At 40.5% G+C, this 72089-nt stretch overlaps 2 protein-coding genes across 2 annotated transcripts; one reads left to right on the top strand and one right to left on the bottom strand.

Moving 5' to 3' along the window:
* Positions 1-7246: 7246 nt before the first annotated feature.
* On the top strand, positions 7247-39913 carry LOC122750137 (low-density lipoprotein receptor class A domain-containing protein 1-like). Its single transcript, XM_043996807.1, has 7 exons — positions 7247-7273; positions 15279-15361; positions 19145-19208; positions 35948-36070; positions 38414-38557; positions 38664-38786; positions 39777-39913. Exons 2-7 carry the CDS (start codon positions 15329-15331, stop codon positions 39911-39913), a joined length of 624 nt encoding a protein of 207 aa, XP_043852742.1. The 5' UTR covers positions 7247-7273; positions 15279-15328.
* Positions 39914-42938: 3025 nt separating this feature from the next.
* On the bottom strand, positions 42939-50600 carry BTF3 (basic transcription factor 3). The gene is made up of 6 exons (XM_043986486.1): positions 50442-50600; positions 49798-49866; positions 46368-46481; positions 44833-45034; positions 44218-44274; positions 42939-43262 (listed from the first exon to the last, which is right to left on the bottom strand). Exons 2-6 carry the CDS (start codon positions 49864-49866, stop codon positions 43216-43218), a joined length of 489 nt encoding a protein of 162 aa, XP_043842421.1. The 5' UTR covers positions 50442-50600; the 3' UTR covers positions 42939-43215.
* Between the last annotated feature and the right edge of the window lie 21489 nt (positions 50601-72089).

A 72089-nucleotide genomic window follows, 5' to 3' on the forward strand; every position in this document is an offset into this window, starting at 1 on the left:
AAGCCCTTTCCACAATTATCTCATTGTCACAACAGTCTTTTGATGTGTTATTATCCCCATTTTACAGACACTGAGAGGTTGTTGTGATAGCTTTGGTCACATATTAGGACAGAGGCAGAACTCAAACCCCGATCTTCCTGATTTGATGCCCATGATGCTATCTATAATGCCATGCTGCCAAGAAGCAGTAGATGGCACAGTAGATAGAGCACTGGACCTGGAGTCAGGAAGACTTCTGTCCAAATCTGGCCTCTGACACTTATTAGCTGTGTGGTCCTGGGCAAGTCACTTAACCATATTTGCCTCAGTTCTCTCAAATGTAAAATGGGATAATAGCAAGCCCCTATCTCCCAGAGTTGTGAGGACTAAATGACATACTTGTAAAAAGTGCTTGGCACAAAGTAGACACTGTACTGTGTGCTGACACCTTTCTGCAGCTCACCACCACATGTCCAGAAGCAGTCAGGAACTTTGTAAACCCCCAAGTTCCCAAACAGTGAATTGACATTTTCTTGGATGTCCCAGAATTTTCAGGGAGCTCTGAGTACATGCTGCCAAAGCTGAGCCAGCCTTAACACATCAGTCAGTTATCAATCCTGCTGAGGTCATCAGTCAGCAGGGATTTTGCAGGAATTATGGGATGAAGGTAGGTCTAGGCAGGATGAGGGACACTATACATCCAGAGGACAGTGTAAGTGAGGAGGGAATAAGGAACAGAAAGCAGGGGATGTTGGAGAAAGTTTTGTAAAGGAAAATGGCAGAACAAAGATAACACTCTTGGGGGGGGGTTGCCTTTTTTTTTTTTGGTGGGGCAATGGGGGTTAAGTGACTTGCCCAGGGTCACACAGCTGGTAAGTGTCAAGTGTCTGAGGCCGGATTTGAACTCAGGTCCTCCTGAATCCAGGGCCAGTGCTTTAGCCACTGCGCCATCTAGCCACCCCCTGGGTGGTTGCTTTTTTAAAGGTCATCTGTAAAATTCCTTCAAAAACAATTATTGGTGTGCTAATACCTCCCAGGTGATCTCGTTCTTTATAAGCCTTTAAACCAAAGGATGACATGTTCTCCAATTTTGAACAGGCTGAAGTTTAGTGTCTAAAATTCTGTACTGTCTCCTGCTTATATTTTAGCTTAGGGCCCTTTATCAGTTAGGAAAGATTCCCTAATATTCAATTCAATGGTGCACTAGATGGAAAGAGACTACACTGACAGACTATTTTGTTTACTTTTAGTAGCATTAATTAGCTGGGTTGGTTTAAAATTCACCTTCAATTCATCTCATGCTATAGGCTATATTGTTGGATCAGATAGTTAATGTGTGTGAGAGCAGCAATTAGGGTGACTACAGGGAGGCAGGACAAATGCTATGCTACCCCATCGCTCCAGTCTTGCTAAATTAAGCTCCTGGGTTGATTTGCATGGACCTAAATTAGCAACCACAGGCATGCTTGGAATTAAAAGGAATGTACTCACCCCAAGTCAAATAACAGACTGAGTTCAAGGAGCAACATAAATACCAAAGAGACCAACTTAAGTAGGGCTTCTACTCGCTAACTAGATGCATCTGTCTGTGTGGTTCACAAAAGAACTGAGACAGCTCCTGGGGCTTTTTGTTAAAAGAGCAGATGTCGAGGCAACTAGGTGGCAGAGTGGATAAAGCACTGGCCCTGGATTCAGGAGGAACTGAGTTCAAATGTAGCCACAGACACTTGACGTTTCCTAGCTGTGTGACCCTGGGCAAGTCACTTAACCCTCATTGCCCCGCAAAAAAAATTAAAAAAAAAAAAAAAGAGCAGATGTCCCTCCCTTTGGAGAAAAGGATGCAAAGCAGCTGTAGTTTAGAAAAAGACCAGAAGATGGCCCCAGTGAATATCAAAAGAAGCTGTTAGTGAAGAAAAGCGGACCAGCAGAGAGCAGCTCCCTTGGAAATTGTAGATCATACATGCTGCTGCTGTTTGTCTTTGGCTCTCAAAAAGGATCGTGACATCGGGAGGTGATACCATGACTTGCAGTGCATTGGATTTAAGTGAGGCAGGACTGTGCAAAGTCACCAGCCTCACTCTCTCCTCCAGAACCACCTGGGTCCAGTGGCAAGATATGCATCACCCTCTCTCCCTAACTGGCAGCAGAGGCCAATCAGATGTCAGCAGAACAGAGAAAGTAGCCCAATAGAAGATACCAGAAACTTATAATGGAGAACAAGCAGCAACATAATTGGAAAACTATGGTTCTAGTTGAAACACAGTTCCAAGAGTGAATTCCCCAGGCTGCCCTTGTTACATTTATGTACTTTCCCACTGTTGGTGTATGATTCCATGTAGAGAGTGTACCTCTACATGTATGATAGAGGGGTGTCAATTTTCTGGAAAGAGCACCTGCTCTGGACACAGAAGAACTAAAGTTCTACTTCTGACACATACTACCTGTGGGACCTTGACTTGGTTATTTAATCTCTATTTTGTCATCTACTAAAAAAGAAATGGAAGACTTGGGCTAGATGCCTTCTAAAATCTTTCATTTTTAGACCTAGGAATGATCCTACATTTCTCCCAATATATCTTGTTTTGCTGTTTAATTAAATGCCTTTGCTTTGAACGGATGTGTTCTCTTTGATCTGTGATTTAGTGCTACTTCTATGAATTCAAAGGATTTTGTTTTAAGTTGAAAGGAACTCCCATGCTCACTTTAATTTCTATATTTGGCATCACATGGTTCTATAAATGAGTGATTTTGTGGTAAATCAACACCTATGCTAGGAAGGGGAAAGAGAGACCACACCTAAGACTTGTATATCCAAATGAAATTTATTGAAAGATAGCCTTTTCTTTTTTTTTTTTTTTTTTTTTTTTTTTGGTGAGGCAATTGGGGTTAAGTGACTTGCCCAGGGTCACACAGCTAGTAAGTGTCTGAGGCCGGATTTGAACTCAGGTACTCCTGAATCCAGGGCTGGTGCTTATCCACTGTGCCATCTAGCTGCCCCGAAAGATAGCCTTTTCAGTGGATCAAGGCCTCGGGAGAGCTAGAGACAGGGAGTTCTGTTAGCTCTTGGATCTGTTAGCCCTCTGAATGACCTGGAGGTCAGATCAGTCTGTGGGTATAGAGAGCAGCAGGGGATTTTTTAAAATATCATCATAGTCATTACCAATAGCTAGCATTTATATAATGCTTCATGGCTTGCAAATTATATCTCATTTTATTCTCACAATGACTCTGGGAGTCCTCTGAGAATATGTTAAAGATGTTCCCTCAGTTTCCTAGGGCTATGCCTTGTACAAAGATGTTGTTGGTTATCTGCTCCCAGATTTCTAATACTATAATGAGTTTGGAAGATAAAGGAGAGGAAAAGAGAAGGTAGGAGAGGGTCTGATTCACCCCATGGTTACTTGGCAGATTTACTGGGCCTCCTCTTTGAGAGATAGGGTACTGCTCTCACTAGACCTTGGCTGAACTCTCAGAAATCTTCCTAGAGCCCAAAGATTCATCCCTTACACAACTGTCCCTTAGCTAGAAACAAGCCTTATATCAAACCAAGAACAAGAGTGTCTTTATGCTTGGTCATAGCCTAAATTTATGATTTAACTCAACTCTCCTGAGCCTGTCTCCAGGTTCTAAAGCATGCTATAGATTTAGCATATAGCTTAATATTCACTACTTCGTCTACTGGAGGTGTCTTACATCTAAGAGATGGGCCAGCAGTCACCTACTTGTAAGGTGTATGTGTGGGTCCATACAAGATATATACGCCCACATGGGTTGTCTTAATTTGTAGATACATGACTTGTAGGTAGCATATATCAATATTTTGGAATCTGACCTACTCCTCTCCAAGGGAAACTGCAATTTTTGCCTTGAGGGGAACAGGAAAAAGGAAAAAAAAAAAAACCTCTGAGTTTGCTCCTTCCTTTGCCTATCTCCATGAGGAGTATTGGACTACACACATCTATCTGTCCATAAAATATTTCTTATCTAGGGCCACAAACCTGGATGAGTACAAAATGTGCTTCCCTGGAAGCCAGCTCTCAGCTTTCACTTGCCAGCTTAATTCCTACTGACCAAATATTGATTAAACAAAAGACCATTACACAAAATGGCAAATAGGAATTAGAGGATTTATTACAATATACCAGAAAATACACAACTGTGAATGAATGCTTTAGATAGGAATGAGATAAGATCTCAGCTCAACCAAGAGGGAAGCCTGAATCTTACCCAAGGAGAAATTCTCTGAAGGGAGGAGAGCTGGAAATCAGAGACAGGTGGAGAAGCTGGCTTCCCTATTCATCTGCTGATTCCAGTCTTTTTCTCTATCTCCCTCCCAAGGAGTGTCTGGCATTGTGTATGCCCAAAACTCTACTGCCACTTCTGCACCTTACACAGGTACCCAGTATCACATTGTGCTCAGCACTGTCTCCACCAATTCTGACTCACATCTCCTCTTGGCAATGTGGAACACAGGGCTGACCATCCCACCTCCCCCCACAGTAGGGAGTAGTTAGCACAAAGTAGGTGCTTAATAAAGATTTATTGACTGACTGATTAATCCAACATCCTCCTGACATTATTTCCTACTATCTCTTTTACTGGAGTCTCTGATAAAGAAGTGGCTCTTCTTCTCAAGGCCAAAAACTCTATATGTACCTTTGATCCAACCCCCTCTCATATTCCTGGGCAGATTGCCCCCCCACTATCATCTCCCTTCCTAATCTTTGGCCTATCCCCTGGTTATTGACTGCTCTCCTGCTGCCTACAAACACTCCCAGGTCTTCCCCATCTTTAAAAAATCCTAATTTGGGGGCAGCTAGGTGGCACAGTGGATAAAGCACCGGCCCTGGATTCAGGAAGACCTGAATTCAAATTCAGCCTCAGACACTTGGCACGTACTAGCTGTGTGACCTTGGGCAAGTCACTTAACCCTCATTGCCACCCCCCCCAAAAATTTTAAATCCTAATTTTATGGGAATGTTTTACATAATCACACATTCAAAACCCATATCTTATTGTTTGCCACCCCAGGGAGGGGGTAGAGAAGGAAGGAAAGAGGGATATAAATTGGAACCCCAAACTATAAATAAAAATGTTTATTACCAAAAAAAGAAATCCTAAGTAGATAAGCCATTCTCATTAACTCTTTCACTATACCTTCTTGTCCACTTCTCAGCCAAACTCTGAAAAGCTGCCTGCGTGTTTTATATGATTGCACATGTATAACCTCTATCAGATTGCTTGTCTCAGAGGGGGAAGGGAATGGAGGGAGGGATAGAATTTGGAACTCAAAACTTTAAAAACAACAACAACAAAAAAAAAATGTTAAGACTGTTTTAACATGTAATGGGGGGCAGCTAGGTGGCACAGTGGATAGAGCACCGGCCCTGGATTCAGGAGGACCTGAGTTCAAATCCGGTCTCAGACACTTAACACTTACTAGCTGTGTGACCCTGGGCAAGTCACTTAACCCCAATTGCCCCGCAAAAAAACAAAAAAAAAACCCAACCCCCCCCAAAAAAAAACATGTAATGGGGAGAATAATTTTTTTTTTAAAGAAAAGCTGCCTTTGCTTGCTCTATTTTCACTCTCTTCTAAACACTGTGTAATCTGGCTTCTGACTCCTCTACTCAACTAAAGTGTCTCTCCAAATTTATTATTGATTTTTAAATTGTTGAATCCAATGACTTTTGGTCAATACTCCTCCTTCTTGTTTTCTCTGCTGCCTTTAATGCTATTGACTCCCCTCTTATTCTATACCCTCTCTGGGTTTTTGGAACATTGTTCTCTTGGTTCTCCATCTACATGAGTAACCATTTCTCTGTCTTTCCTTTGTTGGATCTTGATTTGTGTGACATCCACATGGACCCTCTTCTGTTTTCTCTTCATGCTAACTTACTTGGTGATCTCATCAATTCGATGATCATCTCTATGCAGATGACTTCCAAATCTACATATGTAGCCCCAGTCTCTCTCCTGAGCTCTGCATCATCAACTGCCTAGTTTTGACCTGTGTATCCTATAATCATCTTAAACTCAAAATGTCCAAAGTAGAATTCATTATCTTCCCTCCTCTTATGAATTGAGGGTATTCATCCATTACTGTTGAGGGCATCACCATCATTCCAGTAACCTGGGTTTGCAACCTCGGTGTTATCTCTGGTTCCTCACCCTCATTCACCTCGAATATCCAATCTATTGCCAAATCTTGTGTTTTCTTTCTCCACAGCATCTCTCATATCTGTCCCCACTCATGGGGCCACCACCCTAGTCCATGGCCTCATCATTTCTTGCCTAGAATATTGGCAGTAGTCTTCTGATTGGTCTCTCAGCCCCAACTCTCTCCCTCTCCACACATCTGCAAAAGTGATTTTCCTAAACTTAAGGTCTGACCCTTTTATCCCCTGACTTGATAAAACTCTAGTTGTTCTGCATTATCTCTAGGATCAAGCTCCTCCATTTGTCACTTAAAGCTCTTCCCTATCTTTCTAGACTTCTTATGCATTACTTCTCTCTGTTCAGTTTCACCTGACCAGCTTGCTGCTCCTCCCAAGTGATATCCTGTCTCTTGTCTCTATATTCTTCTCCCTTATGCCTGGAACACTTCCGCATCCTCTGCCTCCCCCTCTTAGAATCCTGGATGTCTTTAAGACTCAGCTGAAAGGGGCAGCTAGGTAGCTCAGTGGATAAAGTAGCATCCCTGGATTCAGGAGGACCTGAGTTCAAATCCTCTCTCAGTCATTTGACATTTACTAGCTTTGTGACCCTGGGCAAGTCACTTAACCCTCATTGTCCTGGGGGGAAAAAGACTCAACCGAAGGACCACCTTCTACAGGAGACCTCTCCCTACCCTCTCAGAGCTTCCCCACTAAGTTTACCTGGTATTTCTTCTGCATTACATATTGTATTGTATTATGTTATTTCCATTTTATAACTTATATAATGTCATGTCATATCATATCATGTCATGTCATATAAATTATAATATTCTTTTAGAGATCTAGTTGCTAAGACAGTTTGATACAACTATGGGTGAGGAACTCATACCAGAGACATAATAAACTGCAATGGGAGGAGCTTGGGTAGAATGTTACCGTTCTTAGTCTGGTGAAATCCAGGCTGAGATTAAGTGTTATTGTTACTTGTGATTCTCCTTCTTTCATCACTTAGGCTAGAAGCTAACTGATTACTTAAAGGGATGGTGAAATCACTTACCCCACTAACTGAACTGCATAATTCACCATGAAACTGCTCATTGTGAAAGAAGCTGCAGATTGGAGAGCTGAGTAAAGAGGTAAATATATTGTGGTTCTATCTTGAGCATGTTAATTTTGAAGTTTTAAAAAATATTGTCAATAGCCTGTGTAAATAATAATCTGTTTTGCCTTAAGAAAAAAAAGTAACAGGTACAACAAAGAAACTCTTTTTAAAAAAAGTAATATCGTATTTCCTATCTTTGAAACTGTTTGCAATGCCTTTTGCTCTGCGTATTGGTTATTTAGAAAACGTCCTTTAACCTTTAGCTACATTTTTTTAAACAAATACAAAAACATAAGGGTTTTATAGAAAAACATATACAATTACATAATTTTTACCTGTTTCTGACATGCTTTCCATAAATTATACTATATAAAGTAAATTATTTGACTAGCTGTAGTTATCACAATTGAGTCTGAATAGATTTATTACTTTTAACTGATATATTATTTACTTTTTTAATTATTAAAAATTGTTTTAAAATTAAATAAGGCACACTTAAAAGTCATAAATCTGTTTAGCTTCAACTAAATGGTTTTTTTAAAACATGACATTTTTTAGTTGAATAGAAGTGGAAAGAATGGAAGAAAGCATGGCAAATCAAAGTCCTAATGTAGTAATAACACTGGACCTTCATCTTCTTCTTCTTCTTCTTCTTCTTCTTCTTCTTCTTCTTCTTCTCCTAGTTTCCAGAAGAGTTTACCCTTTAGATGAATCTTCTAAAGATATAAGGATTACAGAAAGTACGTGTATAATCATATTCATTATTGGCAATAAAGAACACTGATCATACATTCATTTTGTACTACTGAATTATATTATCTGTGAAAGGTAATATGGCATAGTGCATAAGGGCCAGCCTTAGAGTCAGAAAGACCTGGATTCAAGTTAACCTTGATCAAACTACTTCTGCCAGCACCACAAGCAACCCTCTAAGACTATAAGATAGTGTTGTCTTTCTGCATCAGTGGAGTTAGCTTCCACATTAGGAGTTCACTGAATTGATGAAACCAACAGTCCAGGAATTTTGTAGATGCCAGATTAAGTGAGACTGTGGGTCTTGTTCTGGCTCTGATACAAACTAGTTGCAAGTCATCTCTCCAGTTCTCTGTTTCTTCATCTATGAAAGGAGGGAATTAAATGAAATTCAACAAATGTTTGAACTAGCACAAAGTAATAGAGAAGAACTCTGGACTTTGAGTGAGAAGCCTCTCTCTACCCCTTGCTACTACTGGGCACTAACCTCTCTGAGTCTTCATTTCCTTATCTGTAAAATAAGTTAGCCACAGGATGAAGTAGTAAATAGGGAAGTGCCCAGCCTGGCTGCGGTACATTTTAAGTGTATTTCTTGGAACCCACTTCACATTTTATTTTTCACTGGTAAGTTCAGAGGAGCAGATTGACTTCAGTATCAGTCTTCACAAGTTGTCACTGATCAATGTAATGTGATCAGAATTCTTGAATATAAATTATTCTCCTGGCTCTGCTCTTTTTATTCTCTATCAGGTCATAAAAGTGTGCCCAGATTTTGAATCCATCCCTTTCATAATTTTTCACAATACAATGTAATAATATTACATTATGTTTTGTCTAGGTGTTCCCCTTCAATCCCTTGACCCCTCAATTCTTTTCCAGGTCACGTTCCCTGCACTAGCCATTCATTCTCTTTTTTCTCCATCTTAACTCCTGGTGAACCAGTTGAACTCTACACTGTCCTCTTCTCTTGAGTCTCTGACTCCCTTATCTTTTCTTTTCTTTTCTTTTTTTTTTTAGTGAGGCAATTGGGGTTAAGTGATTTGCCCAGGGTCACACAGCTAGTAAGTGTTAAGTGTCTGAGGCCAGATTTGAACTCAGGTCCTCCTGACTCCAGGGCTGGTGCTCTATCCACTGCACCATCTAGCTGCCCCTCTTATCTTTTCTTTTTAAAAAATTTATCCTGGGGGCAGCTAGGTGGCCCAATGGCTAAAAGCACAGGCCCTGGATTCAGGAGGACCTGAGTTCAAAACCAACATCAGACATTTGACACTTACTATCTGTATGACCCTGGGCAAGTCACTTAACCCTCATTGCCCCACAAAATAAATAAATGAAAAAAAAATTATCCTATTTTTAATTTATGGACTAAAACAAGCATTTCCATAACAATAATAAAAGATGATTGCACATGAAACTGCAAATGTATTATGTACAACTTGCTATTCCTTTTAAACATATAATAAAATGTCTTTTTATTTTCCTTCCTTTCACTGACTGTGGCCTGCCAAGTCTCTGCCTTAGATCACTCCCACCGTTTGCCACATGCTGTTCATTGAAGGAAAAGAAAATGATGCAATGATTCTGACTAGGTCCACTACAGATTAATATTCTGTCCTGGGCTTCATTTTCTCTATACTACTTCATTAGGTGATTGCATCAGCTCCCATGGATTTAATTACCATCTCTATACTGATGATTCTCAGGTCTACCTATCTTTCCCCTAGCTCTGCTGACCTTTAATCTCACATCTCCAATTGCCTTTCAGACATCTGGAACTGGATGTTCAGTCGTTCAGTTGTTTCTGACTCTTTGTGACCCTGTGGACCATACTTTCCATAGAGTTTTCTTGGCAAGGACACTAAAATGGTTTGTCATTTCCTTCTCTAGTTGATTGAGGCAAACAGATCTTAAGTGACTTGCCCAGGGTCATACAGTTAGTAAGTGTCTGAGGCTGGATTTGGACTCAGATCTTACTGACTCCAGGCCCAGTGCTCTATCCAATAAGCCATCTAGCTGCCCATTGGATATCCAGGGGACATCTTAAATCCAACATGTTCAAAACCAAACTCATTATCTTTCCCTCTAAATCCTCCCCATCTCCTACCTTCTCTATTACTATCAAAGTCAACAGCGTTCTCTCACAACCTCAACTCCTCACTATTTCTCATTCCGCCCCGCCATATCTAATCTGTTGCTAAGGCCTGTTGGTCTCATCTTTGTAACATCTCTTCTGACACTGCCACAACTGTAATGAAGACCTTCATCACCTCATGCCTGGACTATTGCAATAGCCTGATGGTGGGTCTGCCTACCTCAGGTCTCTCCCCACTCCAATCCAGCCTCCATTTATCCACGATAGTGACTTTCCTTAGGCATCATGTCACCCCAGCCCCTCCCCACTCAATAAACTGCAATGACTCCCTATCAACTCCAGGATCAGATACAAGATCCTCTGTTTGCTGCTCAAAGCCCTACCTAACCTAGCCCCCTCCCCCACACCTGACCAGCCTTCTTACACCTTACTCCCCACCACCTACTCTTCTCTCCAGCGACACTGGCCTCTTGGCTGTTCCACAATCGAGACACCCTTCATAAAATGCTTCAGGCATTTTCTCTGGTTGTTTCCCTTGCCTGGAAAGCTCTTCTTCCACATCTCTACCTATCAGCTTCCCTTCTTTTCTTCAAGTCCCAACCAAAATCCCATCTTCTCCAGTGAGCCTCTTCCCCTTCTGAATTCCAGGGCTTTCCCTTTGCTAATTATTTCCTATTTAACCTGTGTGTGGCTTGTTTGTACATATATGTGTTTGTTTGCTGTCTCCCTCATTAGATTGTGTCTCTTTCAGGGAAAGGCTCTTTTTTACCTCTTTTTGTATCCCCATAATTGAGCATAGTACCTGGCCCATAGGAGGCACTTAATGTTTATTGACTGACTGACTGGCCCTCCTCATGGTCTTTTGTGAAAGTTCTTTGCTAACACAAAAAATCCTGCTATAAATATTTTTGTGCAAATATCTTCTCTGTCTCTGTCTCTCGTCTCTATATCTCTAGGTTAACTTATTTTCTAGAATGTCTCCTAAGATTTTTGATGGCAAAAGTTTTCTGGTATTGATCTCTTACATTTGAATGGGGGTAATATATATGCAAAGTTGCATGCAAGATGATCCTAACAAGTCTAGACAAGAGTAAAGGACCATTTCAGTAATTTGGCCATGGAACATGGAGGGCTACTTTCAGATCAAGCTTTCAGGAGCACTTGAAGTCTCCTACCCCAGTATTCCTAAAGTTGGATTCTAGGTACTTATCCAAACCTTAATTTTAGTACTTCTCCTGAAGGCTCCCCAAGTTTTCTTCTTTCCCCCCAAGTTGTTACTTTTCCTCAACCATTCTCTTAATGTAAGTCCAACTTGTTAGAATAGAAATGTGTAGTTCTTTATTCTAATTGAACTGAATCAAGAGTACATTGTATACGGTAACAGCAATAGTGTTTGAAGGATACCTGTGAAGGGCTAAGTTATTCTTATAGTATTAAATACTCAGATCAACTACAAAGGACCTATGAAGGAAATGCTATCCATCTCCAGGAAAGAGCTGATAACAAGAAGTACGCATAGTATGGTTTTACATATATATCTATCTCTATCTCTGTCTCTATCTCTATCTCTGTCCTTATCCCTATACTTATCCCTATCTCTATATCTATATCTATATATATCTATACACATATAAACATGTGTGTGATAGTGGCCTTCTCTAGTGGGGTTGGAAAAGAGGGAGGCAGTTTGGAACTTAAAATGTAACCAAAAAAAGAAATTAAAAAAAGAAAAAGACTTTCATCCATATTGATATTCACCTTCTTCAAATATTTTCTTCAAAGCATCAGGATATTTAGTTGCTATGTTAAACAGGTCTTTCTAGTAATTTTAACACTATATAATTGAACTCAATGTTTAAAGCAATCAAACCAACCAATGCTTGCAATAAAAGTTTCTTCATTAATGAGTTGTTTTTCAGTCATGTCCTACTTTTCATGATCCCACATTTGGAGTTTTCTTGGTAAAGATACATGAATAGTTTGCCATTTCCTTTTCTAGCTCATTTTACAGATGAGGAAACTAAGGAAAACAGGGTTAAGTGATTTGTACATCGTCCCACAGCTAGTAAGTGTCTGAGGCCAGATTCGAACTCAAGAAGGTGAGTCTTCCTGACTCCTGATTACTATCCACTGAGCAGATTATATATCCTATTTCAGTTTACCCTGATAAAAATATTTTAAGTGACAATACTGACATTTTTGTCATGTCGATATAGGCATAATATTCAATAATTTTTTATTTTAAAAAAATTTGTTTTCTATAACTAATGTTTTGTAACAGATTTGAATCAGAAATACATTTTTCTTATCCTTTGCTGTTATATTAGGTTAACAATTGTTAAACATATTGAAAACACATTTGAAAAATGTTCACTGTACTTTTCCATTGGACTAGAACCAATTCACATTTTACATATAATTATAAGTTTGAATACTGCAAATTCAATTAATGTGACCACTTCGTGACATTCATCATTCGCACTAATTGAGATTTAACTGTAGATGTGAATGTAAAATCCTATACTTTTGTTCCCCCCCCCAAATCTTTAAACATGCATGATTAGGGAGGGTTAGCCATAGAGGGACTAAGTTCAGAGATCATGGGGAATACCATGGCAAGGAAAGCCACAATACAGTAGCCAAAAAAACCCAAAAACCAAATTTAAAAAACCCACCTTATTTTTAAAAAATATTTATTTATTTTATTTTTTGCGGGGCAGTGAGGGTTAAGTGACTTACCCAGGGTCACACAGCTAGAACAAAACACCTTATTAAAGCAATGGAAAAATAAGTGAGGGGAAGCTGACACTTCTAACAATATAGGCAAACCCCAAAACATTCCTGAGGAACAGGCGAGTTGTATGGGGAGCTCACTGCATCAAAGGTTTGATCTGTAGGTTTGATAGCACTGATCTAGGCCAGAATGGTACTTTTTATATGAAAGTGACAGCTCAGTTCTTGGAACTTCCACAAGAGATGAGTAATTGTTTAGTTCTTGGGTACTGTACAACACAGAACGGCAAATAAAGGAATTATGGGCTGGGTGCAGGCAGAAGTCCTTACATGTCTGAAATTGAGAAAGACCCTTTGTTCAATCTGCCTTTACATACATAAGTTTCTGTAGGGGGGAAAAGAGATGGTGGTTTTAATGGGCTTCAATCTCAATGTGAATCAACAATACCCATAGCCCTTAGAGCTGATTCTGTCTATCCTAGGCTGCATTAAAAGAAGCACAGAATATAAAATAAGCGAAGTAAAAGTTTAGACATACTCTGCCCTGGTCAGACCACATCTGAACTACTACGCTCATTTCTGAGGGTGATATTTAAGAGAAATCATAGGTAAGCTTCTCTTAAAAGTTGCTCTCAAGGGGCAGCTAGGTGGCGCAGTGGATAGAGCACCAGCCCTGGAGTCAGGAGGACCCGAGTTCAAATCCAGCCTCAGACACTTGACACTTACTAGCTGTGTGACCCTGGGCAAGTCACTTAACCCCAACTGCCTCACTAAAAAAAAAAAAAAAAAGTTCCTCTCAGAAATGAGCACATAAATAAGCTGGGGGCAGCTAGATGGCTCAGTGGCTAGACCTCTGTGCCTGGAGTCAGGAAGACCTGAATTCAAATCTGGCCTCAGACCCTTACTAGCTATGTGACCCCGGGAAAGTCACTTAATCTGTTTGCGTTAATCCACTGGAGAAGGAAATGACAAACCATTCCAGTATCCTTCTCAAGAAAATCCCATGGGCAGTAGGACCCACAGGGTCATAAAGAGTTGGACATGACTGGACAACAGGAATAGAAGATAAACTAGAGACTAAGATAGTGAGAGGACCAGAGACCATTCCATAGAACAGTCAATTGAAAGAATGGAAGGTTAGAGCCAAAATGTCGGAGGAGCAGCTGAGCTCTTCCCCACACCTCCAGATAGTTTTGGAAAGTTATCGTTGTGAAATCTAAGAAAAAAAAAATCACAGTGAGTCATTTTTCCAGCCCCAGAGGTCTGCAGATTCTGGGCACAGGGTCTAGCCAGGAACAGCCAAGTGAAGAGCATTCTTGTACAAGAACAGAAATGGGAATAAGATTGTGCCCTGGGTCAAGAAGAGTACCCCAGGAGTGGGACCTTGTACAGGATGCAGTAATAGGTGGCAGGTGGCAGTGATGCAGCTTACTACCCAGTCACAGAATCAGGATGAACTAAGGATGGGACCTCCTCCTAGGGGTAGTGCACCAGGATGAGGAGAGATCACAGGTCCTGAGTTGTGGACAGAGTGAGGACCAGTTTCAGAAGTAAGCTGCAGAGGTGTGGCTCAGGGCAGCTAGGTGGCGCAGTGGATAAAGCACCGGCCCTGGATTCAGGAGGACCTGAGTTCAAATGAGGCCTCAGACACTTGACACCTACTACCTGTGTGACCCTGGGCAAGTCACTTAACCCTCATTGCCCCCCCCCCAAAAGAAGTGTGGCTCACCCCAGAGGCAGAGCAGGGTCTCAGCTTCAGCCTCCAGTCCAATCTGAAACCTATTAGTGGGATAACCAGGACAAGAATCCCAGACCAAAGGGCACCTATAGTTCTGTCTGAACCAGTAGAGCTTACTCAATTGCCAATAATGGCTTAGTCCAGCAGCATCCAGATCTGGTTCTGCCACTTACTAACTATGTGACTTTGGGAAAGTGACTCAACTCCCTCCCCAGTCCTCAGTTTCCTCATCTGTAAAATGAAGGGATTGGACTAGGTGGTTTGTAAGGTCTCTTACTGCTCTAAATCTATGATCCTGTGACCTTATCACCCACCCAGCAAAACCAGGACAATGTGGAATCATGCTCCAATGCCTTAAAAATCTTGTTACAAGGTCTTGATATAACAAGTTATATCCTCATTTTCCCCCTTTCCCCCTGGCCTGTTTGTACTTGCTGAGTTTTCTTTGTGAAAATAAAGATATTCTAAGCCTACAGAACAAAGGAAAGCATTCCTGGACGCTAATCTCACCTTTAGTCATTCAGGGTGCTGTTAATTGGAACCAAAAACCCTTCCTGAATGAGTGTTTCTAGAGAGCCGTGGCCCTTTCTGATGTCCTTCCATTATTGACTTTCTTGGTTTGCTTCAGACAAACATTCTGAAAACTGACAGCTTTGGATATCAAGTGAAATCATTTGTACAAACAAAAAAACAAGGACTTTTCATGTCATTATTTTATTCCAGGATTTCTTTTGGACAAGTGTGCTGGCAGCACTTCTTGATCAGTGTGAAACATGCCAACTCATAGAGTTCATCCCCAAGCCCAGGTAATATGATCGGTCTATGAAACCCTCTCCTACTTACCTTGCACTTGAGAGCACTAATGTTAGCTAACTCTGTCAGGGAGACTGTCAACAAAAGCATAAGGGCTTGGAGATGCACCCAGTTACTTTCTGCTACTATCTCCAGGACCACCTTATTTCCCTTTTTTTTCTCATTTTTTTTTTCAGGGCAATGAGGGTTAAGTGACTTGCCCAAGGTCACACAGTAAGTTTCAAGTATCTGAGCCCGAATTTGAACTCAGGTTCTCCTGAATCTAGGGCCAGTGTTTTATCTACTGCTCCCCCTAGCTGCTCCATGGAACCACCTTATTTCAAGGATTGTTTTCCAGCTGTGTCTGATTTTTTTAAAAATTTAATTAATTTATTTTTCAGGGCAATTGGGGTTAAGTGACTTGCCCAGGGTCACACAGCTAGTAAGTGTTAAGTGTCTGAGGTTGGATTTGAACTCAGGTCCTCCTGAATCCAGGGCTGGTACTCTAATCCACTGCGCCACCTAGCTGCCCCTCGTGTCTGATTATTCATGACCCCATTTGGGGTTTTCTTGGTAAAGACACTGGAGTGGTTTGCCATTTCCTTCTCCAGCTCATTTTACAGATGAGGAAACTGAGGTAAACGGGGTTAAGTAACTTGCCCAGGGCCACACAGTTAGGAAGGGTATGGAGGCCAGATTTGAACTCAGGTTTTCCTGACTCCAGGCCCAGCACTCTATCCATTGTGCCACCTGGCTGCCCTAAGGATCACTTTGATCTTACCCTGAGGGCACAAGCTAGGCATGTTGATCTTTATGTTTTCTGCAGTACTGAAAACCTATGGTAGGTATTTCATGGACACCTGTGGGCTGTATGAGAACTTGATGTATACCCCATATGGTGTTTGGGTTACTAGAGTAAGAGTAGCAACTCACTCTCAACTCATTGCTGCTGTAAGAATATTTTTGCTAATTTAGGGCCTAATCTAACTGGATGTTTGACTGACTGTCTGTCTGACTGCTATTAATTTCCTAAGCCAATCCGTTAGGGCCTTTTAAAAATTTCTCCACACTGCTAAGCAGGGTTTATTTATAAAAATAAATGTAAGAGATAAGAAATGCAAAGTTATAAGAGACTTGACTGCTTTTCCCACATCTCCTTCCTGCTGTTGCTTGTGCTTACTCTTTGCCATCTAACTTTCTTAGCATCCTCCTATGTACAACGGACCTTCTTCTAGCATTCCCCCTTTCCATCTAGCGTCTCCCTCACTGAAAAGCCCCCTGCTTCACTGCTCCACTCCTTTCTTCTAATTCTAAGCTCCCTTCGCTTTGTCTACCCTAATTCCATCCTATTGCAACCCCTCCTGTGTCTCTTCTCTCACCGATTTCCTTCCGTTCTCCTAGTCCTCCGGTGTCCCCCTAGCATCTCTACCTCCCAGGCTATATATATATATATATATATATATATATATATATATATATATATATATACACATACATATATATATATATATATATATATATATATATATATATATATCTTCCTTCTCTCCCCTTCAAACCTCAGGCTCCCTGTGCCCCTGCACATGCCAAGCTAATCTGCTGACCTCACTAGGGCAGCAGCCAGGGGCTCGAATCTGCTGTGTGCACCACAGCTAGGGGTCTAGGGGCCCATGCCTCCTGCTGTGCGCCTGGGTCCTCCACACAGGCTGCACCCAGGGCCTAGCAGGACAAGCCTGGGATCTCTGGGGCAGCTCCCCTCAGGGTGGACAGAGCTGGGGCTTTCCCCAGCTGTCTGCCTGACTGGCATTCTCTAAGGCCCAAGGGACTTCTCCACTTGGCTGAAGTGAAGGGGGCGGGGCAGTTCTGCTTGGGGAGCCTGAGGCTAATTTTAAGGCCTACATGCAAATAGGTCATGTGTCACCATATTGATTTTCCAGAGGGCTTGCAATATCTGAGTTGTCCAACAGGTGTCACTATATTTAATCCTGCCAAGTGGTCCCATCAGAATTGCTCAGATACCTGAATAGCCTTCCTAAAAATTACCATATACCCATTGACCACCAGGGAAGGCTCAGCTTGCAGATGCTCATGATACTTATTCAATTTCCTCCCACTTCTCTACCAACAAGGCTTTTTGCAACAGCACCGAGTTCTGAATTTGAGCTAAGGGATGAAAATTAAATATAGCTCAAAAACATTAAAATATCAAAATCTATTACTCAACCCCCATCCCATATCTGGAATTTCTTTCCTCAGTCCTAACAACCCCCCACATTCATATAACAAGGTCCATTTAAATTTATTGGCCACCAAGTTCACTAAATGACCACCAATCCCTACCGTACCCTCCAGATTTTTTCCCCTTAAATGGAAACAATGCTCCAATCTTTAATTCTCACCAAAAAAAGAAAAAGAAAAAAGAACTAACAAAGAAGACCCTACCAGTAAAAAGCAGCGTGGTGCAATGAACCTGGAGTTTTAAAACTGGGGTTCTATTTTCTTCTCTGGCAGTCTCCTAGATTTCCTCCACCCCCAGCTCCACTAGTTTGTAGTGAATGGGGGGCACTAATCTGTCCTTTCTCTAAGTAAGGAATGTGTTTCAAGACAGCCCTTGAAGGGCTACTGATGTCAGAACTGAGGACACCAGCTCACTTGACCTAGGTTAGAGTCAGGGCTAGACCTCCCTTCCCATCCCAGGCAAGGAAAGAGATGTGATTTTGCCAGCCATGGCCTTTGTGTGCTCACTCTCGCTCACTCTCTCTCTCTCTCTCTCTCTCTCTCTCTCTCTCTCTCTCTCTCTCTCTCTCTCTCATATCTATCTCCCCCATCCCCTTTTTATACAGGGGAACCACTGAGATAGAGCTAAATATGGATCCCGATCCTGAGTGAGACATCGGCTCCTGCTGGAATTCTCATCCTTTCACCTACTCTTCCTCATTACAGCATTGCCCCTCCACCATCTTCTTTCCTTAGAAGGGTACAAGCATTGTTATCTAACCCCTTTTATTTTCTGCCATGAGCCAAAGCCCTAATTGCTAATCATTAGTTTCACCTCTGCTCCTTAGGAAGCTTGAGCAGGAGAGGGAGGAAGCAATTAGTTAGTTTGAAATTTTCATTGTTTTTTCATCTCTCCAGTGAATCCTTCCAATCGAGCAATATTATTCCTTCTGACCCTCACTCTCCACTGAGAGCTGAAAACCAGCTCTGCCCTTTACTATCTGGGGAAGTCTTCTGGGCAAATACTTAGTGCTTAAGGGGCATCTCTCAAACCCAGGGGTTGGACTAGAAGGTTCTTTCCAGCTTTGCTCAGGCTTGTGATGGCTTGGCCCTTCCAAATTATGAGCCATATGCACTTGGATCAGCTAGAAACAATGCCGGATTTGGAGCCACTGGGCCTGGCTTGGAATCCCAGCTCAGGTACCTTCTGCCTGTGTGATTTGGGACAAATAATTTAATCTCACTGGGTTTGAGTTTCCTTATTTGTAAAATAGGAGGGTTGGACCAGATGGTCTCCATGGTCCTGTCCTGCTCTAAATGCAGGATAATCATACCTCTGTTAAGATGTCTTCATGCCGGGATAGTTAGGTGGTGCAGTGGATAAAGCACCACCCCTGGATTCGGGAGGTCCTGAGTTCAAATCCTACCTCAGACACTTGACACTTACTAGTTATGTGACGCTGGGGAAGTCACTTAACCCTCATTGCCCTGAAAAAAAAATTGTCTTCATGTCAAGTTGTTTCTTAACCCAAAGATGTTCCCATATACCAGACTCTTCATGGCTACTTCTTCTCTTGTAGGAAGAAGGACTCACTTCTTTCTCCATTGCAAAGGAAAACCCCATGGATGTGAATCTTGAAAAAGGTGACAATTTCTATTTTCTCAAAAAGAAATAAAAGGGACCTGCCAAACAGCAGCCAGTTAATCAAAGGAGGCTAGGGTGCAAAATGGGTGCAATGTCAAAAGTCAGATGACTGTGCAGCAGGCATGAAAGTGTTTGGACACCCAAAAAGCCAAACACCAATATTTCCTCCTTGCTTAAGCCAAAACCACTGAGATGAAGCTCAGTGGGGCAGCTATGATGGGGCAGCTATGATGGGGCAGCTAGGTGGCACAGTGGATGGAGCACCAGCCCTCGAGTCAGGAGTACCTGAGTTCAAATCTGGCCTCAGACACTTAATACTTACTAGCTGTGTGACCCTGGGCAAGTCACTTAACCCCAATTGCCTCACTAAAAAAAAAAAGAAAGAAATCCTACGATGAATACTTTAATGAGGTGAAAAAATAGCACCTCATTTATCCTCTATGTAAATCCAAATTTCCATTTATCAAGTTTGTTTAAAGTGAGGTACCCCTGTGATTGGAGTTCAGTTTGAGTGAGAATCAGCTAATAGGGGCTTACTCCTATTGGGACCCTCAGGAAGGGGAGAGGGGAAACAAAACCACCAAATACTCAGGCCCAAGTTTTTCAAGCCTAGTAGAAAGTTAAAGGGAAACCTGGGAGGATCCTTTCTTGTCCATGGGTGATATCAGTTCTAATCTAAACATCTCATATATCTAACCTGTGGGTGAGCATCTGTTAAGTGCATAAAACAAGTCCTGAGAGAATTCTGGCAAGCACACCTGAAGCCAAGAGTCAGATAACCTTTCCACTAGAGTCACCTAGATGTGCAGCTCCTTAGTTTCAGCAAGATGGCCTCAATTGCTTTGCTGGTTCAGCAAGACAATTATTAACCTACTGTTCAGACCCAATCACAGCCTTGCCTCTTTCCGCAACAGAAAGATTCTGTCTCTGAAGTGCAAGACCCCTTTTCTGAGTTGGGGGCATAGCTGAGGGCAAGCCAGATTCCTCTCTGAAATTCTTTTTTATGTTCATCCTTCAACTGACAAATCCTTTTTAAGGGAACAAGAATATCATTTCCAGCATAAGACAGAAGGCAAGACTGGGCTCATCACTTTACACTAAGCCCCCAAGAGTCATTGCCAAATAAAGCCCCAAGGATATCAAGTTAACCCCCTAGGACTGAAATCTTAAAGCTGCCTAATGTTGTAATTTATGGGTCTATCCAATTGGTATTTAGATTAGCTCCCATGTACAATTGTTGTTGTTTGTTCTTCATTCTTAAAGAGGATCATGACATTGGGATGATGTTGTGTCCTGCAGTGCATTGGATTTAAGTGAGACAGGGCTGTGCAAAGTCATCAGCCTCACTCTCTTCTCCAGAGCCATCTGGGTCCAGTGACAAGATATATATCAGGATGACTGGAGATGGCCCTGGATGTTTAAAGCAATTGGGGTTAAGTGACTTCCCCAGGGTCACACAGCTAGTAAGTGTCTGAAGTAAGATTTGAACTCAGGCCCTCATGACTTCAGGGTCAATGCTGTATCTAATTTGCCACATAGCTGCCCCCACCAATGCAGATTTATACCAATAAGGAATTTTAGAAATCACTGAATACAGCTTCCCTCATTCCATAACTTTGCTAAGGATTGACTCAGTCATAAGTAGCAGAGATAGGTTTTGAATCTAGGTCTTCTGACTCTAAATCCAGCGTTCTTTCCATTAGAGCAGCTATTGAACCTATGACCAAGTCAAAGATTTCAAATCTTAAATTAAATTTAGGGCTGTTGTTCACTATTGTTCACTATCAGTGGCCACCCCCAGTCCAACTGTTTCTCACACTCAAATCCAGTGAAATAGAATTTGTGAGAAACACCTACAGTACCTACATCTATTAGCCTAAACTAATGTTTCCTAAACTTTTTCAGTCTGTGCTATACCCACCAATTTGGCCCCACATATTGAGACCAGGGGCAACAATAAATACTCAAGCATATTTGCTCACAACAATTTTTAAGGTGGAAAATATGAGCATTATTGTCAAGCAAACTCATTTTATATTCAACAAACAATTATTAAACACACTAGGATACAAACAGAAAGGAAATAGAACCTGTCCTCAAGAAGCTTAGATTCTTCTGGAGGGTTTCAATACATAATGAATAAATAGATAAATGTATGGATGAACAAAAAATTTCTGGGTAGAGGAAGTACTGACATCCTGGGAAAACAAGGAAACTGAGGGTCATAGAATTTGTGTGATTTCCCCAAGGTCAACCAGATGACAAGGTGCATTGGCACTCTCCATCATGCTACCTTTGTGTCTGTCTGTCTATCTCTCATTCTCTCTCTCTCCCTCCTGGGGGACCTCCATTTTGCAGAGGACCCAGGTAGGACAGCCTTCAGTTCCCTCCTGTCTCTGCTCCTGACTCCAAACTTCTAAACCATGCTTCTTCAGAACCAGGTACATTCATTCTCTCCCCTCCCTTTTTAGCTCTCTTTAGTGTATTATCTTCTCCATTAGAATGCAAGGCAAGGATTGTCTTTATTTTTGCTTGTATTTGTACTCAGAGCACCTGGCTCAGTTCCCAGTTTGTTGTAAATCCTTAACAAATGCTTGTTTCCTTCCTTCCAATTAAGGTAAGTGATAAAGAGATACGCTTTAATACCTCAAATAGGTGAGAACACATCCCAGTTAAAGACTTTAGACTAAGTATGGAAAGGCTTTGAATGCTTTTGGATGACCTGGAGTGACTGGCACAGGAAGTATGTTCAGACTGACTGAGAAAACCTAGTTATGCCCTGGGAGTCATTGATAAAATATCTCGCTAGTTCAGAACCCAAGAGATTGGAGCATGTGACAGGCTGTGTGAGGAGAGAGAAGGGGACAAACGTGAATGTTGTGGAGACAGGTAGAATCCATAAAACTTGAAGAATGACTGGATATGGAGCTAAAACAGGTTCTTATAATTTTTCTGTGTCATGGACACCTTTAGCAGTCTGATAAAGCCTACAAATTCTTTCTCGTTAACATTTTAAATGCATAAAATACATGGGATTATAAAGGAAACCAATCATATTAAAATAATTATCAGTCCGTTTTAAAGTTCACAGACCCCAGTTTAAGAACCTAGATTCAGGAGAGGAAACAGTCAAGGATGCCTTTAAGATTATGAACACAGGTGACTGGGAAGATAGTAGTACCGCAACAGAAATAACAATATTTAGAAAAGGAATAAATTCAGAGGTGGTGCAGAAAAGAATGGATTTCATTTGCACATGGTGAATTTGAGATGCCTTTAGTGCATTCAGAAAGTTATATTTAACAATTGATAAGTCATAACTTGGATTCAGGGGAGAAATTAGTTCTGGCTATATAGAGACAGCTAGGTGGTTCAGTGGGTAGAGTGCTGGGCCTGCAGTCAGAAAGACCTGAGTTCATATCTGGCCTCAGACACTTACTAGCTGTGGGACCTTGGGCAAGTCACTTATAACCTCTGTTGCCTTTAATACACTGGAGAAGGAAATAACAAACCACTCTAGTATCCTTGCCAAGAAAACCCCACAGTTTTCTTGGTCCATTGAGTCATGAAAAATGGATATGAATGAACGTCTGGACAAAAAAAAATACAGATTTTGAATTCTCTATATTAAGATCATAATTGAATCTATAGAAGTCGAGATCTCCAAAGGGGGGGGTGTAATTGAGAGAGAAGAGAAGGGGACCCAGGAAAGACCCATGATTACATTGTCTTCCACTCAGTTTCTTGTTGGATCATCATCCTACCGTAAGTAGGGGTTAATGGCAGAACCATGTGCAAGAAATGCTTTGACAAATATTTTTGAAAGTGAATCTCTCCGTTTGCCTTCTGATTTGTGGTGTGATGAAAGGAGCATTGTATTAAAAGTTAGGAGTCTTGAATTCTGGCTCTACAAACAGTGAAACCTTAGGCAAGTCACTTCACTCTGAATCTGTTTCCTCATCTGTCAAAGGAAGGAGATTGGACTTTAGGTAAACTCCCTTCTACCTCTAAATCTGTAATCCACTCATCCTTCCAATTCTAATTCAAGATCCTTTTCAATTCTAGGATTCTTTTATAACCTAAAGTCTTCCCAAATTGGACCATTCGTTTCATTATTCTCTGCTGCCCCCTTCAGGACAAAAATGATCCCAACGTTTGCATTTGATCTGATGAGGTATTGGCCTCCACTGAGGGCTAGAGAAAAGAGGATGGGGAAGGAGGGCTATTAGAAGTGAGCCCCTCCAGGCAGCTAGGTGGCGCAGTAGATAAAGCACTGGCCCTGGAGTCAGGAGTACCTGAGTTCAAATCTGGCCTCAGACACTTAACACTTAACTAGCTGTGTGACCCTGGGCAAGTCACTTAACCCCAATTGCCTCATTAAAAAAAAAAAAAGAAAAAAAAATTTAAAAAGAAGTGAGCCCCTGGGGGTGGCTAGGTGGCACAGTGGATAAAGCACTGGCCCTGGATTCAGGAGTACCTGAGTTCAAATTCGGCCTCAGACACTTGACACTTAACTAGCTGTGTGACCCTGGGCAAGTCACTTAACCCCCATTGCCCCCCCCCAAAAAAAGAAGTGAGCCCCTTCTGATGGGTGGACCAAGTCCACAACATGGCAACAGCATATACCAGACATATCTTCATGACCATGTCAGGATACATAGGCATGTCAGCTAAACTCTTGCTCAGGGCAGGCTGCATACAATCAACTCTAAGCTAAATCATGCTTTGTCTTCAGTGATTCTCCACACTCCTCTCTACATCTCCCCTTTTCAGCTTCTATCCTAATCCCCCATCATTCCTGCCTTTGAAAACCCTTTTCTTCCTTCAAGGATTGACTCAAGTGTTCCCTCTTGTAGACTACTATCACCCTCGATTTCCTTTGAATTGTAACTTGGGGGTGCATGCTGTCCAATGAATGAATCTCCCTTGGCCTTTCACCGGTACTGATTTCTCAGTCACAAAGGCCTCGTTACTGACTGCTGTACTCCCTAGCCCGGATGGACACTTTCCTAATCTTGTGTGTTATCTCCTTAACTCTGTGCTTTCATGAAGCCCACGATGGCTGCTGGCTAATAAGCTAAATGTATCAGTGCTAATGGGAGAAGGCTAAAAGAGAAGTCTTCTTCCCCTCTCTTCCTCTTTGCCAGATGAAATCCTCAGCAAGGACCCTTTTCCCTTCCAGTCCTCCCTTTGTAGGTAACATGTAATCTAAGGAGTGTCTTCCTTCTGGATCCCTACCTTTGTCTGACTAACAGAAATAAGTGACTCTAATGTTGAGAATGTCAGGTTGAGAATAGGAGGGAGAGCTCCCTGTGGCAGGCCACTAGGAAGCAAGAGAAGCTGAGAGGCCACCAGGAGGTGATATGTAGTATGTAGTAGCCACTTGGACTACTTATGGAAGGAATCCAACTCCCAGTGTGTCCCTGGCACTCCATGTTCCATATGGTCTAGTCTGGTCAGCTCTTGTTACCTAAGCAGAAGGAGTCCAGGAGATGTTTGTCTTCCGACCCTTCTCATTGCCCCTCCCTTTCCATTTCCCTGCTTTTAAAGTTCCCTGGATTCCTAAGAGATAACTTTTTATTTTGATGGTCGTGGATGGATTTGTGTGTTGATTGTGGGCAAAATTATAGGCTCAGATCTTTTAGGCTTTCAATTTTATTTATTTATTAATTTGGATTATGACAGATTGAAATTCAGTGTAGGAATAAGGTTAGATGAAGGAAGGAAGGAAGGAAGGAGGGAGGGAGGGAAGAAGAGAGGGAAGGAAGGAGGGAAGGAAGGAAGAAAATAAGCATTTATTAAGCACCTACTATATGTCAGTCACTGTGTTAAATGCTTTACAAATGGGGCGGCTAGGTGGTGCAGTGGATAAAGCACCGGCCCTGGATTCAGGAGTTCCTGAGTTCACATCCGGCCTCAGACACTTGACACTTACTAGCTGTGTGACCTTGGGCAAGTCACTTAACCCCCATTGTGACCCCCCCTTCAAAAAAAATGCTTTACAAATACTACATCATTTGAGTTTCATAACCCTGGAAGGAAGATGATACTATTGTTGCCATTTTACAATTGATAGATAACAAGTTAGTAAGTGTCCAAGGCCATATTTGAACTTGAGTCTTACTGATTCCAGGCCCAGAAGTTTATCCACCACACTACCTTTGTTGTTCAGTCATTTCAGTCATGTCTGACTCTTCATGACCCCATTTGGGGTTTTTTTGGCAAAGGTACTAGAGTAGTTTGTGTCATTTCCTTCTCCGGTTCATTTTACAGATGAGGAACTGAGGCAAACAGAGTTAAGTGACTTGCCCAGGGTCACACAGCTAGTGACTGAGGTCAGATCTGAACTCAGGAAGATGAGTCTTCCTGATTCCAAGCCCAGTTCTCTATCTAGCTACCCCATTATACCACCCAGCTGCCTCTATATGCAGAGTCAAAAGTCATGAAGGAAGGGCAGCTAGATGGCGCAGTGGATAGAGCACCGGCCCTGGAGTCAGGAGTACCTGAGTTCAAATCTGGCCTCAGACACTTAACACTTACTAGCTGTGTGACCCTGGGCAAGTCACTTAACCCCAATTGCCTGAGCCCCCAAAAAAAAGTCATGAAGGGGTTTCAATATTTAATAACTCCTTAATTTTTTAAAATTTAGAATAACAAAGCATCACATATAGTATAAATAGGAAATGGATTTATATTACGTGTGAAAAATTAAATCTCATAAATGGCAAAAAATAAAGAAAAAAGAATTTTCAAAAAGTTTTTCAAACATGGTGACTTTTGGGCTCAATCTGTAGTCAAGTAATGTTTTTAGGTTTTGGTTTTGAGAGGTTTTCTGTGTAGGAACAGAGGTAGGGCTAGAGGATTAGGGCTAGATTCAAAGTTAGAACAGGGCCATTGAAAGAGATTGCATATTTGGGGGAGGGAGGAGTAAGTGTTAGGGAGAAGTTTCAAGGAAAACTAAGGCCTCGCAAATAGGGAAGGTTTCATATTGAGTGCATAGACAGGATTTGTATTAGGAACTAATAATTTTAATATCTTAGAATTCAATTTTAACCAGCAATCAGTTCCTGATGAATGGCTTCAGCCAAGATACTAATCTGAAAAACTATATAGTGGACTTTCTGTAAGCTGGGGATTTTAAATGTCAGTTATGTGATCATCTCCCAAAGTGTTATAAGAAGCATAGAGACTGACCAAATGACATTGGAAAATATAAGGCGGAAGCTAACTTTTAAATTCATGTTCAAATTCATATTCATATTCATACTTAATCCAAGTCCAATCTCTCTCTCTTTTTTTTTTTTTTGGTGAGACAATTGGGGTTAAGTGACTTGCCCAGGGTCACACAGCTAGTAAGTGTCAAGTGTCTGAGGCCAGATTTGAACTCAGGTACTCCTGAATCCAGGGCCGGTGCTCTATCCACTGCGCCATCTAGCTGCCCCTAGTCCAATCTCTCTTAACCAATCTCTATTGTAACAATTGGAGTGACGCCCTACACTATCGATATTCTACACTATTCAAGAGTACAAAAAGTATCAGCAAGGAAGTTGGCCATGCTCTAACCTAAAACCAGCAATGGAAAAGGTAGCCCTCCCAATGCTGACAGCTGGTGAGGGGTGTTGTAAAGAGGTTCCATCCCCTCTCCTGCCCCCTCACACTAGAGGAGGATGTGCTGTCTTCCTCCACGTCCCTTCCAGGGGACACCTACTCAAGGATGGAAGGTCAGCAGTCAGGAGCTATTGGTTCAGCACACTATAAAGGCAGCAAGTGATTATCAATAAGATTTCTCAGTGAGGGCACAGGGCAAGAGAAAATTGAGACAAATCAGAATAGAAAGGAACTCAGCATAGGATGACAAAGTAGGACCTAATAAAATGAATAGGTAATCCTCAGATATTTTTAACTTGAGGTAGTGGTTGTTGTTCATTTGTTCATCCATGTCAACTCTTCATGAGCTTGTGGACCATAGCACACCAGGCCCTTCTAAACTCCACTATTCCCCAAAGTCTGTCCAAGCTCATGTTTGTTGTTTTCATGATGCTGTATCTCCATTTCATCCTCTGATGTCCCCTTCTCCTTTTGTCTTTATCAACACCAGGGTCTTTTCCAATGAGTCTTGTTTTTTCATTATGTGGCCAAAGTATTTAAGCTTCAGCTTCTGTATTTGACCTTCCAATGAGCAGTCTGAATTAATTTCTCTAAGTATTGACTGATTTGGTCTCCTTGCTGTCCAAGGGACTCTCAAAAGTCTTCTCCAGCACCACAATTCAAAAGCTGCAGTGCTCAGCTTTTGAGGGAACAGAAGCACCATTAAATAGGGGAGTGAGCTGATAACAGGATTTTAAATGGCAGAGAGCCATCTATATCTATATCTTAGCCATCTATAATCATCCAGTTTCCAAAGAGAAGGGTCTATAAATGTTAAGAATGGTAGAAATGGAGTTTCAGATAAGAATGTCAGATTTTGTTAAGAAAGCGCGTGAGGATTTTAAATGAGAAGGTGCTCAGAAGAATTTTTAAGCCTTAAAACATCAAATCCTGCAAAAAAAATAAAACAAAACAGTCCACTGACAGACTGCACAGGATTAATCATGCTTTTTGAGAAATAACTAATAAGGCCTCACCATTGTATAAGATCCCAAAATCAATTTTATGTAAGTATTTTAAAGAAACACTATTTAGACCCAGAGCCACTTTTCCCCATGGTTCTATATCTGCTAGTTCCTAGCTGCTATATTGCAGCTGATGTAGAAAATCCACTTTTGGACCCAATTCACTCTTATTGAGGTAAGGGCTCATCTGAGGCTTTGCAATAATACAGCTTCTGGACCAGATGGCACTGGGTCCTAGATAAAGAAATAGGTTGATCCAGGGAGACATATTTTAACAACTGTTTTTAAGTATGTCACATAAATATAACCATGTCCTGAAGGGATGGCAGCTTTTTAATACCATTTTAATGTATAAGAAAGGTGATAAGAATCTTTCCTCCAATTGGAGACCCATAACCTTATTTAACACCATAGTCAAGATCTATGGTTTGGTTCAATCAAAAAGATTAGGGGATTGGGGTACTGGGAAAAGACTCATTAGCAGGTATGAGAAGGGCTTCATGCCAACTGCAGGCTGTTGTAACATAATTCTCTGCCACAGACTGTCTTGGATGATGCTAAATATAAAAAGAGAATGCGTGGGGTGGCTTGGTTGGATCTGACAAATGCATTTGGCTCAGTGCCCCACAGTTCCATCTGGTTCACCCTGAGATGGGCCGGCTTGTGTGATGAGGCCATTAATGTAATATAGTTCTTCTACCAGGACAATAAAACTTCCATCTATTCCAAGGATGGTTTTTCTCTGAGCACTGAAGGACTAGGTTGTCCCCTCAGTCCCACAGTTTTCAACTTCACTCTAGAACTGATATTTTTCAGTATGATGAGGACAGCATTAGCCTATGAACTGTATGACAGGAAAACGGACGTCTTGGCATAATGACTGACACCTCAGACTCTATTAAAATGCTGGAAAACATGGGCGAGGTTGACACTTGCATAAGGATATATATATTATTGTGAGAGCTGAAATTTAATATATGGAGCATTAATTGGGTGACTCACCAAACTATTGGGGTCCCGGAAATAATGAGGGACCTTTGGATTCAAAGCTCCCTCCCCTCTTAACTGCTCTTTTAGATATTTCTCCCCGGCCAATAAGAAAGGAGCCTTACAGCTTCTTTTCCACACAAGGATCAGATTTTATTAGTTGGGAATTAATTAAACAACAAAAGTGAAATTAATAAAAATCAAAGATAAGGAAGTAGGAAAAAGAAAATACAGATAAATTCTCTTAACTCTAAACTTAGCCTATGCAATCCCCAGATCATTTCCAATTAAGCTAATTCAAAGGAATTTGCATTCATTCACCACACTTGGGATGTCTCCAGTTGCTCGCTCCACTGGAAAGGCAGAAGCCAGGAAAAAAAAGCTAGTGTTCTGGAAGCACCTCAGCCTCCCCTTAGGGAGCATTCAATCTTCTTCCCCCAAAAGGGGAGGTCCTTCAAAAACTGCCTATTGAGAGTTCTCCTTCTGACCTCAGTAGCACACATAACTTCAGGGTGGGCCAGGTGTGGCCCCTCCCAAATGAGTCAGCTAAAACTCCAATAATTTTTTATCACAAATAATTTTTACCACATATATATAATATATAATAATAATAATATATATAATATGTATATATATTTAGCAGGCATAGTTCAGTTTATTCATTGTTTATTTTAAAAAAACATCTTATGTGGTTGCCATAGCAGTTGCCTCAGTCTTCTGAACAGACAACCCGAGTATGAGTCTTCACAAGATGGTCAGTGAATTCCTGATAGGGAGACTTAGTAAACACAGTCTCCTTCCACAGGTCTGGATTTAGGTAGCTGTATGTTTTGGAGATGGCATCGAAGGCAGATTTAGTAAAGTTCCCCAGAGTGGCAGTACAACCCTTTGCAGAAGTATAGCTGCCATCAATTCCAGCCATCATCAGGAGCTTCTTAGGCACAGGAACTGAGACAATGCCAGTACCTTGAGGGGAGGGGATCAGGTGCACCAAAACTGATCCACAGTGCCCAGTGACCTTGCAGAGCACTGTGTGAGGCTTGCCAATCTTATTCCCCCAGTAGCCACATCTCACAGGAACGATGGACAGCTTGGCCAGAATGATAGCACCACAAATAGCTGTGGCTACTTCCTTGGAGCACTTGACACCTAAGCCATTGGCGACTACAATGGCCACAAAAGCCTTGAACCAAGAACAGCTAGGTGGGTTCAGTGGATAAAACACTGGCCCTGGATTCAGGAGGACCTGAGTTCAAATCCGGCATCAGACACTTGACACTTACTAGCTGTGTGACCCTGGGCAAGTCACTTAACCCTTATTGCCCCCCACAAAAAAATAAATTTATAAATAAATAATTTTTTTTTAAAGCCTTGGACCTGGTATGTTGTTCAGTTCTAGTTTGTTTCTGAACAGGCATGATCTTCAGAACCTCATCCTTCAATGAAGACCCCAGGAAGAAATCTATGATCTCAGATTCCTTAATAGGAATTAATAAGACTTGATCTTTGTAAAAAAAATTATTAACTATATCTAATTTGGAAAAATTATATAATTGTGCTTATGAAAAATTATAAGTATATGAAAAATGATAAGTTTAGAAAAATTATAATTGGGCCGTAAGTCCCTTCATGGTCGCCATTAAAATGTGGAACATTTTTGAATGACTATGACTAATTTGGGTGGCTAAAACTGACTGGGGTATTTAATCTGGGACTGTTGACTAGCTGGCTATCTGACTGCTGTTAATTTAATGTGGGCCGTTTATAAAGTTCCACCACACTGCTCCACTCCCAAATTGATAAGCAAAATATTAAGAAGCCTCTTAACTAAATAATCCAAGCAGAGTTTATTTATGAGATACTATTTAAAATTAAGAATACAGGGAAATAAAATGTACAAACTGACTGCATTGTGGTGCGTCTCTTTCCACTACATCTCTTTCCCACCTGCTGCACCTGGAACTTCTTTAATACAATAAGGGCCTTAGTTGCCTCTTGCCTTAGGGCACTCAGGTCCTTTATTCTAACTCCTTTCACTTTGTAAATCCCCTTGCTTCTAACTTTCCTCTCCTTACTGCCACTGCTGAACCCCTGTGTTTCTCTCTCACTGACCTTCTGTCTGTCTGCTCCATCAGTCTGCCCTTCGGACTCTCTTTTCTCTGCTTCTAGTCCTTTAACCTTCTCCTGCGTCCTTGTAGCCCTCTGTCTGTCTTCTTCAGCTCCCCTGAGTCTAATCCCCAGGTCTATATATATATATATATATATATCTTTTTTTTCTCCACTCAAATCTCAGGGCCCCCTGCACCCACACACCAAGCTAATCTGCCAGTCAGGGCTGCGGCTGGTGGGGGGGGGGGGGCGGTGCGCTTGAGCCTCACGTGCCTCAGCATAGGCTACACCAGAGCCAGGCCTGGACGAGCCCAGGATCTCTCGGATAGCTCCGCTCAGGTTGGAGGGAGCTGGGGGCTTTTTCCCCCAGCTGTCTGACCTGGCGTCTTGTACAGCCCACGGGGCTTTTTGGCTCAGCTGAAGCAGAGGGGAAGGGGCACCAGCACCTCCCACACAGAAGAGACCCTGAGGGCCTAAGGCTTTCTAATCTCAGCCCAAAGGTAGGGTCCTCAAATCAAAATAAATTTCCACATCTTCATGTCCTTTACTAGGCGGCCCAGCTTGGTGACAGGAACCTGGGCCTCCAGCTCCTCCTGCAGCACCAGTGTTATCCGCCATTTGGTTTTCATTAGAAGTAGAAGCCGTAGGGTTATATTTTAATGGGACAAAATGTGTGTCCCTATTGACTGACAGCCAAAAAAAGGAAATTACTTGCCACTCAATTCCAAGTTCAGAACCAAGTGACTCTTGCACATCATAAATTCAGTCAGTGATGTGATGTGATGGCCAATATGACCTCTGATTTGGCCTGACAGATCAAATCTAGCACTCTGAAGGAAGTTACTTGGAGTGAACACTTTTATTTTACCCTGTATTTCTTTTCATTTTAAGAAAGGTATGGTCCCAAGAGAACCCTCAGCCTCTTGCACACAACAATCAAAAAAGATGACAAATGGCTACGCCTCCTTCAAAAAGCCAACTTTGAACCCTTATATCTTCCATATAGATTGAGAGAAGTGAATTTACTGCCATTTGTTGAGGCAATGGATATTGAACAGGTGGTCTATTGGGTGAGTACTGGCCTCAATGGACTTGAGTTGGCTTTCTCATCATCTCCTAAGTGATAAGGAAACCAACTAGACAGAGGATCTTGCCACATGTATCCGAATGGTTGGTTCTATGGAGGGGTTTGGCAATGAGGGTACAATTGCATCCAATACTTGTTTCCAACTGTGGGTAGCCTCTCATCAGTTGTCCACTATTCCTTTGCCCCAGAAAAGATGAAGAGATGTTTAAACTATTTCATAAGGAACAAATGAGTTGAGAAAACTGATTAGGGCAAGGTGCATTTCTATAGCCCCAGCCTTGAACAGTTTTTTCTTTGACCCAGGTTGCAAACTGACTTTTATTCACAAAGCCAGATTAGGCTGTACTGAATGGGTGGCCCCATTAAACAGGGCCAGGAAATTTATTTCTAGAGACAAATGTTGTCAGCGAGGGACACCAAACAAAATGCCTTCCTGTGTTCTTTGCCACTGCAATCCTCCTTTGAATGAGGCCTGATATTGTCATCATCACCTGAGATGAATCTGACTGATCCAGATTTGGAGAAAACACTTTGCAAATATCATTACTTCCATTTTGGAGATCCAGAAATTGAGACTCGAAAGAGGTCATAGGATCAGTGACTTGTCCAAGGGCACAAGGCACTAAATGTTGGACACAGTCTTTAAACCTCAGGTGTCCAGACACTAATTCTTTTTCTTTCTTTTTCTGGGCAATGGGGGTTAAGTGACTTGCCCAGGGTCACACAGCTAGTAAGTGTCAAGTGTCAGAGGCCGGATTTGAACTCAGGTCCTCCTGAATCCAAGGCCGGTGCTTTATCCACTGCGCCACCTAGCTGCCCCCCAGACACTCATTCTTATGCACCTTTCACTAGAACACATTTCCTCTTATAGTTTTTGTCCAGAGGAACTGCATGGTCTATAGAAGTGATGGTTGAACCTACAGATGTTGAAGAGATCAACAAGAGGGTAGAGAAGGGAAGAGTCCCCAGCATGGAGTCTTGGGGTGTTGTTTATTTGTTTAAGCTGCCCTACCTAGTAGAACACCCTTATTAAGGCACCTTCACTTGTAAGATGACTGAACTTCCCCTGGTAGGCCGTACGAAGCCAGGCATTAGCAAAGAGGGCAAATGCCTGGGTGGGATTCTTCCACTGGCCAAACCTAATAGTTGAATGTTATGAAATAACAACAGAATGTATGCAACCATATACTCAACATAGGATATCACAGACCCAGTTAATCAGCCCAAAGTAGCATGCTCTATGAATCCATAAGCATTTAAGTGCCTTCTCTGTGCCAAGTACTGTGCTATGTGATATGCTGGATATCCCCTATGCCTGTAGCTTTCTCTGCTTATTTCCAGTACCTGGTTTCCTTCAGGTACCAGCTAAAATCCTAACTTCAACAGCAAGCTTTCCTCTATCCCCCTTAATGCTACCTAGAGCCTTCCCTCTGATGATTATCTCCAATTTTTAAAATCCTGACTATAACTTGTTTATACGTAGTCTTTTTTTCCCCCCAGGGCAATGAGGTATAAGTGACTTGCCCAGGGTCACACAGCTAGTAAGTGTCAAGTGTCTGAGGCTAGATTTGAACTCAGGTCCTCCTGAATCCAGGGCTGGTGCTTTATTCACTGTGCTACTTAACTGTCCCCTATACATAGTCTTTTGCATGTTGTCTCTCCCACTGCACTGAGAGCAAGGGACCATCTTTTGCCTTTCTTTGCATGCCTAGATCTTAGCACAATGCTTGACATATCTATATATTTTTGCTATTGTTTTCAGTCTTCCTGATTTCAAGCCCAGAAGTCTATCTACCACCTTTGTTGTTGTTCAGTCATTTCAGCTGTGTCTGACTCTTCATGATCCCATTTTGAGGTTTTCTTGGCAAAGATACTAGGGTGGTTTATTATTTCCTTCTCTGGCTCATTTTAGAGATGAGGAAACTAAAGCAAAGGGGGTTTAAGTGATTTGCTCAGCACCTCAGCTAGTAAATGTGTGAAGCCAGACTTGAACTCAGGAAAGTATGTCTTCCTGACTTCAGACCCAACACTACATAGTAGTTGCTTAATAAATGCTTGTTGACTTGACTTAAAAGAGTCCACACCCTCAGGGAGCTCCTATTTTCTAAAGGGAGATGACATGTACAAATTAAAATATGCAAAATGAATGTAAGTTTTGGTGGAGGGGTATGGGTACTAACATGAGAATTGGTTGAAAAACTGGGGATGTTTTGAAGATAGGGGAGTATGATAGTTGACTTTAATAGTTTGAAAAACTATGGAAAGATTGATTAGACTTTTTCTGCTTGGCCTCATAGTTCAGAATGAAAAACAGCAAATAGAAGCTGCAACCAGGCAAACTTAGGCTTGGCAATTGGCTATATGTCCCAAAGTAGAATGGACTGACTCAAGAGTTAATGAGTGCTTTCTTGTTAGTCTTCAAGCAATTAACCACTTGTCAGGTGAGCTATAGAGGAGATACTCATCCAAGTGTGGGTTGAATTAGATGACCTCTGAAGTCCCTCCCAACTCTGAGATTCTCTGTCCAGGCTCCTCTAAGTATATTACAAGCAGGGGCTGGCAACTTATGTGGTTCTATGACTGCTATTCAAGAAATGTATAGGAGCAGCTAGGTGGCACAGTGGATAAAGCACCGGCCCTGGATTTAGGAGGACCTGATTTCAAATCTGACCACAGACACTTGACACTTACTGTGTAACCCTGGGCAAGTCATTTATACCTCATTGCCCTCCAAAAAAAACCAAAAACAAAAACAAACAAAAAAAGAGAAATGTATAGAAGTACCTCCTATGGGCTATTCAGGGCAGCTAGGATGCACAGTGGATAGAGATCTGGGCCTGAGTCAGTAAGACCTGAGTTCGAATCCCACCTCAGATACTTATTAGCTGTGTGACCCCAGGCAAATCACTTCATCCTGTTTGCCTGTTTCCTCATCTATCAAATGAGGTAGACAAAGAGATGGCAAACCACTCCCCCAAATGGGGTCATGACTGAAATGACAACAATGTGCTACTTATTTTGCTAGGACTAGGAAATACAAAGACAAATGAGTGAGGCAAGATCTTGACCCTAAGGAGGTTACTTATTGTAGGTTTTGTGTTAGTATTATTTTATTGTATTCAGTCTCAAAAATATTACTCATTGTATGGTACATGCATTATCTTTGTAAACCTAAATTCACCATATGTGAAATTACTTTATGCACGCACCTCTTGAAAGAGGTTTTTATCCTTCCCATCTCCCTAAAACTCTGTATGCCACAGGATGGACTGGACTGATATATAATATTGAGTTTATGCCTAAACATATGTCACCATACAAAAATGTGAACTTAGCTATATTGTCCATGTTTGTCAAATCACTGGGTTTTTTTCTTTTTTCTTTTTGTTTTTGTTTTTTTTGGCTGGGCAACAAGGGTTAAGTGACTTGCCCAGGGTCACACAGTTAGTGTCGTGTCTGAGGCTGGATTTGAACTCAGGTACTCCTGAATCCAGGGCTGGTGCTTTATCCACTGTGCCACCTAGCTGCCCGGGTTTTTTTTCTTTTTGGGGATGAGAATGGATGTTAGTTGCTTCAAGAGCCTCTACTGTATTCTCTAACCCACCATTTGGAGGGAGGGGATGAAGGGATGATAATTAAAGTCATCAACCTGCTTCCCTAGAGTATAGATAAACCTTTTTCTAGTCACAGAGAGAAGCTGCATCAGAAGAAAACATTAGCTCCTGCTTAAACTACCCTTACAAACAAGCCTGTGAGATCACTATAGGGTACATGAAGTAACCCAGAGAGGGAGAGGGTTTGACTTCTAATTGGGCTCCAGTCATCTCTAAATGGAAAGAGCATTCATAAATTCCTCAGTATTGTTAATAACCCTGTCAAATGTCTGCCTTTAGAGTAGTTTAATGAAAATGTTGTCTATCCTCTTTGTGTATGTGTGTAACAGGAAACCGACACCTTCCCACTAAGAGATGGCTCTTCATTTCCTGTGTGGTATTCCTTGTGCTTGGTAGTATTGCAGCTGTCCTGGGTCTTTCAATTACCTTTGGAATACCTGCAAAACCTACACGTATGTGTCTCATATGGCTTGATGAAAGGGCTGAATGAGCTATCGGCAGAGTCTGTGTTGAGCATGAGGTTACAGAAGGATAGAAGGTGTTCTGAGAGCCCGTGGTGGGATCATCTCAAATTTAGTCCTTTTGGGGAATGGGTCATAATTGAGATTTGTACACTGAGGCTGAGGAGGGAAGTTTTCAAAATCTTAGGAAGTTATCTATGAAATGAGTGTATAGGATATGGAGAGATGTTACAAGTGTCCTGAGGAAAATAATTTAATTCCATCTATGTCTAAAACCCACGTGGTATGTGTTTGAGGAGTTATCCTAGATTTCCTCCTCAATAGCTCTTTAAGATGGGCCCAGGAGCCCATCATTAGTCCCATTTAGAGAAGGAAATAAGCATTTATATAGTGCATATATGCCAGGTACTTTGCTAATATTTTTATAAATATTATCTCATTTGATTCTCACAAGACTGGGAGACAGGTACTATTAATCCCTACTTTACTGTTGAGGAAACTGAGGCAAACACAAGTCCAGTGACTTGCCCAGGGTCACATAATTGATGTCTTAAGGGCAGATTTGAACTTGAGTCTTTCTGACTCCGAGAGTAATATTCTATGCACTGTGGCACCAGCTGTCTCCATGTCTACACTCAATACTAATTGGTCCCCAAGAGAACACTTATGCTCATAACTAAACATTAGGTGGACCCAACCCAATTTATTAACATAATAAACTAAAAGGTTACAGAATAAAAAGGTGCAACTGAATCATTTCTTTCTAGCCCTAGAATTTATGGACTGCTAATTTACCAAGGTGTAGTATCTGATCAGAAAATAAGTAAAACCACTATCTTGTTCAGTCAGCAAACCCATGGTTGCAGGTAAAACCGATATTTTTCGAACTGTTTCTGCAAAGACTCTCTTGAATATATCTAGGCTAGCTTCTCAAGCATTCCCTTGGCTTGGGCAATGTTTTTCCTTTAATCATTTCAAGGATTCAAAGGGTTGGTCATTGTCCTATGGAGGAATGGATGAGTGTGCACTAGGATCAATGACATTCAGTCCTTAGTGATCTGTGGGTTGTTTTTTGCATATAGTTAATGCTAGGGAGCCTACCTAAAACAGTAGTACAGATTTTTAATATTATAGAAGACTGACTGATTCAGAGCTTATTATTTTAGCTTAAGTACTTCTCTCTCTAATAATCAATGAACAAGTAATTCTATAGAGGCCCTACTAAGTGCCCAGCCATTGTGGTAGACACATACCAATACAATATTAATAATACTGGGAGAATTTCACAATGCTAAAATAAATATGACCTGTCTTTATAATGGGAATAAGCATCTTGTGGCCTAAAATATCTAATCTGTGGTGCTGTCTCTTAAATGTCAGATGAGTCTGGAATCAAACCACTCAAAGGCAGAGAACAAATCTATGAAATCTCTGCAAACCTTGAACCAGGTATCCTGAATTATGATTACCATACATTGTCCCTTTAGAAGGCAGGTAGGGCCTTAAGATTACAGTATTTTATTTCCTTCCTGTGAATACTGGAAAATATCTTAAGTGTCAAAATACTTATCTTCGCAATAACCCTCCAACTTTGGTATTTTTATCCTGTAAAAAAATCAAACATTAAGAGTTATATGGGGGCAGCTAGGTGGCACAGTGGATAGAGCACCGGCCCTGGCATCAGGAGTACCTGAGTTCAAATCCGGCCTCAGGCACTTTAAACTTATTAGCTGTGTGACCTTGGGCAAGTCACTTAACCCCAATTGCCTCACCAAAAAAAAATTATATGGACTAGCAAATGTGCGGCCAGTTAGCAGCAGAACCCAAACTACAACACCCACATTTCTAGGTTCACAGCTCAGACTCTTAAGTATAACAAACAAAAGCCAGTCATTTACTGGGTTTCAAAGTAGTGCTGGAGATGTGCAAGCTAAAAACAAAAACAAAGACATATGTCCCAGAAGACCTTGGGACACAGCGAAAGCAGAAAGGGGAAAAACAGAAATTTTAAGTGTAATGGGAAGTAGCTGTGGACCAGTGCACCTAGATCTAGCTTCCATCTGCCCTTCATTATGTGACACTCAACAAATTATTAAAGCTCCTTGGGCCCTTCTGCCAAGAGAAGGGTTTGGAAAGGCTGTCCCTTTTCAATTCTTGATCTATGATCCTACAAAATCTACTAAGCTGGGTGTGTATACACAAAAGTTATCAGGAAATGTGTCAGACACTGCACCAAAGACAACAGTAGTTCAGGTTCCTAGGCTTATGATATATAGGATAGATGCAGAGTCCCTCAAAGATGTTGCCAATAATGCTTTTTTACAACTTCTCTAGGTCCATCATACCGACAATGTCAAACAGCTTCAAAGCAGCTTGGCTTTTTGTGTGATGATCTAACCACCTGCTTACCACCATCCCTGCTTTGTAATACAAAGCTAGACTGCAGTCACGGAGAAGATGAATCCACGGCATATTGTGGTAAGAGGATACCAAACCCTAGGTTGAAATATTTGCTATTAATCACTATGACTCTATTACCTCTATAATTTTCATCTCTTAGAATTAATCCCTTTGTCTGAAACAGGTCAAATGCCCAGCAGTCTACCTCAAAACTTGCTATTTAAGTGTCCTAACCAGAAGATATGGACTTACATAGACAAGGTCTGTGACATGAGGAATGACTGTGGAGATTGTTCAGATGAATCAGGTAAAAATGAAAGAAGATGCTTCATCTGGGTCAATGGGCTAGCAAGGCTCCACCCATTTTCACACACCTCAATTATTCAAACTCCAACACACCCTAGAAATCTTCCTTGGATGTTTCCACCTACAAATTGTCAAGTTGATTAATCATTTCTTGTACAAAACTCAATGCAAGTGAACAGATAAACCAAGCAAACTGATATAGCCAAGAAGCAGGTTTAGCCAGTTTTAAAGCTAATAAAAGAGGACAAGGGCTGGATGTGTGCCAATGAATGAGTTCCTCCCCTTTCTAAACCTGAACTCATGATAGTGTCTCAATTTGTAGGATCATTTTAGGTAAAGGTTAGGATTTCTCAAAGTCTCTGCCTTTTCTTATCTTCATATACCTTTGCCTTTACCATTATGTTCCTCATTCCTTCTCTTGCCCAAAACCTCCCTACAAAGAAATACCTGCTGATGACGGAATGTAAACTTTTACCTCCTCTGGAAGGGTTTTAAAAAGCCATAGGGTTGAAATAATGCAGTTCCTCCTGGTCTTGACCATCATGATGTAATTAGTGTTGGCAAAGCATTCCAAGTTCCCTGAAAATTAATTCCTTCTATTCCTGTAAATGTGTAGTTATAGAATAACTTCCTTGGGAGTTGACATGGGTGGAACATATCTACTTTAATGATCAATAGCTTTTAAAAACATAGGATCACTTCTCTATTCCTCTTTCCAGTGTCAAAATATATGACTATCTTTCCTTTTTTGTTTGTATAAATCAGGACACTATTCTGAATTGTATTCCTCAACTTGGCTTTGCTCACAGGACCAATTATTTTACCCAAAAGTGTACAATACTTGGCACAGTTGCAGTTATCTTAGTTTTAACTAATACACCCTAAATTTCTTGAGATATTTCTTTTCCAGCTGTCTTGAAGCCTGGATTCTAGTAGTGGAATCTTGCTTGATCAATGGACAAACATTTTAAAATGAACCAATTATCTACAGGTTTGCAGTGCCCAACTTGTTCAGGCTGGAGGTGCAATACAGTTTTCTTTGCTGATTGTGACTGCATTCCCAAAGTACGCTGCAAAGATGGTATACAAGATTGTGCTGACTGGAGCGATGAAAATTCATGTGCATAAAAGAGAAAGCCCACCCAGCTATTATTTCTAGAAAACTGAAACGTGTTTCCAAATCCACAAGTCTTTCAAACATAAGATTTATATATGTAAAAAATGTCCTGAACAAATGAAAACACTAATGTACGAGTCTGTTTTTAACTACCAGGTCACTTCATGAACCTTTGACCCAGCCAATATAGTACAGCATAATATTTGAAAAATATTATGACTCCAGCACCAATATTTAGTCATTAAGAAGAGTATTCTGCTGACAAGCAAACAAGTCCATCCAGTTCCATATACTGTCTGGCTAATTCGTTTCCACATGGAATCTACAGTTAGGCCCAAAGAATAATTGACTAATTTTAGAGGCCCACCAAATGTCATAAATTCACAGGACTCTCCCAAGACAGAAAAAAACTTAGAGAGATTCATAGTCCAACTCCTTAATTGTAGACATTAGCAATTAAAATCCAAATAAGGTATAATGTATTGAACATGAAATAAAAACCAGGAGTTGAACCTAGGTCCTCTCTTGACTCTTAATTCCAAATTGTATCTGTGCCCAACCAACTTGCCATGGCTTAAACTCCTATAACTACTCACTTATCAGGGTCTTCTGAAGATGTGTGTATTGGGAACGGGTTGTAGCAATCCAATCTGTGAGATTTAACACATTAGTTATCTCATAAATAGGATAATTACAAGGGGTGCTGCTGATATCTGGGCAGTCATCTATTGCTAATTGTCCATTAGCAGTTTGTCACACAACAAAATTGGCCAAGAATTAAGTTCAATAGCTCCTTGATTCGCTGTCATTCTACTATCTTGCATCTGCAAGTGGTTAGCCAGAAACAATTTAAATTAAAAAAAAAAAATTCAGACTGCAATTAAACAACTTAACTGGCATTCCGTATATGTGACTAAACAACACAAAGCAAAGACACAAGACCAATTCTGGGTTTAACAGAATCTGACATTTTGATACCTACTAATTTGGGAGCTAAATTTGTTGGGATAATTACTGCTTTAGGGTTGAGAATAGGTAGCAGTCTGCAGGAGGTGTTCAAATATTTGACTAAAGCAGACAGTCAACTTATAGCAGGAAGATACTTTTAGGGAAGTTATTTTTTGTAACCCCTTTAGATTTTTTAGGAACAAATTTCTTCCCCGCAAACTTGTTATATATCATTTTCAAACTTCTAGTGGAGGAATAATTTTCAAAAGCCCATATTCCTATAGATTACACAATATCAGGTAATTTACAGCTTAGCAGTAAAATTTATATATGGAGTGGACAGAGACAAGTTGTACTTTAAAGCATCTAAACACAATGAGCAGGTCTTCTGGATTCTAAAATAATCTCTCCATTTTCCAAACTTTAAAACTGCTAGAACATAAGCAAAAAACAAACAACCCACCCCAAACCCCAAAAAACTCAATAGTAAATACAAAAGTTCATCAATTAATAAGACAAGATTTACCAGCAAGGATCTGAACTGCTCAGGAACTACTTACTACACTTTATGCTTAAAAAGATCAAATATTAAATTTTTCCATTAAAATCTTATGTTTAGACTAACAGACCCAGGTCTTAAATTTTTAGCATTCCCATTAGTCATTTGAAATTAAACAGGAGATAAGTTTTAAAAGCTAACAGGCTGATAAAGAACGCTAGAAGTTAAAACCTCCAAAAAAGTCTTAATTTATGAAACCTGCTTAAAATGACAAAACAACTTTGCCACAAAATGGGCAAATAGGTAATGATTTTTATGGACATTTCCAGAAGAATTTTATGTCCTTTCCAGAAGTGCATACTGAATAAGCTCTTATTTCTGTACATATATTCAACATGAAGTAAATGTGACCTATTTTGTTTTAACTGTTTCATTCATTGGGCAAAGGAAAAAAAGCTTCACCACAAACTTCAAACAGTCATTTTTTCTTTCTAACCTCTTCACACAAAACTATTTCAACCAGCTAAATTCAATTTAAATCTGGAGGCATTTTAAAAATTTCATAACTTTGCTAACATATACTGGAATCTGATTATTTAAACTTAAAAATCATAGCGTTTAGAAACGCAACTAACCACTTTAGTGTTGCGCAGCTCTAGTGTTAGCAGCTCGTGTTGCTAGCAGGTTGCTGCTCAAAAATTCTAGGCAGGCAGTAGTTGGTGGGTGAAAGCTTCTGAATGTGCCGGAGAATGCACTGAAGTGAGGTCCCTCACCTCTATTTATACCCAAGGGGGTTCCCCTCCAACAAGTCACATTAAGGCATTTTACTATTCCCTATTTACATACTTTCCCCTATCAATATAGGGCATAACAATAACAACCAGATCGTACCAAGTGGACCAATCACAGTGCTAGAAACTAGTTAGGTGGTACCAGATGACCAATCAGATTTTACAAACTACAATACCAGGCCATAACCTATTCAGGGCAAGAGTGTTGGCTCCTCCTCAGAACAATGCTGTGTTATCTTACATAACTCTTCAAGAAAACTTGACTTGGGATTTGACCAATCAGATTGCTCTGTTTACTGACCAATCAGATTGCAGCCTTAGGGTCCAACCCTATGCTGGAATAAGAATGTCCTCATTCCCCACTAAATAGTGCTTGTGTAAACATAACCGTTCAAAACAAAATTCAAGTCGGGGCTTGAGCTCTGAGTCATGGTGGGGATCACCTCAGGTGCCTCAAGGTCAATTCCCAGCTCAGCCCAACCCAACTCCCACAAAACCCGGGCCCCTCTTTCAGGACCTGCTTGGACCTAAGGCCCAGGAGCCTCAGCTCCTCAGAGGAGCCTCTTGTGGAGTGGCCCCTGCTGGGAGGTTTGAGCCACAAAGCTGTAGGGGCTGAACAGACTCATTCTCTGCCTTTAGGGCGCTCTGAGAAGAGTCCAAACAGTCTTTTCTCTCAATAGCCAGTTATACTACCAAAACAAAACAAAACAAAACAACTAGAAAAACACACACAAAAGTCTCCCAAACCTATGCTGCTTTCCAATACAAATTACAATACCAATAAAATCAAGTCAACTGTATATTAGGTAAAGATTTTATTAACCTTTTTTCAAACTTTAATTCCAGGCTTGTTCAGCATAGTTAGGCTGCAAAGAATGAATTGTGTATAAGCAATAAATGAAAAGAGCTGCAATGTCCAAACAGGCTTCAAAATATTAGAGATCTAATTCTCTAGATCCGTAAACAAAAACCAAAAAGAGAAAAAGAAAAAAAAAAGGGAAAAAGCAGTCACACGATATAAAATAGCAGCTCCATATAACTTTCAAGTCTTAACTTTCAGAAGTTGATACTCAATTCAGTTAGCCTCGTTCTTAGAAGCCTCATCAAAATTCTCAACGAGATCTAGGAAAAAAAAACAAAACACATTATGATTATATGAAAATAAAATTTTTACAAGTGAATTCCTAAGTCTTAAGAAGGGTTGGGAAATAACTTCCAAAGCATATCTGATAAATAATTCATAGAAGACACAAAGTAGAACATTAAGACTATAACCAATTTCGCTTTATTCACATCAATTTAGTTATTTGGGCAAAGGCATAAAAACATATGGAAATGCCAATAACCTGTTGCCAACAGTGGAAATATTACAACTCAAGAAACTATACTACTCTAAAAGAGTTGTAACTGGGCAATACATTGGTTACAATGAAGAAAAAAGTCACTAGGCACACAAGTTTATTAAAAAAAAAAATTCTTAAAAACTTCTTAGACACTGAAGTTACTTGTGAAAAGGGTGTATTTATTAGCAATGAATGTTCTGCTACAAATTCAAAGTTCTCCAAATCTGGTTCAAGGACCAGCAGGGGCATTTAAACTGTTCTCTGGTAGTGTTAATGTGCTAAGAAGAGTATTCTGAGTTACTTATGAAACTAATAAAAATGAATGTATCATTGGTATCGCTAAAAACAAGCTGCCATTCTTTCAACTCATTCCATTAAGGTTTTTGTTTTTTGTTTTTGCAGGGCAATGAGGGTTTTTAAGTGACTTGCCCAGGGTCACACAGCTAGTAAGTGTCAAGTGTCTGAGGCCGGCTTTGAACTCGGGTCCTCCTGAATCTGTGGCCAGTGTTTTATCCATTTCACCACCTAGCTGCCCCTCCATTAAGGTTTTAATTTTCTTGTTAGAACAAACCATGGAATAGTCCAGAAAGATATGCCTTATACGGGCTCTAGAATGAAAAAGACAAAAGCACACACAGTGCTTTAAATTTTATCCAGTTAATCTTAAAGAAAGGTCTATGGCTGTTTACTTTGATGTGAATAAACCATAGAATCTTCAAAGAGTAGAGTCTTACCTGGAACTTCATCATCATCATCCTCCCCAGTGGCAAGTGGTGCTTTTCCATCAACAGCTATAATAATACATACAGTATAATTGTTTACACTTTGTCTTCCTTCAACAAATACAGTACTAACAGCAAATAATAAAGTAGTTCAAGGTATTCATCCAATTCTTATGAATAAAAACTAGCAGTATCCTATACGTAGTAGACACTCAATAAATAATAAGAGAAATTGATGAAATTTCAATGGATAATTACCACCAATTATCAAGAAATTACAAATCACAACAATCCCTACTTGGGATTTCACCTATATTAAACATTATTAAATAAATCCATGGTTAGTGATATCTAGAATTTAAACATGTAAAATATTTCCCCCACCCAATTCAAATCCAAATGAACAATATGAAAAAAACAAAGCATTCTATGAAAGCAGAAACATGGCATAGCAAAGGAAGAAACTTCATTTTTGGGAGGTTATTTACTTAAAAATTATTTCATAATCAAAATTTTCAGAAGACAGGTTCCCACCTTGAAATTAAGACACATGTATAGTGCTTTGGGGGATTAAAAAAAAATAACAGGTCTATTACTAAATTGTCACAACCACACCCCCCAACTTACGTTGTTTGGGCAGAGCCTCTGCCAGTCTTCTTAAGCTAGTCAGACTGTCAGCTCCAAGCTGATTTAAGATGCTGGGGAGCATTTCTGTTAGCTGCTTTGTCTCAGCATGGCCTGTAATAGTGAAAGTGTTTGCTGCCAATGATGCTTGAACTTTAGGATTGTTAAAGTGGATCACTGTTCCCTGGTTGGTAAACATATTCACCTGCAAAAACAAAAACAGAGGGGAAAAGTTAGGAATGCCTAACAAAACAAAACCCCTAAGCTTAAGTATGTGTTTCTCTTTTAACCAGTGGGCTAATATAATCAATTTCCTTATTAAGCTTTAACCAGAAAACAAATTCAGCAGCCACTACCTTACATTCAACACATACAGAATTTTTCCCTGGGCTGAACTAGTTAAAATTAATCTAAGAACTTTTAGTGGGAATTTTTGGTTCATATCACATTGATATGAACATATAAACTAGGCTCTAAAATCACCAGGCTTACTGGACCATATTCTATGAAACAAACTCTTTTTCCAGTCAACAGTTTTGACTATGACATTCAAATAACCAATTATTATTAATTAATACTAGGTGGGTATGCCTATCTTAATCTGTAGGAGTGAAGCTGCTTGCCAACAGCTTTTTTTCCCCTCCAGAATTCTATACATAAAATCTGGATAGGTGGGAGAATTGAACTGCCCCAGGAAAGGCAGTTCAAATGACATCTGGAAGAAAGAAGGGAAAGGATAAGATAAGACCATAAGGGGACTTGCAGATGGGAACTAAGATGATGTATATAACCATAAAGTTACACCAAGTTTGAACACCAATGTAAGATACTATTAGACTAAACCCAACTAGAAAGCTACCAGTCATTGGGAAGGAGTCTCAGCCTACTTCTAGCTATTTTGCAAACAGAAAAGATGAAAGGTAATGAAAATTTAGACACTCCAACTTTCTGCCTTGATCTCCCCTACCACAATTTCTCAATATGAAAATACATAAAAAGGAAAACAGTGCTCAAGATTTTACTTCATAGCTAATGCTTACTACAAGAGTAAATTGTGGCATTCTAGTTCTCTGTACTACAAAGTTTTTGAGAGAGTAGGGAACTTGTAAACAAAGACAGTTCTTGAACCATAAAGATGGATAGGGTACATATCTAGGATTGTTTTTCTTTAACTACCATTCAGCAATTTTCACATTTTCTCAAATTTGGAAGGAAGAATATTTAAATCTTAATATAGCACTTATCCATAATGGGTCAAAGATAACTCATGATTAGAATTAAAAGATCAGACAGAGAAATGTCTGATATCAGCATGCTAACACATGGTATCTCAATTCTGCATTAAATAACCCCCCAAGAGACTATATTCCCAGTATAAGGATTACTCTCCCTTGTGCTCCATTTTAGGGGCAAAACCCGTTATTTTTTGTAGCTGGCTAAACCCACATTTCTGAAGACAATAAGAATTCATAAAGTACTATATCTGTGTTCTCTATCTTCTTCAAGGAAAAAATTAAGTCAAAATTTACTAAAGTTACCTCTTCGATACCAGAGATATTGTTTACTCCTAGTTTCTTTAAGGAAAACTGAAGTTTCTTATCATCGGCTGTAGCCGTTCTATGAACCACCTTCTTCTTTCTCCGAGCAGTTCCCTACGAGAAGGGAAAAAAGAAGCCATCTTCAAATTAAGTCCTTTTTGTTTCTTTATACCCTTAACAACAAAATAATCATAATGACTAAACATTGAAGTATGGTAAGGTGGGGTTAGAGGGTAATAGTGATAAAAGAGAGCTGGAAGTTTAATGTGTTACTTTGGTTTTAATACTCAAGGAGATCTATATAAAGTAGGATATGCCAACCTGATTAATTTACTGGCAGTAAGGACAAGCGTAGCATCAAAAGGCACATTCGGAAAACTTCCCTTCAAAATGGAGAGAATGTTTATTCTATTAACCAGCACTGATCTGACCACAGGCAGAGACCAACTGATGAAGATGTTCTGATGTTTTAATAAAAGAAAGCAATGTTCCAAATATCTAACAACACCTCTGGGCTTTGCAGAGTTCACCTGTTTTTAAAAGTTTAGAGAAAAATGGCCTTTTGAAAGTACTCAAATTGGAAGGACATTCAAAACTAAGGGGAATACAAAAGAAACTTGTCAGCAAACACAATAAACAAAATCTTAAGTGAAAGCAGACAAGAATGGAAAATCATTGTTTTAACTGTCCAAAGACAGTCAACCGTTTTAAAAAAATACATTTCAAACTCTATAAATGTTTTATTTACATATTTCCAATATATAAATGCTTCTATTGAAACAATTTACAGAAATCTACTTAATAATTAAAATGGGGTATTATGGCCAAGAGGCATAGCCACTTTCCTTGTTTCACTTTTACAATGATCCAGTATGTGGTTAAATCTCCCCCCCTCCCCTCCAAAATTCAGATGTGGGAACATCTGTGATCAGTGGTAACAGATAACAGAAGCAAAAACAAGCTTCATACTGGGCAAAGCATTTCCTGACTCTGGAAAGATCTTTTTTGTTTAGGGGCTGGACAGAGAATCCCAGTACAAAATGGAAAACTTATGTCAGAAAGATTTGGCATTGGCATAACTACTATCTAATGCCTATTTTATGCTAGGGCATTCACACTGCAGAGATAGCCCTGAAAGTAGAGCTCAAAATTGTGGCTCAGATTCAACTTGGCAATGGACACAAAGCTTAAGTGAACAATTTCCAGCAATCCCACTTAAATAGACTTCCTTTCCAAAATGGATTGTGTAAAGAATGTAATTTAGAACAAACGTAGCATGTTTTTACATGTATTATACAATGCCTGGCATCAAGCTTTATCAGTCAATTTAAAAACCACTTATCATCAAGACTACATCTTATGTCAATTACCTCAGGAAACTACAATGCTGAAAACCTTTCACCTTGCTCATTATGTATCCCCTCTCAGTTTTGTCCATCAAAAGGCACAATAGGGAGTCACTCCTGAAAACATTAAAGGAACTATGGCATATGAACACCCAAACTCTGTTCTATTAAAAAAAAAAAATCCGATTAAAAATTTCCCCAGAGACTGAGAGGCCACACCTAGTTTATAATAACTACTAAAAGTGCAAAATGCAACCAATATTTAATACGTAGGTGTAAACCTTAGAGAATACAAGTTTCTGCATGCAAGGATCAAGATCAAATCGTTTAAATCAAGGTCCAGCAAGCTATGCATTGCTTAAGACTAAGTACAAATCTGAACTATGTCATTAAGACCAAAGACTATCTAGATCTCTGCTTGACAATTTTTAAAAGAGCCTATGGAAGAAAAACCTGGAAAGTCATATCAAGCAAGAACACATGCTGTTCTACTGGCAACCATATCATTAAGTACTAATAACTTGTTATGGGTAGATAGATTTCTGTCCAGTGAACTCGTGATATTAAAAAAACCCTCAATTTAATTTAAAAGGTAAACAGCACAATCATCTGCTATGGTACTGTCAGTTGGAAACCAACTACCAGCATTATAAAATTTGTCTCCTAGATTTTTGGTCCTGAAATTGTTTAAACAACCCACCAATTCTCCCATTCCCCTAAATTTTCCAAGACTATAAAGAGGCAAAACAGTAGGAAGACATTCTTTCAGGCATGGTTATATATAAATTCCTTAATTTACCTGTATGAAAGATGCAGAATAAAATATCTAAAGAGAAAAGCAGTTATCCTGGATCAAGTTCATCTCGGAAAAACATCAGTTACACTTAAAATCTCTTCTTAAAAATGCACCAGAAAAGTACAAATATTGCCATCATTACAATTCTTACTTTGGGAACTATGAGTAGTTTTGAACACTAAAGGATTATTATTAGAGTAAAATCTATCTACCTTTAAAAAGTTCACTTATGAACCCTCTTTACTGGTTTTACACATACACAATACATACACGGATGAGGATTTTTGTCTGGACCTTACTGGTAAAATTATTGCTATTAATTATACAGGTGAGCAACTGCTCAGTACCTTATAGTCTTAAAGTCATTTGCCAAGGTCACAAAGTCTGTATGGGTCAGAGGTAAGACTATAACCTAGTTCCTTCTTGACTTCCAAGTTCCTGATCCACTAAGCTTTATGTGTATGTACAAAATATAACAGTTTAAATGGAGTAAGCAGAGGATCCCTACTACTACAGTAAATTAATATAGAGTGTTTTTTATATTCTCAAAATGTCGAGAGAAAAGTGTAAAATAAACCCCAATTGGCAACTTAATGGATGACAAGAGTAGCCTAGGGCTGACAGGAATGGTTGTTGGATTTACTGGAATAAATATCTAAAATGATGATCAAATCATAGAATTGATTTAAATTTTCATTACATGTGAACTTTGAATATGTATGATTATATATCTCAATTAAAATTTAACCTTTCCAGGCAGTGATTTGTAGGGATTTTTTTCTTTCCAGAATGTTATAGTTCTCCATTTTCCTATTTGCTTATCCTTGCTTCTTCCCAAGTATATTGGAATATCCCTCTCTCCTGATCTAAAATACCCAAATACGTATATGGAGTTGAAGGAAATACAAAGTTTAGATAAGACTAGGTAGGCTGTCTGTTACAGGCTAACATGATAGGGGTAAAAAACCTCTTAACACAATTAGGTATTTTAGAATGATCAAAGTACTATGTAAAGACCTTGATTATGGTTCTCCATCAATTAACAAGCACTTATTGAGGACCTATTGATTACGTGCCAAGCACTGCATTCCTGACCAAATGGGGAGTGGCTAAAGGCAGGCTGAAAAATGTATCCTTCCCAGCTATGCGATTTAGATTTGTACTCCGAAATGTCCCGCAATAAAGTTAAAAAAAAGTTACACGCAAAAACTCCATTGAAGAATGCACTAGCACTACTAAAGCCCTGACTTTTCGGAGCAAAGTAGCAATACTCTGGAAAAAAACTTACTTTCCCACCAATGCGCACTTGTGCCTGCAGTTTGGCAAGTTTCTCTTGGTTCATAATCGTTTCTTTCATCTGTAAAAGCAGAAAAAAGCTTCAGCTGTGGCCTCTCACCCACTCAGTCCGGCCTTCGGTACACCTCGCTCCAGCTACCACCCCCCGAGGGAAGGCCGGCCAGGCCTCGCTCCCTCCCCCAGGGCTCAGCTGGGTCGAGGTCTCTCTCCGACGTGACCACTCGTCCGGGCCGGCCGCCGGCCGCCGGCCTGGCCTTCCCCCGAGCCCTGCGCTGCCCCGCAGCCATCTCCCCCGGGGGTTTCCTGAGGCCAGAACCCGCCCCCCCCCACAACCCCCCTCGATTCCGCCGGCGCAGGAAAAGGAGGCCGCGCGTTACCTGCGGCTCCGGGTCCCCTCCCGCCGCGCCCTGGACCACGGGATGGGAGAACATGGCCCGGCCGCGCAGGGGGGGCCTCGCCCCGCTCGCTCACTCGGTCTCTCGGCCTGCCCGACTCCCCAGCTCCCTTCCCTTCTTCCCTTCTTCCCTTCTTCCCTTCTTCACTTCCTCCCTCCCCACTCTGCCTCAGCTCTCGCTTCCGGGAGCTCTACGGCGGAGCCGCCGTTCGCCCAGACCCTGGCCCCGTGCCTTTTTGTACCTTGCCGGAACGGAAACGGAGCTGCGCAGATGACCGGGGGTGTTACTCGCGGGGTCGCAGGTAGAAGAGCCAAAGATAGGGGAACACACGCGGGATAGCAAGATGGCAGCCAGAGAGGAAGCCGGAAGTGACGCCTGGCCACTTCCCTGCCAACCTCCGTGAGGAAGGAAATGTCTCCGCCCCGTGCTCTGCGGCGCGCGCAGGACCTCTTCCCCCCACAACCCCTCCCGTCCTTGGGTTGGCTGGGTTTCTAGTTTGTGACGTTTTCCTGGCTCGACGCTGCTCCGGGGTTGCTGGGGAGCATGTGGCCGAGGAGTCTTTGTCTTTACGCAGGCGCAGTGCTGGAGAGACTTCCACCTTCCACTGCCCGCATGCTGGGTCCTGAGACCTCTCTTCCGAGGGGTGTGACCTATATTTTCGGGGCGGGGCTGCTGCTAACACTTTGAAGATGCTCATACCCTAAACCAAGGGTTCTTAACTTTTTTATTTTTTCGTGTCTCAGACCCCTTTGGCAGCCTGGGGAAGCCCAGGGACTCCTTCGTAGAATAATATTTTTAAGTGCACAAAATAAAATACGCAGGAATTGCAAAGGCAACCTTTTCTATTGAAATATAACTATCAAAAATACTTAAGTTCACAGGTTAAGAAACCCAGCACCGGCAAAACTAAGTAGAAAACTGAGTCATTAGGCAACCCTCCCCCACCAAATCTAAAAATATGGCAACATTTAATTAATGGGTCACAAAATCTGTGCACTTTCAGGTTCAGGTTTGGGGGATTTTTGCCAAGTAAACGGTCCGGACAGTCACCTCCAGTTTTTCCCTTGATTTGCCAAGTAGAGTTGCTCCTTGAAAATCATTTAAGTTGCCCAGGCACTAAGAAGCAAATCTGGTGAAATGAGTAAAAGCAACGAAGAAAACAACCTCATGAATCACCTCGCGGATTGTAACCTAAAGAGATTTTTGTGCCTAAGAGATGAGGTGCCTGGGCTTGGAGATAACAAACTGAATCTACTCAACATCGAAACAAGACCTAATAGCCAGTGCTAATTTAAGACGACTATAAATTTTTTAAAGTAATTAAAATGTTATAGACCAAGTTTCTTGCAATCTGGGCTGGCACATGTAAGCCTTCTGAGGACGTGGTCAGGGTTCATTTTATCTTTTTTATTTTTCTCACTGTCATCTAATGATTAGAAACTGCAGAAACTATAATGAATAAATGACTAGACTAAATTGAAATGCATAATCAAAGTGACTCGTAGCTCAGCTAAATTGGGAAATTGGCTGGAATTAGGCAGAAACAACCCACGCTGGGTAAGTAAAAGAAGTTTTTCCCAAATATGTTTCCTTCTTTTAAAAGGGAAATCATAAATTCCTCTCCAAGTACTGATTAGTTTCATACTGTTAAATATTCTTCAAAGTTAAACTGGGGTTAAAGTTAGTAATGTTTTGTGGTGTGAAAATAATTATTTGTTGCACTGCTTTTGAGGCCTGAGCCCTGTGGACCCTCTAATTCTCAATGCATTCAATGTGTGGCTCACAAGTCTTCTCCATCCCCATTTCTTTTCTTCATATTGAAGACAACATTGATATTCCCCAAAATGCCATTTTACAGCTGAGGAAATTGACCTAGTAAAGTTAAATGACTTGCCTAAGGTTATAGAGTAAATTATCAGAGGTGGGATTTGCACAGAGGTCGTCTGAGACCAGCATAAGTTTTCTTGCCACTGTGCCACACTATTTCCTCCTTGTCTAAACACAAGTTCCTTCCCAAAGGACAATCCCCATAGTAATTCCAGAATGATAGAGTTTGAAACTAGATGCTGTGCCTAGAAACAGACTAACAAAAAAATTTATGAGGATCCAATTGATAAGCAAAGTCTTATTTTTTATTTTCAGTTTCCTCATCTTTCTGAATAAAATTGTCATTTAAAAAATATGATAGTCGGGGCAGCTAGGTGGCTCAGTAGATGGAGCACCGGCCCTGGAGTCAGGAGTACCTGAGTTCAAATCTGGCCTCAGACACTTAACACTTAACAGCTGTGTGACCCTGGGCAAGTCGGCTTGGCCCCAGTTGCCTCACTAAAAAAACCAAAACAAAACAAAATGATAATCTTTGAAAGTATTTAAGTATGTCAGTTATATTTCATTTTTCCTTTCTCCAGTTTTCTCCTGTCCCTAGAGTTTCATTCAGATTCTTCTGTGCAAATAACATTCTCAAATCATAACCCAAACAAGCCAAATTTGGAGTTGTAACAGCTGTTTTTCTTTATTAACCTCTCTAATCATTGGGCAGTGCCTATGGAACAAAGTATACGGAGCTTCAAAATGCAAATCAGGTGGTAAGGAATAATAACAAATATTTTTCAGGCTCCTACAATTTTACATAAAGTGAAATTAAAATGTTGTACTAACTCCTTGTTTTCTTCTGGTACACAAGCCGTTTTGCGCATAGATCTGCTGAACAGATGAAAAGGGTGAAATTTGCATTGAATCCTTGTTAAATTGCAACCACAATCTGTGCTTTTTTTGTCTTCTTTAGGAAGCTAATTTTCAGACTACTTTTCATTGCTTATTAGAGCACTTGAGAAATAGCCATGTATACCCCCCCATATACACACACACACACACACACACACACACACACACACACACATATATATATATATATATATATATATACACACACACACACACATACATACGTACATATATTCATGGTACTGACTAGAAAAGTATCATAATTGACTTCAAAATATTATTATAAGCAGCTTTCACAGATACACAGTAACAGCTGAAGTACAAATGAGAAAAATTTTAAATTACCTTATAGTTACTTTACTCAACTCTTTGTGTAATCTTGGGCAAGTTAATATAAAATGAGTGGGTGGACTAGATGGGGTTTTTTGTTTGTTTGTTTGATGAGGCAATTGAGGTTAAGTGACTTGCCCAGGGTCACTTAACCTCAATGGTCTGAAGCCGGATTTGAACTCAGGTCCTCCTGAATCCAGGGATGGTACTTTGTCCACTGTGCCACCTAGCTGCTCCCTTAAAAAGGCTTTTCATTTCTCAGTCAGCCAAAAGATGATACCTCTGCATACTCTGAAGTGAGGGTTGGGGTAGAAAGAGCCCTTCCAGAAGCAGAGTCACCAAATTTCCACCTGGGACTTGGTGGGGCACGTTCAGGCTCTCAAGACTTGGTCCTCAGACCCATTTAATACCTTTTTTAGAAAAGTAATATCTAGGGGGCAGCTAGGTGGCACAGTGGATAAAGCACTGGCTCTGGATTCAGGAGGGCCTGAGTTCAAATCTAACCTCAGACACTTGACACTAGCTGTGTGACCCTGGGCAAATCACTTAACCTTCATTGTCCCACAAAAGAAAAAAAGAAAAGAAAAGTAATATCTATTCATCATTATCTAGGTAACCTTAGAAAAGTGAGCTCACTTCTATTGATGTCAGTTCCTTTATCTATAAAATGAGGGGGTATTAAACTAGATACCGTTATACAGGGTATTCCAAAAGTCTTAGCGAAGCTTTAAGCTTTAACATGCTAAAACTCCACTAAGGGGCAGCTAGCTGGCGCAGTGGATAGAGCACCGGCCCTGGAGTCAGGAGTACCTGAGTTCAAATCCGGCCTCAGACGCTTAACACTTACAAGCTGTGTGACCCTGGGCAAGTCACTTAACCCCAATTGCCTCCCTAAAAAAAAAAAAAAACTCCACTAAGATTTTTGGGACACTTAATAGCATGCTTTAAGCTTTGAAACATGTTCATATATGTTATCTCATTTGCTCCTGTGAGAAAATTGCTATTACTACCCACATTACAGATGAGGGCTAACTGAAACTCAGAGAGGTTAAGTGATTTGACCATTACCAAACAGCTCACAAGTCTCAGGGGTGGGATTTGAATTCAGTTCTCTCTGAACTCCAAGTCCAGCTTTCTTTCCACTAAACTCCACCATCCTTTCCAGTTCTAGGGATATACCGGTAGGAAAACAAAAATAATAACTGTTCATAACATACTTTTCTTTTGCTTTTTTAATCTAATGTTATAAAGTGCCAGAAAGAGAGGACTTAAGAGGACTTACCCCAAAACACCATGTTAGCTTTAGCTGATATACAAACAGCCAAACTGTATATAAGGAAATTCAAGTAGTGGTCCATGCTCATAGTTTAGAGCATTTCACCGAATAAGCACCTCCCTCCTGACATAGCCATTGGCTAGGGCATGCACACTGCATACAAAAATATAAGCTCTCTCCTTTCTGTGAATTAAGGTCATCTTCTGTTTCAATCAGAGCTTAGAGATGCTGGCTGAGCCATTAGATAGTAAACCTGCCCAATCTATGCCGGTGAAGCACAGAGTAGGATAGGATAGGAAAAAAAGTGAAGGAAAGGTATAAATCCTATCTTATGGGAGTAGACAGTACTGCTCTGAAGAGGTTAGGGGCCAGGAGTAACTGCCAGATGTTCTGTAACAGTGGCCAGACTCTATTACAGAAACAGATGCTACACATCTGTCTTCTATCAACTGGGATCAAAATAAAGCTCTACCCACTAGATGATTTAGCATATATAATCTAAACAAAGGCTCTCCTATTGCTGTGTTTAACAGAATCTCAAGCCTAATACATCTTTTTTCCATCCTTTCAATAAGTCTGAAATGAAGATACAGGTACTTTTCAGGTAGCTTTTTGTTCTCTTTAATTTCACTGTCTTACTTTTCTTCCAAGCTACTTCTTTTCAGTGTATTTTTCCTTTTCCTGTCTGGCTACTGTATAAATACATGACCTAAGACTTAGTCTTCAGCCTTATGTTCTTCTCCCCCAATAGTTGCTCTTTCCCTATTCATATTCTCTCTCTCTCTCTCTCTCTCTCTCTCCCCTCTTTCTTTCTCTTTTTCCCTCCCTCCCCCTCTTCTCTCTCTTTTTTCTCTCCTCTCCTCTCTCTTTCTCTTCTCTTCTCCCCTCTCCTCCTCTCTCTCTCCTCCCTACCCCTCTCTCCTCTCTGCTCTCTTCCTCTCTCTTTCTTTCTCTTCTCTCCTCTCTCCCTCTCTTCTCCCTCTTCTCTTTTTTCTCTCCTCTCTCTTTTTCTTTCTCTTCTCTTTCTGTCTCTTTGTCTCTCTGTGTGTGTCTGTCTCTGTCTCTGTGTGTGTGTCTCTCTCTGTCTCTGTCTCTTCATCTATTTTTCCAGTTTTACCTGTCTTCTCCATGCTGTGGCCTCCCTAGCTTATAGTACTCTCCCTGATGATGACACTATTTCACATTGTTGTAGAGCCTTGATTCTTGCCTAGGCTTCATCTCTAGACCTATAATTGCCTACTGAAAATATCTACTTGGGTATCCAAACTGAACATTTCCCAAATTGAATGTAGTACCTGGAGTATGTCCAATGAACATGAAGGCTTCCCAGAAAAGATGCAATTTCAGGCCTTCCAGTCTAAGTTGTTCACTGCTAGAAGATATTTTTGATCACCAAAGAGCATTTATTAAGTAGCTAATTTAATACTGTGACTGACAGTTCTTGCCTGTAAGGAATTGTAGTGTCATAGTCATCATAGCCAGACTCAAGCATTTAAGGAATTCACAGACAGCAAATGAACAATGATAATCTGAATTAGGTGTTGTTTGGATTGCCCTCAAATGTGGGCTCCTCCTGAGAAGCAACTCTGGATTCAGGCATATTTTGAGTCAGCATCCACTCAAGAAACTCAGCTCATACTTATTAATATGTATTTTACCATACATGTTCCTTTTACCAGACCAACCAATCAGGGGACATAGTAGTTTAAAGAAGAAGGCATTTATATGAGAGATAAGGCAACGTAAACAACAAAGAGTTAAATCAATCAGGAAGAATCTTGGCTTTCATTCTCTAAATGGCTTCCTCTTTTCTAGATGTTTCCCGAGAGAAGGACCACTGGTCTTAGCAACTGATTCCACATATAGCAAGCTAGTAGCAGCAGGGTGTTGGCTAAGTGTTCACATTAGCACTATTGGACAGAGTGAATCTCCAGATTGGCCACTTAGCTAGAAGGTAAAAAGCAAGATTTCCAAGAACCAAGAACCTCAGGCTCACTTTTCTCTGCCAGCCCAATACCACCCAGTTGTTGTCTGTTCTAGCCAACCATTTCTGCCACAGGCTTCAAGATCTGGCTTGCATCTGTTCCAAATAGTGTGAAAAATTAAGAAACAAAGGATAATTTTTCCCTTTGCTGTCATATCTCTCCTTTTTATGCCATTCCTTCCAGCTTCCTCTCCAGTCTCTCTGTTTTCTTCAAGTCCTAGAAGCACTTGTCACCCATTGTTTAGTGATGACACTCAATACTGAGCTATACTCTTAGACATGCCCCTTCTTGTAGACACTTGGGAGTAAAATATTTACAGTCCCTACAAATTACATGTGGTTGCCTGGGACATTGGTAAACAGACTTAAAAACATTAGTTGATTAGCTTATATTCACAGGTAATTATTCCAAATACACAGTTTATACATAGGTACCTAGTATATGTCATACACATTAGGATTCCATGGAATATGCACATAGGCAGACTAGGGTACACAGACCTCACACAGAGCATCACAGAGGGATGTATACCAGTCACATATAATACATGCGCATATAGTGATAGTTCATATAGTAAAGGTTTGTAATACAAAAACCAAACACCTACATCATATACAACATACAACATCCTATTTTGTGGTTCCATAAAAAAAAATAACATGACTCCCCCTCCCCCAATGGGCATCATCTGCCAACATGTATTGCTTTTCTCATTACTCTCAAAGCATTCTAAGTCATAGCTGATGGTCACATAGTCATGGTACTCCTACAGGGGTCTTCTGTCGACTCTACAGATGCCCTTGGTATCTTCAGGTTTATTGAACTTTAGTTCTAATATTGAGCCCTGATTGACTACCCCTGTTTCCAGCCCCTGATGAATCAGCTTCTTTAGGAGGCTTTTCTTCCCTAGGAGCCTCTACAGTTGGAAATGGGTGGACTTTGAATCCAGCCTTCTACCCTGTCTGAACAGAGGTCTGAGGCAGTCATGCCTGATGCTGATGCCCCTGTGGAGAAGGCTGACACAGTTTCTTCCACAAGAGCCATCATGTGGCATTAACGGACCACCTCACCTAGCTAGGTCCTTCTCCAAACCTTCTTAGCTTAAAGGTCTTTTCTTCTTCTTGGTCATTCACAAATCCAACCAATTCACAAATTGGCTGTGACTTATTCTCCTGACTATTGTCTGGAGCCATTTTGGGGAGTGACAGATTGTTGACTGTTTAACAAGGAATCCTTAGCAGAACTCTATACCCTGACAATGAACTTAAGTGGTTTGCCATAATTCTTTCTGAGCTTTTGAGCCAAGGCTGACAGCAAGGGGAATGGAACTCCTTTAGTCAATTCTTTAGGCCAAAGACATTCTAGATGTAAATCTCCATGTGATTTTCCATGTAAGGAATTATGGTTTCCAAATATTATCAGATGCCATATTAAAGCCTGTGGTCAAAGAGGAGTTGATCAAGGTAGGTCCTTGACGACCTTGATGAGTTTATAGGTAGGAAAGCCTTTGTTTAGGGCTTTTGGAAACATTTACTTATGAAAGGTGTGGAAATGTTTTTTGATTTGGGGACCCTACCTTTAGGCTGAGATTAGAAAGCCTTAGGCCCTCAGGGTCTCTTCTGTGTGGGAGGTACTGGTGCTCCTCCCCCTCTGCTTCAGCTGAGCCATAAAGCTCAGTGGGCAGGTCAGACAGCTGGGGGAGAAAAGCCCCCAGCTCCCTCCAACCTGAGTGGAGCTATCCGAGAGATCCTGGGCTCGTCCAGGCCAGGCTGGGCTCTGGCGTAGCCTGAGGCACATGAGGCTAGAGCGCACCTCCGCCCCCACTAGCCCTAGCCGCAGCCCTGGCTGGCAGATTAGCTTGGTCTGTGGGGGCACAGGAAGCCCCAAGATTTGAGTGGAGAGAAGAAAAAGTATATATAGCCCTAGGAGTTAGATTAGAGGGGGGATGAGACGAACAGTAACACAGGACTAGGAGCAAGGAGGAAAGGACAAGATTAGAGGGGCAGCAAAGGCGGCCGAAGGGCAGACTGATGGAGCAGATAGACAGACAGACTGACCAGGAGGCAACGGAGAGCACAGAAGCAGGTCAGCACAGGGTACAGGTTGGAGAAAGTGAAGATTAAGAAGAGTTAGAAGAAAGTAGCTGAGCAGGGAAAGTGTAACATACCCTGAGGCAAGAGGTGGCTGAGGCCCTTATTGTATTAAAAAAAGGTCCAGGCCCAGCAGGTGGGAAAGAGATGCAGTGGAAAGAGACTCACTGCAGCAGTCAGGTTGTACATTTTATTTCCCTGTATTCTTAATTTGAAATAGTATCTCATAAATAAACTCTGCTTTGATTATTTAGCTAAGAGGCTTCTTAATATTTTGCTTATCAATTTGGGAGTGGAGTAGTGTCGTGGAACTTTATAAACGGCCCACATTAAATTAATAGCAGTCGAATAGCCAGTTAGTCAACAGTCCCCAGATTAGTACCCCAGTTAGATTAGCCCCCCAAAAATTAGGCTAGTAAGTAAAAAATATTTCTACAAAGGTATAGAGCTGGCCATTGATACCTTCTTGAGAAGAATAAAGAAGGGAGTCTTCATCAAGTCCTCTCTCTTTTAGCACCTTTCTCCTTGAAAGATTCTGAGAGTACAGTAGATAATACGATCCCAGGGCTAGATCAAAAATACTCCTCAAAAAAAGTATACAAAAGGAATCTGTCTGAGAAGCACCAGAATATGGTGTATATTTATCCTTTATGCTCAGGATATAATTTTTACTACATCTATTCCAAACAGCCTCCTTAAAATGGTACTGCCCAATTATCTTACTAGTCATATAAATGGAAGCAAAGAGTTAACCTGCTTCCCATCTTCTTTGTTCTCCTGCAAAATATCTTCAGTTTCTGATCAAATGTTGATGGTTTCACTTCAGCATGGCTCACGTTCAGCTGTGCTGGATGTTAGGCCAAAGTGTTTAATTTCTTGTCATTTGTTTGACAGTTGAGGAAGATATGGCATCCATTTGGTACAGCAATGGCTTGTGGTTTGAACAAAATCTATCCAATACAGGCAAATCTCATTTCTCCTTTAAAAGGCAAGAAAAATCATCCTCAAGATTTAATCTAGAGGACTAAAATTTGAATCCCTAATGCTCCCTGGTCACCAAAGGTATAAGAAACCTTGTTCTCCTGTGGCTCGATGGACTAGTCCTTGATGCCATGCAAGTTAATACATTCTCCTCATGGCCCTGTGGAGATACAGAGAGCTGGGGCCAACTGAGTCAGTGCTGTATCTTTGCTGAATATCCTTTCCATGCTATTGTAAGGTAAACTCCTTTTGTTCAGTATTATATAGTCTACAAGTGTCTTATTTGTTCCAGTCCTGAACCTGACCCACTGGACCTAAGTTATACCATGATCACGATATAGATGGTGAGGTGAGGAAGAAAAAAAGGCAAAAGAAGTCTCCAGAGATAAATGTCGGTAACATTAATAATAATAATGGTAATAGCTAACATTTATATAGTGTTTTTGGATTTTCAGATCACTTTACCTACATTCTCTCATTTCATCCTTCTCAGACTAAGTGGTATTATTGTTTCTATTTTACATATGAGGAAACTGAGGCTCAGAGAGGTTTTTGTATGGCAGTGTCTTTATATGACAGTGACAGTGCATAGGGTCACATAGGTAGGATTAAATTCAGATCTTCCTGACTCCAACTCTAGCACTTGATCCATTATGCCACTCACAATGCTATCAGTGACTATCTAGTGATTGCCTGCAGTTTACTGCACCCTGTTCATTAAGACTCTAAGTAAGGGGGCAGCTAGATGGCGCAGTGGTTAAGGCACTGGCCCTGAATTCAGGAGTACCTGAGTTCAAATCCAGCCTCAGACACTTGACACTTACTAGCTGTGTGACCCTGGGCAAGTCACTTAACCCCCATTGCCTGCAAAAAAAAAAAAAAAAAAAAAAGACTCTAAGTAAGGTAAGCTCATACTACCTTTGGCTTCTGCATCTGACTCACAGTGACCCAGCACAGAGGCTATCACATTTGGAAGCTCTTGCCACTGCTGCTCTTCCTGCTTTGCTCTTCTTTTTCTTGCCCTCTGGTGTGCCCTGTGTGATTGATTGTGTGTACATTTGGAGAGGGGTGGGGATGAAGCAGTGAAGGCTGGGAGGCCAGGATGACCCTCCATCAATGTCATCCTTGAAAGACAAAGGCTATGGTGGTTCTATACCAGGCCTAGTGGTACTCTATAGCCATGACTACACATTGGAGGCAGTTTGGTGGAATAAAGGGAAAATACCAGACTACTCAAAGAAGTAGACTTATTTGTGACACAGGACTGGGCTCATCAGCTTCTCCCCCAAATAAATTCTACTTCCTAATTTCCTTAATACTATTAATGGCACCATCATTCTTCTAAGCATGTGGTCTGGAAAAGCCAGGGAGGCTTTTTTGACTCCTTATTTTCCCTTTTCATCAGGCATTAGATAAAACTGACCCCCCCCCCAGGCCCCAATAAATTTAGGCCAATGAGACTCTGGGAGTCAAGGAGGCAAAGAGCCTATAGGGCTAGTTTCAATGCTGACTAGCTGAGTCATCAAATCCTTTGAATACATTAGGGCTAGTAGGTGGGCTTATCTGCCTCCCCAGTGTGGAGAGACAAAAGGGATTCACACAAAGTGGCGGAGGGCTCTCCCTGAAAGAGAGACTAGATAACCAATCAGCAACTTCTGACTCCAGTTTCAATAATTGGAATCACCCATCTTCTAGTCACTCCCAGTCGTTCATTACATTATATTATAAGGGCACTGAAGGAACTCTAGATGTTAACAGGGGGCACATTCCCTCTGAAGCAGAAACTAACCAACCTTGATTCCCTAAACCTATCCTTCCTAACTTCCCTCTTTCTCTCTCTCTCTTTTTTTTTAGCGAGGCAATTGGGGTTAAGTGACTTGCCCAGGGTCACACAGCTAGTAAGTGTTAAGTGTCTGAGGCCGGATTTGAACTCAGGTCTTCCTGATTCCAGGGCCATCGCTCTATCCACTGTGCCACCTAGCTTCCCTCTCTTTCTCTTAAACAGCATCCTTTCAGTCACCCAGGTATACAGCCTTGAAGTTCCGTTGATATTAGCTCTTGTATCCTTCTCAAATTCATGTCAGCATAGCCTCTTACCTAAACTATTTTAGTAGCTTCCTAATTGGTCTTCTTGTTTCTGATATTTTTCCTCTCTGATTCATCTTCCAAACAATTTCCAAACTCATATTCCTAAAGTACCAGTATGACCATATCGTCACTGTCCTCATGAAGTTTTGTGGTTCACTATTGCCTCTGAGATAAGATACAAATTTCTGTTTGGCTTCTAAAACATTTCACAATATGCCACCCACCAATATTTCCGGACTTATTTCATATTCTCACACACTCTACATTTCATCAAAATTGGCTTATTAGCTTTTTCTTATATTGGATATTTGATCTCCCAGCTCTGCTTTTGTGTCATGTCTGTAATATTTCCCTCTCTCCTCAGCTTTTCCTTTTGGAATATCCCCTTCAAGCCTTGTTTCAAGTGCTACCTTCTAAGACAGGCCTTCCCTAGATACTCCCACTTATTGGTGTCAGCCCTGTTCCCCATTAATTTTTATTTACCATGTATATACTGTTCATTTATTTGTGTACCTATTGCCATCTCCTCTCTTTAAAATGTCAGTTCTTCTGAGGGGAGGATCTATTTGTCTTTGTCTTTATATACTTAGCACCTAACAGAGTATTCATCTTTTGGCAGATACTTAATAAATGCTTTTCTTTAAACATTTTAAAATTTATTTAATTTTAAATTTATGGCATAAAATAAGTATTTTGACAATATAGTATAATTTTAAAAAGATGATTGCACACAAAACCGCACATTTATTATGTATAACTTACTGTTCCTTTTAAACATAATAAAATTATCACAAACATTTCTTTGTTGTTGTTTTGGTTTTTTGCAGGGCAATGAGGGTTAAGTGTCTTGCCAGGATCACACAGTAAGTGCCAAATGTCTGAGGCCGGATTTGAACTCAGGTCCTCCTGAATCCAGGACTGGTGCTTTATCCACTGTGCCACCTAGCTGCCCCCATGAACAAATTTTTTTTTTTTAATTGACCTGGTCCTTGCCTTGACCATGGAACTTAAAGCTTTGTTAAGAAAAGGTTGATGCTTATAGACACCTATATCAGAATAGCCCATATACCCTGGTGGTTGGCAGAGCAGCATGGCTCTCATCATTTTTCTTCCCTTTTCACCTTCAAAAAAGTCTCTTTGTAGAGAGCACGTAGGCCATCATGTGGCCACCCTCCATCTGTTCTTCCTCCAGGCTGTGTTGGATTGGCAGTTCTGGCAGGAGCCAGGACGTTTATGTTATATGAACATGAGAGGAATAAAGCAATAAACATGTTATGAATTCAGAACTTTTCTCTCTGATGGATTCCTATTACTAAGCATCCAGTAAATCCCTAGATAAAGAAATTGCTCCACTGGGTCCCTGCTAATGCAGAGGGTACACTTAAGAAACTCTCCCAGAATGAAAACCTCCCGAAAGTCCAGATCATCGCAAAGGATGAGCCCCTACAATGTAAAGCAGAAAATGGAAGAAAGAAAGGAAATAAGCATTTGTTAAGTGCCTAATCTGTGACGAGCACTGTACTTAGTGGTTTACAAATGGTTCTCACAATAACTCTGTGAGGTAGGTGCTATTATTATCTCCATTCAACAGATGAGAAAATTGAAGAAGATGGAGGGTAAGTGACTTGCCCAAGGTCAAGCATCTGAGGCTAGATTTAAATTCAGGTCTTCCTAATTGCAGGCCCAGTGTTCTATCCACTGCACCACCTAGCTACCTCTGATTATAACAGGTCTTGATTCAATGGACTTTCTAATATTCCTTTACCAGGGACTTAAGGAAGCCAATATAATCCAGAGCTCCTATGATGTAAAGTGGAAAATGTGTGTATGTACTTTATCAAATGACCCAACTTCTCTGGGTTTGGTTTGCTTGTTCCAACTGATGCCACACTAGCCGGCCTACGTTCCCAAAGAAAGACCAGTACCACACAATTAAATTCAAATGTTTTCAGCATACTGGAGGTAATCCAGGGAAACTAGGTGGTACAGTGGAGAGAGTGGCCTCAGACCCTGACTAGCTGTGTGACTATGGGCAAGTCGGCTTCAGTTTCCTCTTCTGTAAAATTATAAGGAGGACATGGCAAACCCACCCCATTTATCTTTGACAAGAAAACTCCAAATGGGGTCACGAAGAGTTGAACACTACTGAAAACGACTGAACAATAACAGAGGTAATTCCAACCAGTCAGGCGGTGATTCACTCTCGGCGGTGCAGTGGATAGAGCACTGGCCCTGAAGTTGGGAGGGCCTGAATTAAAATCTCACTTCAGACACTTGCTAGCTGTGTGACCCTGGGCAAGTCACTTAAACCCCATTGCCCTGCAAAAAACAAAAACAAAAAACAAAAAAATATCCGAGGTCATCTCCAGTCGTCCTGATGTATGTTTTGCCACTACTAGACCCAGATGGCTCTGGGGGAGTGAGGCTGGTGACTTTGCACAGTCCTACCTCACTTAAATCCAATTCACTGCAGGTCAAGACATCACCCAGATGTCATGGTCTTCTTCGAGAACGAAGCTGCACTATCCAATCAGAATGGAGCTCACAGCAGCAGCACAGCTCAGGTTCCCCGGTTTAACATACCTAAGCCATTAAAAAGCCCTCTGGGCTTTTCCTTTTCAAGCCTCAAGTGGCATATGAAAAGCTTTAACTTTCTTTACCCCTAAGTGGTGCTGAAGGGCAATGGCTGTGGCTGGAGCTCTTGGCCAGTGAAGTCAATTTTCTCTCCTACCGATCAGGAATCACTTAGCTGAAGCCTTCTATCAGCTGATTGGTTCAACTGCCACAGCTTTTTCAGCCCCGCCCCTTTGCTGGTGTCCAATTCTCTTAGATTTTTCTTGTGGTTTTCCGGCAGTTGCTATCTTGTTACCACTGATGTCTTAAAAGAATGCTGGGAAGCTAAGTGGTGTAGTGGATAGAGCACTGGGTCTGGAGTCAAGAGGACCTGAGTTCAAGTCCTGCCTCAGACACTTAACACTTACTAGCTGTGTGAGCCTGCACAAGTCACTTAACCCCAATTGCCTCATACACACACACAAAAGGAATGACTCCTGGGTTGGCGACTTATATTCTACTTAGAAAGCCACAACCCCCAAATTTCCCCTATCAAATTGATAGTCCTCTTCAAATCATGCCTGGCATGTATATGCAAATCACCTGACATCACCATGCTTTGCAATTCTCTGAACTCTTTTTTGCATGATCCATTTTCTTTTTGGCACCCTCTAAATTGTCTTTCTTTACATTTCTATAGGTTTTAATAAAAAGATCTCTCTCTTCCCCTTTATAACATAAAACTCTCCCTTCACAAGCAAGGAATTACCCCCACCTTGTTGCTAAAAAGATCGAAGTCCTCAAATTTATACTACAAAATAAGTTCTCTCCAAAACTGTCCAAATCCTGTCAAGAAGTGGAGATACCTAATGTGGAGGGATTTCTCAAGGAGTTTAGCCAAGAAGAGACAATAGTTAGTGGGAATGGTAGGATCAAATGAAGAATTTGGGGGTGTTTTTTTAAAGGATGGGGGACATAGATAACAGGGAGAGTGGGGATGATAATGGGGGTGACCTGCAGGAGAAGATGGGAGGCCTTGGGATCAAGAGTACATGTAGTTTATTTTGTTTGATTATAGATTGTTGTTACAGGTTTTGTTTTTCTTGCTTTCTCATTGGGGCAGGGAATGGGAAAGAGAGAATCCAGGGCTGAAAATAAAATAAAATTTAATTTTCTTTAAAAAAAAAAAAAGGCAGGGCAGCTAGGTGGTGCAGTGGATAGAGCACTGGCTCTGGAGTCAGGAGGACTTGAGTTCAAATCCCAGTCTCAGAAACTTGACACTTTCTAGCTGTGTGACCCTGGGCAAGTCACTTAACCCTGATTGCCTCACCAAAAATATAAAAAAAAAAAATAAAAGGTACATGTAGAGGCATTTGCTTTGGCTAGGAGAAAGGCCATTCTTACATATGAGACAAGTGTAAAGGAATGGAACAAGATGTCTGAGCAATGTGAGGTGAAAAGGATGGAAGAAGAAGGACCTAGCTCTCTGATTTATTGAATTAAAAATTCAAGGAACCAATTTGGTTCCCTAAGTAGGTGGATTAGACCTATTTATACTCTTATGCTAACTCTTTGCCAACACAACTTTTGATCTGCTCCTGGTTTGGTTGTCGATTCTGTCTTTTCACATGGCTGCTATTTTTGCCAAGTCACTTATCAATAAACAGCAGATCCTTCTGAATGGGGTGTTTGTGGAAAAAGTAGATGGTGGGATGGAAGGGAAGAGAAATGGGGGTAGTTTAGAGAAAGACTAGCAAGGAGAGTGAGCAACTGACAAAGTTATAAGGCTATACTACAGTAGAGGGAAAACAGATACATGCCAGTGACCTGTGTGGAAAATCCTCCCCCTCCCTTCTGCCCATTCCCTACACAAAACATATTCTTTTAGGGAGCTGGAGCATGTATGTAGGAGAGGGATGTAACCTTGCTATCTGCCTTCAGAAACTAACTAGTGGACCATCATAATGGAACTCTTCAATAGTAACATTGTAGCAACAGGAATATAGGCCACCATGTAGCCTTTTGATCACTGCAATTTTTAACGGTAAAAAGTTCATTTTGCAGGAAGTTGTTCATATCCGGCCAGGCCAATGATGTGTGGCAGTATCTGTTGGAAGCAACAATTACTGATTACTGTTTGTTGCTACTAATAAAGACATATAATAGTAATTATTATTGTTGTCCAATCTCCACTGCATCTGGGTTGTTGCAAAAATAACAAACATGAATTAAATCAAACTAGACTGTGTATGTAATGAGTCACACATACACACACAATTAAGTCAGAAATAAACAAAGAAAGAAATTCATGCTTCCCAATGAGACCAGAACTTAATTCAATACACTGAATTTATGAGCCTATTGATGGTGTCTTTGTTGACTTTTTTTTCTAAGTTTAGAAATCTAGTTCATACAGTGAGCTAGGATTGTGGGAATGAACTAGAATTTCCCCACAGCATAAACTCCTGTTTCAAGCAAGCTGTACATAATATAAATTCACAGTTTCATGTACAATTCTCTTTCTACTTTGCATATGGAAATACTTATTTTACTTAATGTTTGGAAAGTTAAGAATAAAAATCAATTTAAAACATTTTAAAGTAGTAATAGGTCCCATGCTTGATGCAGACCTATGATTAGGAGTGTTAAGTGAGTTTTGGCTTAATCTCTCTAAATTTTAATATTTATCCCATAATACTATTTGACTCTGAAATCTCGTTACCTCTAAAAGATGAGACTACAGTCTTTTAATATTTAAAGTTTTTTGTACATTTGAAATCTATATAGAAAATATGAACTACTTAAATGAATTGAAATCATGATTTTTTGGAATTTGTATGTGTACAGATCTTCAACTGATCAGAACTTGTGTCAAATGCAGAAATATTATAGTATATTCTTTCTCTTATAGATGAATTGTTTATATTTTAATTTTTGTTGTTCTTTATTGATTTGTTGTTATGATCAACACATGACTATTGATCTTGTGTTATTTGGAAAAAATACATTTTATTTTGTGAAAAAAAAAAACCCTCTTGTTTCAGCAATTTCAGTAATACCTCAGTGACAAGCAGCACACAAAGCCATCAAACAGGGGTCTGGACAAAATTTTCTGCATCCTTTTCTATAAAGGACACACTAAAATTTCTCTAGGGATCCCTATAGCATAAGCAATCCTGACAGGCTCAGTAAAAATTTTTCTGGGTCATCCCAAAAAAGCACACCCAACTTTCTCCCAATTGATCTTTGTCTTTGCAAAAGTAATCCAAATGGAACTGCAAACTCACCCAAAAAGAATGAGCAGGCTCAATTAGAATAGCAAACAAGTCAAATACTTGAGATTTCTGGACACACAGGTATACCTTACCCTGTGATGCTGCAGGGCATGCTGACCTCACAATAAAAAAAAGCAACCTAGTTCTCTTTAAATGCAAAAGGAAAAAAAACATGAGCCTCTCTCAACAATCTTAAAAAATCTCAAAAAAACCAACCCCCCCCAAAACCCTAGCATCTCTCAATCAGCATTCTTTTTTTGGGGGGGGGTGAGGCAATTGGGGTTGAGTGACTTGCCCAGGGCCACACAGTGTCAAATGTCTAAGGTAAGGTTTGAACTTGGGTCCTCCTGACTTCAGGGTCGGTGCTCTATCTGCTGCATCACATAGCTGCCCCTTCAATCACCATTCTAGTGGTGCAAACTTCATATTTCTCATGTTAGACTCAATATCAATACTTATACAAGATTCAGTGACACAGCAAATATCAGAATCTCAAACCCTGAAGGATTTGTGGGTATCTCTTCTCCTTGCCATCCGTTTGAGCATCCTCACCCTAGCTAATTTCTCCATTTGTTAGGTGGCCAATGATTAACAAACCAGTTCCATTTAATCCCTTAACACCAGATAGCTTTTACCAAAGAATATTTATTTTGAAAATATAGGAAGAACAAAGTACAAACATTTTTTCCCCAGATGGAATACCATGGTTTGTTTTTTTTTTAAATCAAGAATTGCATATCATTAGATTGTATTATATACAAAGAATTGAATATGAAGCTCATGGTTTCAAAGATACACTTTTGGAAAAATCACGTTAAGTAAATATTTATAACCCCATATATTTTTATCTTTTAAAACATTGATATTGCATTTTCCTCAAAAGTTTTCTCTGGGGGCAGCTAGGTGGCACAGTGGATAGAGCACTGGCTCTGGAGTCAGGAGGACCTGAGTTCAAATCTATACTTAACACTTACTAGCTGTGTGACCCTGGGCAAGTCCCTTAACCCAAATTGCCTCACCCCCCCCCCCAAAGTTTTCTCTGAATTCTGAACTAATAATATAAGTGGGTAGTTTTTGTTTTCCTCTTCATATGATTTTTTTTTTTTTGGTTTTTTGGCAGGGCAATGAGGGTTAAGTGACTTGCCCAGGGTCACACAGCTAGTAAGTGTTAAGTGTCTGAGGCCGGATTTGAACTCAGGTACTCCTGAATCCAGGGCTGGTGCTTTACCACTGCGCCATCTAGCTGCCCCTTCATATGATTTGTTAATTGTTTTCTTGATACTAAGGTAACTTTAGATTCCATTTATAAATCCTACTTGATCATAATGGATTTTTCAATGTCCTATTCATGTTTGTGCACATTTTGGTCAACATTTTTGCATAAATTTTCATTAAAGGTACCTACAATTTTCTTTGTCTTCCTGATCTTTGTCTAAGTTATGCATCAAAACTATATTTTCTTCTTGGAAAGAATTGGGTAGCCTACCACTTTCTTTATGTTTAAAAATAGTCCATATAGTACAAGAATTAAGTGTTCATTATTAGTTTGGTAAAATAATATGGGGCAGCATATTAGGTGGTACAATGGACAGAATGCTGGGCCTAGAGTCAGGAAGACCTGAGTTCAAATCAAGCCTCAGACACTTACTACCCTTGTGACCTTAGGCAAATCATTTAACCTTGGTTTTCTGTAATTCGCTGGAGAAGATACTCCTGTATCTTTGCCAAGAAAACCCTATATGGGGTGTCTGAGAGTCGGATGTGACTGAACAACAATAATGTGTAGTAATCTAATATTTTTAATAGTATCATAGATGTAGAATTGGCAGAGAATTTAGAGATCATCTAGTTACCATTTTCACTTATTTAATTTTTTAATTTAATTTTTTTTGAGGAGTAATGAGGGTTAAGTGACTTGCCCAGGGCAATACAGCTGGTAAGTGTCAAGTGTCTGAGGTCAGATTTGAACTCATGTCCTTCTGAATCCAGGGCTGGTGCTTCATCCACTGTGCCACCTAGCTGCCCCTATCACTTATTTTACAGATGAAGCAACTGAGACCCATAAAAGTATAGTGACTTGACTAAAGTCATATGGGTAATAAGTAGTGGGCAAAGATTTTAACCCAGGTCCTCTGACTACAAGTTCACTACTCTCTTCATTGCCTTCTACTATTGTGGGTTTTTTTTTTCTGGGGCGATGAGGGTTAAGTGACTTGCCCAGGATCACACAGCTAATAAGTGTCAAGTGTCTGAGGTCAAATTTGAACTCAGGTCCTCCTGAATCCAGGGTCAATGCTTTATCCACTGTACCACGTAGCTGCCCTATCTGCTATAGTGTTGACAAGAGGAATAATGGGGGTTAAGTGACTTGCCCAGGGTCACACAGCCAGCATCAAGTGTCTGAGGCCGGATTTGAAGTCAGGAACTCCTGAATCCAGGGCTGGTGCTTTATCCACTGCGCCACCTAGCCGCCCCAGGAGCCATTAACTTTTACAAGGATCCCTGCACACCATATTTTGACTTAAAAAGCTGTGTACTAATATCACCTGTTTTATTGCATTTTTATTTATTTTCTTAACATTTCTCAATTATATTTTAATCTGGTTCTGGCCACACTCATGAGTGCTGTGGACCACTAGTATTCTTCCTGTTCAGTTATATTTGGGAATAAATAACCTTTGAGGTCCCTTCCAACTAGGAAAATATTTAGGGTCATTTGATGAATAATCTACCTTTGTTCTTGGTTTGAACAGATAGATAAGTCCCATGTTCTGAAGGGAAAAAAAAATAGCAGATTATCCATAAAACCCTGAAATCCTCAACTTTGTTTCTTTATCTACAAATCAAAGGTGTTTGATGAACAGCAATAGGCAAGCAGGAAGGCAGCAGAATATTTCTGTGTGTATATTTGGAGTATAGATTTAGGCTGGGAGGGACCTCAAGGGTCATCTAATTCAACCCCCTTATTTCAGAGATGAGGAAACTGAGGCCTAAAGAGGTTGAGTGACGTTCACAAGGTCACACAGGGTAGCTTGTATCAGAACCAGGATTTAGGCCCATGACCCCTATCTACAAATCCAGGTCTCTTTCCACTACCCTATACTATCTGGTATATCAATTGTTTACTTATTTTAGGTTTGGTCTTATGGTTAAACATAAAATAAGGGAGAGATGATACGTACAAATGTGACTGAGACCATTACTTATTTTTTTTTTTTTAGTGAGGCAATTGGGGTTAAGTGATTTGCCCAGGGTCACACAGCTAGTAAGTGTTAAGTGTCTGAGGCCGGATTTGAACTCAGGTACTCCTGAATCCAGGGCCGGTGCTCTATCCACTGCGCCACCTAGCTGCCCCGAGACCATTACTTATTAAAAACAAAGATTCATATTCAAGGATTTTTGTTGTGTTTTGTTTTTAATGATCTCTTCCTCTTCTTGATTTTACAGTCATAGTCCATTGAAGATCCTGTATAGAGCAACTAGTCTGTTTCATTTTTAGCAATTATGAGAAATTAAAGAAATGAAGTCCCTTGTCCATGTATTACAGTTTGAATTCTGCAAAGCTATTAAAGTCACCTAACAGAATTTATTTCTCAGTATGGAATTGGAGAGAGGGAGAGTGGGAAGAAGAGGTATCAGGGTTAGTAAACAAAATGAGGCTATTTCCCTTCTTAGCTAGGTCTTGGATGAATTGTAAATGAACAGTGAGTAAAGAGGGGGAGGGGGGGGCTAGATGGCAGAGAGAAAGGAGTCAGGAAGACATCTTCCTGAGTTCAAAGCCAGCTTCAGACATTTACTGGCTTTATGAACCTTAAGTCACTTAAGTTCATTTGCCGGTTTCCTCATCTGTAAAATGAGCTGGAGAAGGAAATGGCGAACCACTCCAGTATCTTTGCCAAAAAACCCCAATCCAAATGGAGTAATGAAGAGTTGGACATGACTGAACACTTGTAGGAATACATGAAGGAGCTGGGATTTCATTTACAAATTGTTACAAGGACATGCTCTCTCTTGCTGTCTCTGTCTCTGTCTGTCTGTCTGTCTCTGTCTCACACACACACACACACACACACACACACACACACATGTACTCAGAAACTTTTCAATATCTATCAGGTATTAAAAACGATTAGATCCTTTCCAGCACAACTTCAGCCACAACAAATGAAAGGTAAGAAGGAATATGTATACTTCATAAATACTCCACTCAAGCAGCACCTGAATTGCATGGGGTCCACAAAAGGAAGGAACACTTCTGTAGCAGAGATATGTTTATTCTAATATGAATAAAAAGTGAGGCATCCATTTCAGAATTTAAGCCCAGAATGTAAACTTACATACAGTCAATGCTTATATGTAAATATAAACATATATGTATATATAAACATAAATATACATACATATATATATATATATGGAGAGAGAGAGAGAGTTCTCTCTCCCTGGCAAGGGGCCATCTAAGTTAGCAGTAGTCATGAAAATTCCTGTATTTATGCAAATGATTTCCCCATTTTGAAGTGCAGGGTTAGACCTTTGAGGACATTCTTAAATCCTGGAAAATTTCTGAACCTTACATAGGCATCATTA

Source organism: Dromiciops gliroides, chromosome 1 (assembly GCF_019393635.1).
Source record: "Dromiciops gliroides isolate mDroGli1 chromosome 1, mDroGli1.pri, whole genome shotgun sequence".
Taxonomy (NCBI): Eukaryota; Metazoa; Chordata; class Mammalia; order Microbiotheria; family Microbiotheriidae; genus Dromiciops; species Dromiciops gliroides.

Coding starts and splice junctions, on each gene's coding strand:
- LOC122750137 (XM_043996807.1), top strand. CDS start 15,329: ATGCCAACTCATAGAGTTCATCCCCAAGCCCAG. Junction 36,071..38,413: donor AATACCTGCAAAACCTACAC/GTATGTGTCTCA, acceptor CAACTTCTCTAG/GTCCATCATACCGACAATGT. Junction 38,787..39,776: donor AGATTGTTCAGATGAATCAG/GTAAAAATGAAA, acceptor AATTATCTACAG/GTTTGCAGTGCCCAACTTGT.
- BTF3 (XM_043986486.1), bottom strand. CDS start 49,866: ATGAAAGAAACGATTATGAACCAAGAGAAACTTGCCAAACTGCAGGCA. Junction 46,482..49,797: donor AAGTGCGCATTGGTGGGAAA/GTAAGTTTTTTT, acceptor CCCTTCTCGTAG/GGAACTGCTCGGAGAAAGAA. Junction 44,275..44,832: donor AGAGGCTCTGCCCAAACAAC/GTAAGTTGGGGG, acceptor GTATTATTATAG/CTGTTGATGGAAAAGCACCA.